General features: G+C 37.6%; 2 protein-coding genes across 3 annotated transcripts; both read right to left on the bottom strand.

Moving 5' to 3' along the window:
* Positions 1 to 36987: 36987 nt before the first annotated feature.
* LOC311081792 (SCAN domain-containing protein 3-like) lies at positions 36988 to 38640 on the bottom strand (the record flags this gene model as incomplete). Its single annotated transcript, XM_084112464.1, has 1 exon — positions 36988 to 38640. The coding sequence occupies one exon, from the start codon at positions 38638 to 38640 to the stop codon at positions 36988 to 36990; it is 1653 nt and encodes a 550-aa protein (XP_083968590.1).
* A 515-nt stretch (positions 38641 to 39155) lies between these two features.
* On the bottom strand, positions 39156 to 65804 carry LOC311076772 (uncharacterized protein). 2 transcript variants are annotated; one of them, XM_084105199.1, is made up of 4 exons: positions 65763 to 65804; positions 62396 to 62586; positions 52134 to 53973; positions 39156 to 42168 (listed from the first exon to the last, which is right to left on the bottom strand). In XM_084105199.1, the coding sequence occupies exons 2-4, from the start codon at positions 62451 to 62453 to the stop codon at positions 42102 to 42104; spliced, it is 1965 nt and encodes a 654-aa protein (XP_083961325.1). In that variant the 5' UTR covers positions 62454 to 62586; positions 65763 to 65804; the 3' UTR covers positions 39156 to 42101. The 2 variants fall into 2 exon arrangements, with proteins under 2 accessions (XP_083961325.1, XP_083961324.1); XM_084105198.1 differs by having other exon boundaries at positions 39156 to 42171; positions 65763 to 65801.
* Between the last annotated feature and the right edge of the window lie 6285 nt (positions 65805 to 72089).

The raw sequence follows: 72089 nt of genomic DNA, 5'->3' as shown, positions 1-72089 counted from the left end.
AAATAAACTGAAAACACTGTTATTTTACAGGTATTTCCTGAATAATCACGATCATATACCTGCATTGTAAAAAAAATCTTAAAAAAATGGTCAAATGACTGGCAGCTGCGGCTGCCAAACAAAAACCATAAAATTAATGTAAAATATGCTAATTTAAATAAAGTGTAAAAAACTTTAAAAGAAATTTGATGTCACCATGATTGAGATCAGTGTCTGCTTTAGTTGGGCTCATGACCCTTGAGTTTTTAACTTTAGTTTTCTCTGGCTGCTATAACTGTGTATATGATACACATTTGTTATAGCAATAAATGCATGAGAAAATATCAGATCTTGGTCAGTTAATGGTGATGTTATAGTCATCATATGATGGTTAAATCTCTTAATATATTAGCTTAGATTACATAATATGTAGATGGATTTTAGCTTTATACAAAGTCCATAATTAATGCCATAATTTTTCACGTGACCCTTGAAATATTATGGTATCATTATAACAATCTTAAAAAAAAAAAAAAAAAAAAAAATTATTCAGAAAAGGTTTTGAGCTGATTAATTTTTATTGTAGTATAGAGACATCAAGAATCAACATATGAATCTCAACAATGGTGACAACCAACAAAGCTTTTTTGTGACTTTATAGTAGTTCAGAGTTAGGGCTGGGCGATATATCGTGAGATTGTTATGCGCATCTCGTCAGTAAAGCCGGTTCCTTGATTAGTAGTAAATCGCCATCACCTGCTTTCAGATGGAGCGGCATTTACTACACAGCAAAAACTCCAGTGTTAAATTAACACTCAAGAGTGTTAAGAGATAATTAAGTGATTAATTTAGTGATGATTGAGCATTATTGAAGACACCTGACAAGCAGAATCACTGAAGGAGAAAATCACAAATTGTAAGCCACCGTTATGGAGAGTAGTGTTTGCTTTAGTTGGGCTCTAGACCATTATATGTTTACTTTAAATTTTATTATTGTTTGTCTGCTGTTATTGATTTTTGACAGTTAAATGAACAAAGTAAAGTGTGATCTGATAGTGTTGGTTATGATTTGACATAATCATGCTGTGATCTGAGAAATGAAACTTATTGAGATAGTTTGGTGTAACTTGTTAGCAGCAGCTCTGTGATTCTACAGCATATGATTACCAGTATTTATCTTATAATCCAAAATATTTAATAAACCTTGTTCTGATCAAAAGACTTTCAAATGAATTCATTTAGAAACACAGACATCAATAATCAGCCTGTGAATCTCAACAATGGTGACAATAATAAAGCATGTTGCAGTGGCTGCCACCAATCACAACTCATTAATGGCTCCCATCATGCATTGCGGTATGAATAAATTATGATCTGAATTGTCTATGCAATTTACTTTTCCTAAATGAATATTCTGCTCGTCACCATTGTTGAGATGCGTAGACTGAATCTTGATGTCTGTGTGTGCCTAAAAGAAAGATTTTTTAATTTTTTTCAAAACAACTTTTAAGGAATCCTTTGTATTATATCTAAAATTCTGGATATTTATGCAGAATCACAATTATGCTGTAACCAACAACATAAATCCAAGTCAGAAATAAGAGTTCAGTGATCAAGTTCAAATGATGATTGTCATAATATAACCAACACCATCAGATCACTTTTTCTTTGTTTAACTGGTAGTTATAATTCAGATACAACAGCCAAACAAAATCTAAAGTTAATAATATAAGGGGTCAAGAGCCCAACTAAAGCAACCATTGATCGTCATAACGGTGGCTTACAATTTGAGATTTTCTCCTTCAGTGATTCTGCTTGTTAACATCAGGTGTCTTCAATAATGCTCAATCATCACTCAATTAATCACTTAATTATCTCATTAACTTTAACACTCTTGAGTGTTAATTTAACACTCATATTTTAACACTTTACACTCTTGAGTGTGGACTCATATACACTCCAAGCCCCAGGAGTGTTAATTTAACACTGGAGTTTTTGCTGTGTAGAAGCAGTTTTTGTAAAAGTAGGCTAACGATTGCGTCATAACCACGCGACTCTCTGTCGCACAGTAGAGAAATTACTGTATAGACAGGAGGAGAAGCTCGCAGGGGACGTGAGGCAAAATAATTAATCAGAATACTTGCCAAAAGTAGCTCATGGACAGCTACTACTCACGCTCTCCGTCTCTGCGAGATTCGGAGGGAATGATTCAGATTTCTCTCGGCACAGCAACTAGAAGACTTACAACTGTCAGACAGGTTACTCACGTCACATCTATATCGTCAAGCTCAGTTTGAGTCTGCGCAGTATGCTCGGCCATCAGGAAGTGAGTGCTTCTAGTGGACTTCACTTTTCTCCGTTGAAGTCTATGGAGTCGCTGTGTCCATTTCTTTTACTGTCTATGTATAAAACCAAACTAAAGGGAAGGAATAACAACAACAGACGCCTGCATTGACAAGCGAGGGGGTCAAGAGATAAGTGTAACTTTAGTTTAAAAGATTACAAAACATGGTTTCACTTTATTTTGATGGTCCCTTTAACACATTCTGTTGACTATAAGAAACGTTGCACCTTCATGTCTTACTAACTCTCATTAGTTAGTAGAGTATTGGTAGAGTCAGGAGAATGTCTAGAACGTCACTTTAAACTGCACGAGTAAGCCATGATTAGCTGGTTGTTTGCATAAAATATGCCATAGAAACTCACTTGATTTAATCTGTCTTTTAGACCTGATGGATGTGTTCAAGAAAGAAAAATCTGTCTCCTGCAAAGAATCATGCAAAATGGGAGAGGGACGATTTAATGTTAATAAAATTCCCAGTTATTGATTTTATGTCTCAGAATGTGTGTTTCTTGTTTTTAATTTCATCACTGTAAGTTTAACCACCGTGCGCCTCTTCCCTGGATGTGCTGGATCTGTGAAACACGAGTCTGAGGGGATAGAGAAGGGGAGGTGGAAGCAAATGCATAGGCAGAGACTTGTGCCGCATTGGTAAAAGAATTAGCCAATCACCATTGAGTATTTCACTTTCAGCAAATAGGAGTATTGAGAAAAGTAACATGTTATTTACAGAATTTTTTTATTTGTAAAATATATTTATATTTTACTTTAGTAGGGAATGAGATATTGACAGTCTTTTTTGTGTTATGGTAATTTTATGGTGATTGTTTCTATTATTTATATTTTTCAAAATTGTATTTACATTTGTCTTTAAAGAGGCTATATGCAACTTTTCCCCCAAAATAAACATAACAATAGCCTTTTTATTTGACCATTTATGACTCAAACATCTCCTGATGAGCATACTGACACCTTGTCAGCTCACAGTGGGTGCACCTATAAGCCTGTATCCTATTTTTCCTATTTTCTGTCGGGTCGGATTTTTCCCGCGCTGTCTGCGGATGTGACGTCAAGCGCGTTCATGTTAAACGTTTCAGATCACTCTGCCACCACCGCTAGTCAGCAAACAAACTTCGTTTCTCAAACAATATATGTATTTGACTGTTCTTACCTCTGTAAACATAATGTTGACTTCTTTGCAGTGGATGACTTGTGAAGTGTGCACGTACGAGAGCGAGCAGAAAGGAAGAGCAGTTCCGTTTTTTGGCCACAGGTGTCAGTCGCGAGTTTAAATTTCAGAAAATCGCATGTAGCCTCTTTCTGAAAGATACATATTTTTCATTGAATAAATTACTTTAATGTTTAAAGGCGTTAAGTTTGTTTTTGCTAGTGACATTTAAGGGATTAAATTAAATAATCACAACAATTTGTATGACAATTCATCGCCAAAGCCCTAAAACAGACAATTAATCGTCACAATCGCAAATCTCAAGCTCACTGTATTACATACACTTTGCTTTGATCCTAACAGAACTGCATTTTTTCATAGGTGATTATGACATGTTCCTGCCTGCAGACAGGTGTTTTATGACCCCATTCCCTGACCCAAACCAGTTACAGTGCAGCTCTAGCCAGGACAAGGGCACACAATGAAATGAACTTTGGCTAACTAAAGGGAAGATTTCAGTGTCTGAAAAGTCTGAGGGTTGCACACCTGACAGGGCCTGTGACATTGTTGCATGTGCCATATTACACAACAAGGAAAACACAATGTCATTACAATGAACTACACTCGGGCAAAATAATTTTACATTAACATAAGTTTATCAGTTTTCACTTTCACAAGTCAAAGCAATTCATCATTACTCAAGATTTAACAGTTGAAATGACTATACAGCCTTAATACGGCCTTAATTTAATGCAGCAAAAATTATTTTACAGTATAGGCTACTAAGATCTTTCTTTTTTTTTTTTCAGCCTTTTTCTTGGTTGCTTTTATAAACAGACAACCATTTATTTAGCAGTGCCTTTTATAAAAGAGACTATAATATAACTAAAAGTTACTATTATGATTATGAATATTTTTGTACTTCACTTTTATTTGTTCCCATGTTCTAGTGTGGTGACTCTGACATTACAATGAACAAAGTAATTATGCAATTATTAAAATACAAAAATATAGGCTAATAAGTGATAAAAACATCTAACATGGCCACTTCTAACGGATTTAAATTGTCTGCTACTCTTTGCCAGCCCTCTCTCCTGGCTTTTGCAGACTTTGAGGTGTTCCCTGGCGTTTTGATTAAACATTAAAATTCCGAATAAACTTCGACTATTAGTTCTTGCTCTGCTGAGGAGAAAAACTGAGCGCGCTCTTTGGCCACGCTGAACAGCCAATAGCAGCGTTGCTGATCAATGTTTCTACTATCGATACATATCTCCCTTTATACCAGCGCATGAATGCGCAATTATCTCACATAACTCAATCCAGCGATACTAATCATATCCGGCAGGTGTGTTCGAAGAACCTAATTAGCCGGATCATGATTAGCATGATGATATCATCTTGGATGTCTCATTTGATCTCGGATGTTTTAAGCAACGTATGAAGAACGGACTCCTGGTTTGTCAGTAGTTGTCTTTGCAAGCTGTTGTGTTCCTGCTCTTTTAATTATGTTTCATGCGCCTGCTTTTGACCCTCTATTTGGATTGTCTTTGTTTTTGTTTTCAATAAATACTGCTGCAACTGGATCATCTCTCTTCGTCTCTGCCTAAACCTAACATCTGTATTTGATATCTGAGAGGCGACTTAAGGGTCTGGCTCATGCCAGGAATGCAGTAACAGTGCTTGCTCATTTAGCCCGGCCTCCAGAAATGACAACGTGATCTCATGAGAATACGCGTGTATTTTTACGCAAAGTGTAGTTCTACCACACGTACATTTACTTACATTTTATACACACAGAAACGTACAATACTGATGTATTTACAGTACTAAAACGAAAAATATTTACGCATTGACAGCACAAAAACGTAAATTATTTACGTATGAACACCTCCCGACGTACAAATTTGTACGTATTTCTATTTATGCATATTCAAATCGTTGCAATAATGTTTTTACACTATTGCAGTCAATTGTCTTGCACAGTAAAAAACGCAGTGTCAAATTAACACTTAAGCACTATTCTGTCATGGTTGAAGGTCTCCCAGTTATATGCCATGCAATTTTGATGTTTTTTTGCGTGTCTGGGTGATGTTCTTGAAACATTTTTGTTGCATCTTGAATAAATTGTGTTTGGACTCGTATCGCATGGACCTCATGTGAACAATCGGCCCGATATTTCGAATACATTGGGGATAGTGAGTCAGAAAATGATGTTTAGGCAGCAATTTCTTTTCTGGAAATAAGCACTTGAAACAGCCTGTGATGTTCAGCAATCAAGTGTTTCAAGTAAACTGTAAGGCCCTTGGTTATAATGGGAGAAAACGCAATATTTACTATTTGCAGTAAAAGTAGTAGTAGCTGCCAGTATTTATCATCTTGGGGCACAATGTCTCCGAATTTTAGTGGTACATTCCGGAGTAGACACCAACACTGGATTGCGTTTATGCCCAAATCATTGCTCTGATCATCCAGTTTTACAGCAGGAGGTTGATTTCTCCTCTCCATGTACCCATAGTTAAATGACTGCAATCTGCCATCTAACTCTTTTGCGGTCAAAAAACTTATTTGTACATAACGCAAAACAAGTTTTAACTCAAACTGCGCAACTCCCTCTAAAACATCATGCATTATGTCTACAGAAAAGTTATCCGTTACACTGAAGTACTGCAGAGAGTTTAATAAACGTGCGTTTCACACCAAAAACATGAGTTAGTGTTAGGTCTGACTGTATAGCTTCACTGTGTTTTCTAAGTGTGTCTCTTTCATGTGCAAAGTTACATTTGGCTCATCTTCACAGAACACAGTTTGATAATCTTCGTTTTCATTCAGGCAAAACCTACAGCAATATCGAGCTCTAAAAGATTCAACATATCCAAAAAGTCAATGCAGACCGAGATTGTCTCCTGTTACTTGGACAATGCTGCCACGCACAGAACCACCAAGACCTTCTATTCCCCTGGTCTCAAGTACTTTTATGTCATTGATAATAGGTTCCAATATTGCATCAAATCCATATGTTTTGATGTCCTGGGCATGAAAAAGTGCACATAAATGTATGTTTGCTAAAGATGAATTAAATTGTGGTGGGAAATTTCTCAAAGTAAAATATATACCCCCCAATTTATGAATTCCCTTCTTTGACCCCAATGGATTGGCAGTCCCGAAATCATCGTAAAAAAGTTGAATTTGAAGTGCATTTTTTTCAGTGAAAAACAGGGGATGGCTCTTAATGTACTGTCCGTCTTCAATGTCAGTGTAAATGCCTTCTTTATTTGGTATGCCCGACTTGAACCTGCATGAGGCATTTGGATGCATTAAAATGCTCTTTAAGGTTTGAAGAATTGGAACATACGAAAACTTGTCAGACACTGCAACTTGCTCATATATTCCAGTAGTCCGGTTTTTCCTGTTGTCAAATCGGACCCCAAGTACTTTCTCCATAGGCTGAACAATTTCCCTTTTTTTTTTTTGTAAAATACAAGTTTCGCTTAGATATGGCATTAAGTAAGGTGAAAGGGTTTTCCATGTCCTGAAATGACTGCTTGTACTTTTAATGTCCGTGTCATGTGAAGATAAGCAATTTAGAGCAGTCTCTTTTACTTGATCCTGGATGTCTCGAACAACTTCTTCCATAGACATAAATGTATTAACAGTAGTCTGACCAACACCTGCAGCTTGCAATTGTGCTATTGCTGATGCACACAAATCTGTAACGTTTTTGGTAGAAACTGGCAAAGAACTGCCATTTGAACATGTAGCCACATCAATACTACTTGGTAGCTCAACAACTGCATTCTGAACAGCACTATCTTCAACATCATGTACGAGAACTTCATTACTTCCATGAACTCTATTCAAATGTTTGCGGAATCCTGAAAATGTGCCAAATTCTACACAGCAACCTGCTTGACCACATTTAAGACGAAGTGATTTGCCAGGCAACAGTCCATGAATTAACTTAAGATGTCGGACGAGCACATTTGTGCTCTCAAGGCAGCAAGAACAAACAAAGCAGATCATTTTTTACTGACAATCAGCTCTCGAATGCATGAATCTAGCTCTGAGCTCAGCAACTCTTGGACTCTCTTCGACCTTGCCAATATCAATCTGGAAAACAGCTGTCTGTACGAATGTGTACACTGTAAAAAAGAATACATTGATTTTATTAATATCTAATTAATAAAAATGAGGCAACAGATTACAAGCAATATTATTATTTAAATTTAACAAATTAGAATTGAGTAATAATTAATCAAATGAATTCCTTAAAAGTTAACCATTTAAAATGAGTAAAATTTACAAAATATCTTTTATTGCCAACATTGAAGACACCTGGTGTTAACAAGCAGAATCACTGAAGGAGAAAACCATAATTAAAGTCACCATTGTGGAGATAAGTGTGTGTTTTAGTTGGGCTCTTGACCCTTAAATTATTAACTTTAAGTTTTGTTTGGCTGCTGTACATGAGTTATAACAGCCAGATGAACAAAGAGAAAAGGTGATCTGATGGTGTTGGTTGTGATTTAACATAATCATTATTTCACAATCATTAGACCTGAATCACTGAACCTCATATAGAGTCCAATTTATGAGTTAAGTTAACTTTATTAACTACAGCAGTATAATATTTTTAGCCTTTTCAGTGAAATCCAAATGATCAAATCAATAATAATAAATAAATAAATGTTTTTTTTGTTTTTTTTAGGCACAAACACACATCAAGATTTTGCGTATGAATCTCAGCAATGGTGACAAACAGATCACCTCTGAACATAAGCTCATTATTTATTCATGCAGCAATGCATGATGGGAGCCATGAATGAGTTTTGATTGGTGGAACCCAGAATGCACTGCAACATGCTTTATTATTGTCACCATTGTTGAGATTCACAGGCTGATTATTGATGTCTGTGTGTCTCCTTTTTATGTCAGAGAAACTTTTACGAAATTATTTGCCTTACATTGTAAAAGTTAAAAAATATTCTGCCGTACAAGGACAGTGCTGCTATAATTAATATAGTTCACCTAACTTATAAATTGGACTCTATATGAGTTCAGTGATTCAGGTCAAATGATTGTGAAATAATGATTATGTTAAATCACAACCAACACCATCAGATCACCTTTTCTCTTTGTTGATCTGGCTGTTATAACTCATGTACAGCAGCCAAACAAAACTTAAAGTTAATAATTTAGGGTCAAGAGCCCAACTAAAACACACACTTATCTCCACAATGGTGACTTTAATTATGGTTTTCTCCTTCAGTGATTCTGCTTGTTAACACCAGGTGTCTTCAATGTTGGCAATAAAAGATATTTTGTAAATTTTACTCATTTTAAATGGTTACCTTTTAAGGAATTCATTTGATTAATTATTACTCAATTCTAATTTGTTAAATTTAAATAATAATATTGCTTGTAATCTGTTGCCTCATTTTTATTAATTAGATATCAATAAAATCAATGTATTCTTTTTTACAGTGTACATGTTGTGCAGCACTTTGCTGTAAGATGCGCCAAAAACAAAGTCAAAGGCACCCAGAGCACCCACTGATTTGCAGAGAATTATGTTGTTCTTCTTTGTCCCCATGGCAAGCAGGTATGGCTATGTGCTCTCTTCAATGGTATCAAGGTGATCGTGGATGTTAGTCCCTGCCTAGAGAAAACAAAGACAAACACTCAAAGTCAGCTCTCTAATTGCCTCTTGTCCTTAAGTACGTTTTCTGAAATACAATGAACCCAACTGGCAATATTTCGAGGCAGAAGAACAGGTACTGACAGTAAAGTCCATTTTGACCTTTTTGAAGACGACGAGGTGTTTTTCAGCTTGACGTGCGGACATCTTTCCAGGTCTCTTGTGGCCTTGAGGTGATGGTGGAATTAAATAAAGTAAAAGAAGAATTGAAGCAAGATCTCGGTCCCATCCTGAATAACAGATATGGCAACTTCAGAAAAAAAAATCTGAAACATCTAGATATTCTTATTCTAAAAGAAAACAATCTAACCTGTATCATCTGTTTCATCCTGTAGCTCAAACAGTAGAGCGTGGGTGCTAGCAACGCCAAGAAAATAGGTTCGATTCCCAGGGAAAGCAAGAACTGACAAAAATGTAAAATGTATACCTTGAATGTGATGTAAGTCACTTTGGATAAAAGTGTCTGCCAAATGCATAAATGTAAATGTAAATCCTCGTCCACAGCTGATTCTGCGGAGTCAATGAGGTCCCGAAGGTCTTGGGAGAAGTGAACTTGATTTTTGACCCTTTGCTTTGTAGAATGACCTTCTGCATAAATGTATGTAAATTTCCAGAAACTTTGCTGACATGTTCTCACCAAAAAAAAAAAAAAAAAAAATCCTGCTCAATCTGTAAAAACCAACAGGACTATCCATTTACTTCACAAGGAATATTTTAATAAAAGTTGAGAACAAATGTTGTCAATTAAGTTTAACTTAAATTAAGCCCATAACATTTATTTAACTTACCGGGCCTTTAATGTCCAAAAAACGGGGAAATGCAGTCAGGACATCAGTGGATCTGCTTGGGTCTTGAATCTGTAACAGTGTCTGGTTTGTGTTCCCTGGGTGTCCACTAGAGGTCCTCTTCCCCACGGTGTCATCCACATTATGAACTGCATTCCCCACAATCCTTGTCTATACCCATCACTGTATCATTGCACTCAGCTGTTCCCCATCATCATTGTTAGATCTGTGTTATATATACCCTGCCTGTTTAGTGTTTGTTACGGAGTCCTTGTGGTTTAAATGTCACACCACTTCCTAAGGTCTGGTCTTGCTTGTTTCTCGTCTGTTTCTTGTTTTTGGATTGCCTTATGGATTTTTGACCCTTGCCTGGACTGGTTTTGTGAGTACGGATTACCCTAATAAAGTACTGCACTTGGATCTTACCACTTTGTGTGCGCGTCGTGACGTTATAATCTTGCGACGATACTGAAACGTCTCCCTCATTTTGACCTTTATGGTTTCCAACTCTGATGAATGTTTCATAAGAGAAACGGCTGTTTTACACCAGTGGTTCTCAAACCTGTCCTGGAGGACCCCCAACACTGCACGTTTTCTTTCTCTCACTAATCAAACACACCTGATTCAACTCATCAGCTCATTAACCCATGTGATAATGAGCTGATGAGTTGAATCAGGTGTGTTTGATTAGTGAGAGAAAGAAAATGTGCAGTGTTGGGGGTCCTCCAGGACAGGTTTGAGAACCACTGCTCTACACTGCTCCTCTGTCAGGATAACTTCAGTGCTGGATGAAGCCTCTCTTTCTGCAGTTGGGCCACCACTGAAAGATTGGGGGAGAGATCTGTGGTTCTCTGATGGTGCAATGTTCCTCTGAATGTTTTTTATTTTCCAAGTTAAGTACCCTTGTCCACTTTGAGGATCATAAAAATGTTCCTTTGTAAAACAAAAATGTTTTCATTAATACAAAAGTGACCAACTATCCCATAACTAAATTTTACCAAGAAATATTTTCACTTACATCTCCATTCTTTGTGTAGGGATCACAAAGATATGGAAACAGGGCAACAATTCCTTGGGCATACATTTCTCTGATACGTTTAGGAGGAGATGTGCTGTCAAAATTAAACAGACAAACATTTACATTTTTGAATATTAATTTATATGAATATACAGTACTGTGCAAAAGTCTTAGGCATATTCATATCCACCCTCCCCCCCAAAAAATGGTTTTAAGTCAGTTATTTATATATTTTGCTGTAGTGTGTCAGGAGGAAATATCAGTTTACATTTCCCCAAAAAAAATTGCCATTAATTGTAATACTCCAGTGAGATTTGTGTATGCACAAGGAGTCTGACAACAGCCAGGATGATCTGATCTCACCATCATCGAGTCATCAAGTCAAAGCTACCTGAAAAACTATGCGCAAGTGTACCTGGACAAAAGCCATTTTAAACGCAAAGGGTCCATACACCAAATATTGATTTTAATTAGTTAATAGACGTTAAATCATAAATTCAATTTGTGATTTTATTTTTGAAAGCATTCTCACTTTACAGCATTTTAACACAAGTGCCAGTACTTGTCACAGTACTGTAGCTTTGCTGATCCGTTTCTTCAAGCATCTTGGAGACGTTCCTGCAGTTCTTCTGGATATAGTTTGTCTCAGTTTTTTCTGTTTCTTCATGTAATCACAGACGGACTCGATGATGGTGAGATCAGATCATATCGGCTGTTGTCAGACTCCTTGTGCATAAGGGACCGTTCGGTATTTATGGAAGGGGCCACCGGAGGAAAATAGGGGAGGGTCATGTCTTTTTATTCTTTGTTGAGGGGAGGGTCATCCAACTTTTTTTAGTCTAGGGGGAGGGTCACCCAACTTTTATATTCATGAAAAAAGCAACATTTCAAAGTGGCTTGTTTGGTGCTATTTTTTTCCATTTAGCTCCATTTTGATCTCGCGTTATCAGCCCCCCTTCGATAGCAGATGGGTCTGACCCAACAAAAATCCAGTTTGGCGCTGTTTGACAGTGCGCGCGCACTTCAGTTCGCGCTTAGAAAAAGTGCATCATGTCAGAACAGAATGCCAAAGAAATGTTTACCCGGCAAAGCTTTAAAGCACGAGCAAATAATGAATTTTTGTGATTGCGAATAAGTGCACAGTGTCCTGTGAGTGTAACTCTACCGCTGCATTAACATGTGATGTGAACGTACGTCGAGTTTTACAGTATTGGGACTGAGGCGCCAGAACTGCAGCTGATAGAATGTGCGCTGTAGCGCGATACTACCATATTTTAGTTTCCATTCTTATTTTGTTTCCACGATGTGTAAGGTGTAAGGGCCACATCTTTAAATTACTATTAGTAGGCTATTATTTAAGTTAACATAATAAAATATGTAGACCTACACCACAAAAACTAGTTGAGGATAAATTCGTTAAAATTGGGCTATTCCAGTGTTATGGACGTGACATTAGCAGTCAAAACTTGAAATATAAATTCTCAGAAAATGCGTTTAATAGCCTACCAATATTTTGAAACGTCTGAAAGGAGTCAAGACATTAGAAAAATATCAGTCTACACATGCGTTTTATATTTAATATGAGGGAAATACACATGTGACGTGACACAAAAAATCTTTAACTTTTAGGTGGCAAAATATTTTTTAGTAGCCTAATTCTATGAATTACACTGTGCAAACCAAAAGATATATAGGCCTACCCACCGGATGAATAAAGATCGGCCTCCACAGAACATAAAATATTATTTTTATTTTATTTTTCGTGTTCGCATATGTGAAAGAAAAAAAAATGTTACGGGCGTGACAGTTCTCCATTACGGACACGACTGCTCTGAAAGCGACTTTAAAAATTTCACAGAGACCTCAAACACAAAGCACAAAGCCTTTCTTTAAAGTGAATTTCGTTTTTTATTAATTGTATCTTAATTTTAATAAATGTTTCATCTGGATTTAATAAATAAGAAGTAAAGATAATAGAAAATAGATAATCATGACACGGAGGCGCGGGCGAGTGAACTGGACCCTTGTCTCAAATGAACCGAAACTCAGCGTAAGGTAGGCTATGCTACTTGCCTCACAGACCTGAGAAATATATAGAAAGCTTGACATGTCTACTTTTAAACAGAACAATTCAAAACTAAAGAAAACAGACTGCTTTCTGCTTATGAAATGTGCATTTCTCTCTGGCGCGTTCTGAGAAGATCGCGACGCATCGTCAACTTCATCTTTGCAGTCGACACAGAAAACACTTGTTTATTAATAAACAATTAAAATGTCTCCTTGCTATATTTGACATATTAATAATCATTACTTTTGCCGGTTCTTTGTGACAGCTTTTAGATGCTTTGTTGGCAGCGCCACCCACATGTTGAACGAGTCACACCGCATCAGCACCGAAAACATGATTTTTTTCAAATCTAAAATCAAAAATCGTGATACGAACCGAATCGTAGGTTTGGTCTATCGTTACAGCCCTAGTAAGACGAGAAAGCAAGAGTTTATGGTTTAAAAAAACAAAAACAATGGCTATCTGAACATCTTTGCCAAGCGCAAACCAGTACAGAAGTAGGCTAATCAATACATTATCGGGGAGGGTCATGCCTTTTTTCACAATCATTTTGGAGGGTCATGGAAAAATTTATTGCTGGCGAAGGGAGGGTCAAGTCTTTTTTGACAACAGATCTCAAAACTCCTCCGGTGGCCCCTTAAATAAAAAACGAACAGTCCCTAAACAAATCTCACTGGATTATTAAAGAATGTTTGGAAATGTAAACTGATATTTCCTACTGACACACTACAGCAAAAGATATAAATGACTGACTTAAAACCATTTTTTGGGGTGGGGATATTAACATGCCTAAGACTTTTGCACAGTACTGTAAATTTAAGCATGTCTGTAAACGTATACAGTATCGGTTTGGAACATTTGGAATCATTCGTTTTTAATGTTTTTGAAAGAAAGAAATGCTCATTGTAACACTAATGGGTGGATGATTTCCAGCCATCTGCCTTGAATTAGCGAATCCTGATTTTTTTAACACATTCCGTTATTCCGGACTAGATCTTGAGAAAACAAGATATTTTGTTTTACGACCCATCCGAGGTAATTCACAGCGGTAGGTGACGCAATGTCTGTAGTCTCCCATGGAGTTACGACATTTATGGCACCCTGGAGCGAGTCCAGAGACATGTGAATATCAAACGAGAAGCGAAACACCCGTCGCACCCCGGGAGGGGAAGCGCAGCCCAGCTGGACATTCCACACCAACACACCAACACATGGGCATTTCATGCCAACCAGGACTGTTGCAAGCAATGCAGTGGAAGCAGCCAAGCAGGCACACTGAAGAATGACTTTAAATACAGCGCCCTGTTTGATAGGGACCAATTGAGTGCTTAGAAATCAGATCAGCTGTTAGGTCTGGATAGGTATCAGCTGATAGCTGAGCTTGACTACGCGGCCTGCCTGAACTGACGCTGAACGCTATATTTCAGTCAGGACCACTTGAGTCAAAAATAACAGACATTTGTCAAATATTCACATTTTTTATTTGCATTATTGTTAAATTTACATTTGGCGGTATGGCTCTGTTCTGAGTTACCCATCATTTTCATGAGCTCCATGAAAGCTAGTCAGGGAACAGCAGCAGCTTCTGGGGACATCTCCCATTAAACTGGGAAAGCAGCAAAAAACAAATCCCCCCAAACAGACCATACCAGGCAATCATCCCTGTCTCTTCTTGCTAATGGAAGAGCCAGTAGGATTAAATGAGCGTTTCAAAAAGCCAATCTTATTTAGTTGAAAAGAATGACCCAATAGCATCACTCATAGCTTTCTGAGCCTCAAGGATGGCTCGAGTATCTGGCCGAAGGTACCGTTCATAATCTCCCCATAGCTTTTAGGGTAGAAACGGGAGTAGAGGAAGCTGCAGTTGTAGCCGCCCCTATGTGCAATGAATGAGCCGAATAACGCTCTGGGGGAAGCCCGCAGTATTCACAAAGCAGGCGGAAACGGGATGCAAACCAAGCTCTAGACATAGACTTTCCCTCCTCCGTTGTAAATAATGGATCCTCCGGACGAGCTTGTGAATGACTCCTCAGATAAGCCAACATAGATGACAGAGGACAAAAAGCAGAGTTAGTTTCAGAAACATAAACAAAAGATCCTTCTCTATTTCTATCGGTTTTTGAGTGTTTTAGAAATAGGGTGAAGTGGTGAGAAAAAATTGAAACATCAGATATAGTGAGGATATGTGCCGGATTAAAGGAACCTGTGCGTGTTGAAAACTCGCCACCTCTGAGAAAGCCATAGAAAGCCGTAACAAAAACAGATTCTAACAACATATCAGAATAAATCCCAAAGCATCCCTCTCTCAGACGTGATATTAATTTTTTAAGAAGTGGAAGTGTGAGAGGGAGATGGTGATCATTGCCTTTTGGTTTCTCTTTTTTAAGTCCATTAAGCAGGAGACGAATTGATACATTTTCGAGCAAGCTGATGGTGGATGGATCCAAGCAGCGCAGGTGGAATTGAATGCCGGCGATTTTGCTTTTGATGGATGAAGGCTGCATTTTTTGGGACTCAAAACAGTGTACTATAAAAGCACTAACATATGAAACATTGACAGGAAATACATCTACAGAAAAGGTGGCACAGAAAGAACTAAAATGAGACCAAGCAGTGTCGTAAATTTTTAATGTTGATGTTGCTAGACCACTGCGCATGTACTTTGCTGCTGAATGTAAATAAGATTGAAAGGTCATGTCTAATCTATCACAGTTTGGCTGAAAGGAGGGCACACCAAGCTGGCTGACGCTGAACCTGGACACAGGAGGTGGAATTTCTGAAATTCAAATCGAGAAAGAGAATCAGCAATTTGATTGTTTAAGCCTGGAATATGAGCAGCACGAAAAATGAAGTTATTCATGACCGATAACCATGTAAGGCGCCTTGTGAATCTGTTAATAAATGGAACTGATGAGCGACCTTTGTTAATAATATTAACAGTTGCTTCATTGTCGCAAAAAAACAGAATTTGTTTTCTAGACCATTGTTTGCCCCACAGAATACAAGCTATCACTATGGGATATAATTCCAACAGAGCGGTGGACATGTTATTATCAGGCACGGATAGCAGCTCCTTTGGCCATTTACTAGGAAACCAATGACCATTAAAAAAAAAAAAAAAAACGACAGAAGGCGCAGAATCTGTATACAATTTAAGGGCTGCAGAAGACTCTAGATCATCATAATGAAAAAAGGAAATGCCATTCCAATTTTTAAGGAGCAAAGATCAGATCCTGAGATCGGATCTGCAGCCTTCATCTAAGGTAACTATGTCCTTAAGATCTTTAACTGATTTGGATAGATCGAGGAGTCTGGCAATTAAGACCTGCCTTGTGGAATTATACGCATCGCGAAATTAAGATGGCCTAGTAGAGAAAGCAAATCTCTTTTTGAAAAAGAAATTGACATCTGAGCATTTCTCATGATTTCTCTAATGCGATTTAATTTTTCAAGGGGTAACAAGGCTTGCATTAAGTTAGAATCTAATGTAATGCCTAAAAACTCAATAACTTTAAGAGGGCCTAAAGTTTTTTCCTCCGAAAGGGGAACACCTAATTCGGTGAAAGTGTGTTTTAACGCCGAAATGCATCTTTCTGGCTTTGCATTTTTATGATCCACAAGCAGAAAATCGTCTAAAAGATGGAGCATGTGCGGTAATTTGCAGTTATTAAGAAGAATCCAACATAGTGCCTCTGATAGTGTATCAAATATTTTTGGACTACTGCGACAGCCGAAAGTGAGCCTGACCGAAAAATATAATTTTTCCCTCCATTTAACGCCAAATAAATGTCACTGCGATGGATGTAAAGGCATGACTTTGAAGGCGTCTGAAATATCTGCCTTTGCGAGCCATGCACCCCTACCTACTATTTTAATTAATTTAATTGCATCATCAACAGTTGCGTAAAACAGAGAAAACGGAGCTAGAGGAATAAGACTATTGATACTTTGAGCAGCGTCATTATGGGGGGCAGACAAGTCAATAATTAAGCGCTTCTTCCCTGAATATTTTCGGGTAGCAATCCCTATAGGATTAATCCGACATGTTGAGAAAGGAGATTTATCAAAAGGCCTAATCATGAATCCTTTCTTAACTTCCTTTTCCAACAAAGAATCGACAATTTCATGTTCCTTGACAGCAGAAAGCAAATTACTACAGGAAAAAGAATGATTAGGCAACCATAATAATCCTGCAAAAAAACCTTGGATAAGTCCCGTTAATAAATAATTGACGAAGCAGCGGTTAGGATGATTTTTCAGTGCCTGTCCCAGCTTTGGAACATTAATTGGGGTTGATGGCTTTATTTCTTTTTCTCCTTTTTCATAAAGCGGGTTCGTCTTGGGCACACCGATTTTGGGTGGCTGTCCCCGCAGTAACTACAAGCATGAACATATTTACAATTATAGAACTTGCAAACATTTTCATTAAAATTATAGCACAATGGAGTAGCAAATGGTGTTACCTTAGAGTCAACAGTTTGAAAGCCAGGCTTAGAGGGTGGAGGAGACACAGATTTTGGGCATAGATTGAGAGTGCGAGAATGAGAGCCACAAATTGAGCAGGAGAGAGCTTGATGACCAGTGCAATGTCTGCTTATGAGGGTTAAGTCGACTACTGACCAGTCCAGTCTCTGATTAAAACGTTGAATAAACATAGCAGCTTTTGCAGAGAATGATTTGTGATAGTCGTAGAAGAGAGTTCCTCCATAAGTCAAAGCCAAGTCAGAAATAATTGCTAAATATGTGTCCAGCTCAGCTCTACGAGATGGATAGATTTCACATATGACGTCTCTGAAAACCCCAAATGCCACGTTAAATTCAGCTAGTGTTAACATTTTTGAAAGCCAGGGATCGCCATCTTTAAGCATAACAGACACATCGCCGCAATCAACAACACGCTTCTCACTCATTTCTGAGCACAGCAATATTTTCACAAGATTGACATCATTACCTGCGATGATTTGGCTTCTTAACTGATGAGAAATCGCAGCCGCTGGTGGAAAGAATGGAGAGCCTGTAGACACGGGAACTGCACTTCCCATCGTTCTCCGTGGTATAGTCACCGAATTGATGATGTCATCATCCTGCTGCTGCGTAAACACGGGCAGCCGTGCCGTGGCCGATGAGGAGTTCTCGGAAGACTGGCCGGAGAAGAGAAGATTTGTCGAGGACCTAGAAGTTGAACCGGACTCCAGAGCCTGAATTCTGGAGTTCATGTCGGAGAGCGAAAACTGAATGCTGGACAATGCTGACAACACTGGGTCGTTGCTTTGGACTGAAGAAGAGTAGACCGCTCGGGTTGTGACGGCTGGACCACCTGCCCGCTTGGGTGCAACATCAGCAGATGGAGTGGAAGCCGGGTCGAGGTTCTTCCTCTTCTGCGCCTGTTTCCTGCCGGAGAATGGAGGAGGAGGAGGAAAATCTGCTGCTGGGACGTCAATTTTTTCACAGAGCAAAGCAAACAGTTCCTTATGCGTAGCTCCAGTCGGTGCCGGGATATCGTGTCTATACAAGGTTTCCAGTAACTTCGGCAGTGGCCATTCAATGATGCTGGGAGGACTATATGTTTTACTTGCCAGGCGAGAGCCCCGACGGACAGAAGCGTTGCTTTCGTCTTGAATGGCTTCCTCTGCTTGATTTATTTGTTGCTGGGTTTCTTCGATGGATTCAACTTGCCATTGGTCTTCATCATTTGCGGCAGTAGACATGGTCAGCAGTTGGGTGAGTAACGTTACAGCAAAATACACGAGTAATCGCATCTTTATTGCAAGAAGCTTTTGCAAGCAATGCAGTGGAAGCAGCCAAGCAGGCACACTGAAGAATGACTTAAAATACAGCGCCCTGTTTGATAGGGACCAATTGAGTGCTTAGAAATCAGATCAGCTGTTAGGTCTGGATAGGTATCAGCTGATAGCTGAGCATGACTACGCGGCCTGCCTGAACTGACGCTGAACGCTATATTATTGGGTTTAATAAACAAACTAAGGAATACATAATTACACACGGGATAAATGTATTTACAGCTTACAATAAATCAACATTACAAAAGTACTCTCGAATGAGAGTGAGAGAGAGAGAAAGAGAGAGAGTAAAATAATGAGCCAAAGTGTAAGAGAGAGAGAGAGAGTAAGGGAGAGAGATCACAGAATGTTCACAGTATGGCAAAATCACAGAGAAAGTAACCCTTTTTAGAGACACCAAGGAATCGCATCACCCTAAATAGGGGCAGACAATCTTAAACGCATTAAACAGCTCGAATAGCATACTTGCATTTATAGTCTCATGTGTTGCTGTGTCAAGAAGGCGTGTGTCTAAGAGCCGTCCGAATATATATATATATATATATATATATATACACCCTCACCTAAAGGATTATTAGGAACACCATACTAATACTGTGTTTGACCCCCTTTCGCCTTCAGAACTGCCTTAATTCTACGTGGCATTGATTCAACAAGGTGCTGAAAGCATTCTTTAGAAATGTTGGCCCATATTGATAGGATAGCATCTTGCAGTTGATGGAGATTTGTGGGATGCACATCCAGGGCATGAAGCTCCCGTTCCACCACATCCCAAAGATGCTCTATTGGGTTGAGATCTGGTGACTGTGGGGGCCATTTTAGTACAGTGAACTCATTGTCATGTTCAAGAAACCAATTTGAAATGATTCGAGCTTTGTGACATGGTGCATTATCCTGCTGGAAGTAGCCATCAGAGGATGGGTACATGGTGGTCATAAAGGGATGGACATGGTCAGAAACAATGCTCAGGTAGGCCGTGGCATTTAAATGCCCAATTGGCACTAAGGGGCCTAAAGTGTGGCAAGAAAACATCCCCCACACCATTACACCACCACCACCAGCCTGCACAGTGGTAACAAGGCATGATGGATCCATGTTCTCATTCTACATGATAACAATTCATGACACATTGTTCTGACTTCCTGTTCGAATGCGCATGCGTCGCGTCTGAACGCGTTGTTGTCTTTGGAGCTCCATCGATTGATTTATAATTCTTGATTTCTCTTTAAACTCACTTACAACGAACATTTTCTATTTTTCCTCACCTCATAGTTACAACGCGGACTGTTGAGCAGACGCGTCTCAAGCCTATTAGTGATCCAACGTCGGATACTCTTATAGGTTACTCCTGTGGATCACGGCTGAACGCGTCTTCTCCACACTCACTTACAAACAAACATTTTTTCGCCTATCGTGCGTCTACTCTACACCTGTACCACTAAAAAGACGGATTATATCCAAGACTTCAGTCATAAATTAGTATTAATATTGATAGCATCACTGGTAGCGTCGTTGCTAACTTAACTTACTGTCCATCTGTTAAAATGGCGAATATATCAGATGTAAGTAGTCTACCTTTTGGTGCAGGTGAGGACACATTTGAGCTACACGCGTTGCAGTCTGAGCTGGAAGCTGTTGAGAAACAGATCCACGACCTTTTAGTGAGAAAAGCCGAGCTGATAGACCGGCGGTTAGCTCTTGAAACATCACGCGCCGATGCACACAAATCAGTGATCAACGTTACTAACCCGCTGATTCCGACCTCGTCTACTCCGTGCGTTACTCAGCATCGGTCACGAGCGTCGAGGCCGCGATCAGCTATGGTCTCGTTTACGCCGGCTCCAACATGCCACCACGAAGCCTGGATATTTCCGCAGCGGAAGACGCGAGTCAGGTCTAGACCAAGAAAACTCTCTCCGACCCTCCCGGTTTTCGAGATATCCACACAAAACCGCTTCTCCCCTCTTCGCGAAACAGAACGCGATGCTGTGATCATCGGTGATTCCATCGTTCGACACGTACAAGCTACGTTAAATAAAAGTAAGGTGCATAGTCACTGCTTTCCTGGTGCTCGTGTTTCTGAAATCGCTGCTCACGTTCCCGAGATTCTGAACGAGCGCGTCGGAACTGTGGTCCTGCACGCGGGAGGGGCCGACATCAGGCTGCGCCAGACAGAGGTTCTGAAGAAAGACTTCAGGAATCTGATCGATACGGTACGCAGCACATCGCCTGATATAACGATCATTGTGTCAGGACCGCTTCCCACGTACCGACTAGGTCATGAAAAGTTTAGTAGATTATTCGCGCTAAATGAATGGTTAATGTCATGGTGCAATGAGCAGAAACTGCTCTTTGTAAATAATTGGAATCTGTTTTGGGAGCGTCCTAGGCTTTACCGTGCTGATGGCTTACACCCAAGCAGATTCGGATCGGATCTTCTGTCAGATAACATCTCCAAAATGTTAAATACCTTTTGACTAGTAACCAAAAGTTCAAATCATAGTCTCTGCTGCACCAAATTAACTGATATAAATAGTGTAGAACATTGCATAGAAACTGTGTCTATTCCTCGTTTAGTGAGATCAAATAATAAATCTACTGCAGGATCTAGAAAAAATCGAATTGTTATTAAACCAGAAAATGTTGCTATTAGTAACCAAAAACAATTTCTAAAGCTAGGTCTTCTAAACATTAGATCACTCACACCTAAGGCAGTTATTGTAAATGAAATAGTCACGGATAATAGCTTCGATGTACTTTGCCTTACTGAAACTTGGCTTAAACCTAATGATTATTTCGGTCTAAATGAGTCTACTCCATCAGGATACTCCTATAAGCACGAACCCCGTCTGATTGGTCGAGGCGGCGGTGTTGCAGCGGTCTATAGAGATATTCTCAATGTTACTCAGAAAACGGGTTATAAGTTTATTTCGTTTGAAATACTTGTACTAAATGTTACGCTCTTAGATGTTAGAAAAAAATCCATATTATCTCTAGCCTTGGCTACCGTATATAGACCGCCTGGGCCTTACGCTGATTTCCTAAAAGAGTTTGCAGATTTTCTCTCAGATCTATTGGTCAATGTAGATAAAGCATTAATTGTTGGAGATTTTAACATACACGTAGATAATCCAAATGATGCGTTAGGGGCTGCGTTTATAGAATTATTAAATTCCTTTGGGGTCAAACAAAACGTCACCGGACCAACTCATCGTCTTAATCACACACTCGATTTAATTATATCATATGGAACCGATCCAACCGATATAGATATCATTCCACAAAGTGATGATGTCACTGACCATTACTTGGTAACTTGCATATTACGTACTGCTGTAATATGTCATGCGGCGCCGCGTTTTCGACCAGGCAGAACAATCCTTCCATCCACCATAGATAATTTCTCGAGTTGCTTGTCTGATCTGTATCAGCTGCTGCCTGAACCCAAACAAACAGATGAACTAGAAGAACTAACTAGCACTATGAGCACCATTCTCTCTAGAACATTGGATGTTGTTGCACCCGTTAGATTAAAAAAGGTCACAGAGAAAATTAAAGCACCATGGTACAATAATACTACGCATGTTCTAAAGAGAGAAACCCGTAATTTAGAGCGTAAATGGAAACAAACTAATTTAGAGGTCTTTAGAATCGCGTGGAAAGACAGTATGTCACGTTATAAAAAGGCCCTAAAAGCGGCCAGGGCTGAGCATCTCCGCAAACTAATAGAAAACAACCAAAACAATCCTAGGTTTTTATTTAACACCGTGGCTAGACTAACAAATAAACAGACGTCACCCGAACAAAATATCCCGTTACAGTTTAGTAGTAATGATTTCATGAACTTCTTCACTGAGAAAATAGAAAACATCAGAACCACAATTGTAAACGTTCAATCCTCAATCGCACCTTATAATTCAGCCTCAATTTTCCCCCCGCAAGAACAATTACAGTGCTTTACAACTATAGAACAAAAAGAGTTAAATAAACTTATCACTTCATCTAAAACAACAACATGTTTATTAGATCCTATACCAACTAAACTACTGAAGGAAGTGTTACCTGTAGTGGAAGAGCCTCTCCTCAATATTATTAACTCGTCTTTATCTTTAGGTCATGTTCCAAGAACATTTAAACTGGCAATGATAAAACCTCTCATTAAGAAACCACAATTAGACCCGCATAATCTAGCAAATTATAGACCCATTTCAAATCTACCTTTTATGTCTAAAATACTAGAAAAAGTTGTGTCCACTCAACTGGGCTCTTTCTTGCAAGAAAATGATATCTATGAAAAGTTTCAGTCAGGATTCAGACCGCATCATAGCACTGAAACTGCACTTGTTAAAATCACAAATGATTTACTCTTAGCTTCTGACCAAGGCTGCATCTCAATACTAGTTTTACTTGATCTAAGTGCTGCGTTCGATACTATAGATCATACAATACTCTTAGATCGACTACAAAATTATACTGGTGTTCAAGGACAAGCATTAAGCTGGTTTAGATCATACTTATCAGACCGCTACCATTTTGTCTATTTAAATGGAGAAAAATCGATCATAATTCCAGTAAACTATGGAGTGCCGCAGGGATCTGTGTTGGGCCCTCTGTTATTCTCAATATATATGCTGCCACTTGGAAATATTATAAGGAAACATGGAATTAGTTTCCATTGTTATGCTGATGACACTCAAATATATATTTCATCACGGCCGGATGAAAACGCTAAATTATCCAAATTGACAGAGTGTGTTAAAGAGATAAAAGATTGGATGACGCGTAATTTTCTATTATTAAATCCAGACAAGACAGAGGTAATACTTATCGGTTCAAAAAACCGCCCACAAAACCTCTCACAATACAACTTTGACATCGTAGGATGTCCTGTTACTTTATCCTCTACAGTAAAAGACCTGGGTGTTATACTCGATTGTAACCTGTCTTTTGAAAATCATATTTCGTATGTTACAAAAACAGCCTTTTTCCACCTTAGAAACATTGCTAAGCTACGTAATATGCTATCAGTTTCTGATGCAGAAAAGTTAGTTCATGCATTCATGACCTCGAGACTAGATTACTGTAATGCTTTATTAGCCGGTTGTCCTGCATCCTCAATAAACAAGCTACAGTTAGTCCAAAATGCAGCCGCTAGAGTTCTTACTAGATCAAGAAAATATGATCATATAACACCGATTTTATCATCACTACATTGGCTACCTATAAAGTTCCGTATTAATTATAAGGTATTGCTACTGACTTATAAAGCCCTAAACGGCTTAGCTCCAGTCTATTTAGCGGATCTTCTATCACCCTATAATCCATCGCGCTCTTTAAGATCAATAAATTCAAGGCTTTTGGTCATACCTAGGATATCCAGATCAACCAAAGGAGGGAGAGCATTTTCACATTTGGCTCCAAAACTCTGGAATAGCCTTCCTGATACTGTTCGTTGCTCGGACTCACTCTCCCAGTTTAAAACTAGATTAAAGACGCATCTTTTCAGCCAGGCATTCATATAATATTGTTAGTCTCACAGTTTCAAACTACAATCCGGCCTCTAGTTCATAAATGCCAGAGGAGAACTGGCCCCCGACTGAGCCTGGGTTCTCCCAAGGTTTTTTTTTTCTCCATTAGGTCACCTGATGGAGTTTTAGGACACCATTAGGCCGCTTGATGGAGTTTTTTCGGTTCCTTGCCACTGTTGCCTTTGGCTTGCTCAGTTGGGGATATTTTGGGGATATTTAATTTTATTCTATCAATCAATAAATTCCACTAGAAACAAACTTTGTTGTATTATTTTATTTTAATACTGTGAAGCTGCTTTGATACAATCTGTATTGTGAAAAGCGCTATACAAATATACTTGATTTGATTTGATTTGATTTGATTCTGTTTACGCCAAATTCTGACTCTACCATCTGAATGTCTCAACAGAAATCGAGACTCATCAGACCAGGCAACATTTTTCCAGTCTTCAACTGTCCAATTTTGGTGAGCTTGTGCAAATTGTAGCCTCTTTTTCCTATTTGTAGTGGAGATGAGTGGTACCCGGTGGGGTCTTCTGCTGTTGTAGCCCATCCGCCTCAAGGTTGTGCGTGTTGTGGCTTCACAAATGCTTTGCTGTATACCTCGGTTGTAACGAGTGGTTATTTCAGTCAAAGTTGCTCTTCTATCAGCTTGACTCAGTCGGCCCATTCTCCTCTGACCTCTAGCATCAACAAGGCATTTTCGCCCACAGGACTGCTGCATACTGGATGTTTTTCCCTTTTCACACCATTCTTTGTAAACCATAGAAATGGTTGTGCGTAAAAATCCCAGTAACTGAGCAGATTGTGAAATACTCCGACCGGCCCGTCTGGCACCAACAACCATGCCACGCTCAAAATTGCTTAAATCACCTTTCTTTCCCATTCTGACATTCAGTTTGGAGTTCAGGAGATTGTCTTGACCAGGACCACACCCCTAAATGCATTGAAGCAACTGCCATGTGATTGGTTGATTAGATAATTGCATTAATGAGAAATTGAACAGGTGTTCCTAATAATCCTTTAGGTGAGTGTATATATATACTGTACATACAGTACTGTGTAAAAGTCTTAGGCATGTTAATATTTATATATTTTGCTGTAGTGTGTCAGTAGGAAATATCAGTTTACATTTCCAAACATTCTTTGCTATTAATTGTAATAATCCAGTGAGATTTCTGTATGCACAAGGAGTCTGACAACAGCCGGTATGATCTGATATCACCATCAACCACACGTGTGCGGCTTCTCTCCAGTGTGGATCCTCTCATGTCTTTTCAGACTTTCTGACCGACTGAATCTCTTGCCACAGTGTGAACACTTGTAAGGCTTTTCTCCAGTGTGAATTCTCTGGTGCAGTTTTAAACTGTGCGCTGTAGTAAAAGTCTTTTCACACTCAAAGCACATGTACTCTCTCACACCAGTATGTGTTTTCTGATGTGCATGTAAACTACCCCGCAGTGAAAAACTCTTTCCACACACAGAACATGAATGTGGCTTCTCCTTCGTATGAACTGTCAGGTGTGTCTTCAGGTCTGATGCCCTAAAAAATGTTTTGCCGCATTGATCACATGTGAACGGCTTCTCTCCGGTGTGGATGCTCTCATGTTTTTTCAGACTTTCTGATCGACTGAATCTCTTGTCACAGTGTGAACACTTGTAAGGTTTTTCTCCAGTGTGGTTCCTCTCATGCCGTTTTAAACTGTTCGCTGAAGTAAAAGTCTTCTCACACTCAAAGCACATGTACTCTCTCACACCAGTGTGTATTTTCTGATGTGCATGTAAACTACCCCGCAGTGAAAAACTCTTTCCACACACAGAACATGAATGCGGCTTCTCCTTCGTATGAACTCTCAGGTGTCTCTTCAGGTCTGATGCACTAACAAATGTTTTGCCGCATTGATCACATGTGAACGGCTTCTCTCCAGTGTGGATCCTCATGTGAACATCAAGATTTGGTTTAAATTTGAAACTGTTTCCACACTGAACACACATATGTGGCTTTTCTCCAGTGTGGATTCTCATGTGACTCTTAAGGGATCCTGATTGACTGAAACACCTCCCACACTGATCACATGTGTATGGTTTCTCTCCAGTGTGGATCATCTTGTGTTTGTTAAGATTTTTTTTGATTGTGAAACTCTTCTCACATTGATCACATGTGAACGGCTTCTCTCCAGTGTGAACTCTCATGTGAACAACAAGATTTTGTTTTGATGTGAAACCGTTTCCACACTGAATACACGTATATGGCTTCTCTCCAGTGTGGATTCTCATATGAACATCAAGACGCTGTTTGGTGGTGAAACTCTTTCCACACTGATCACATGTGAACAGCTCTCTGGTGTGGATTCTCAGGTGACGCTTAAGACTTTGTTTGCGTGTGAAACTCTTTCCACACTGAGTGCAGGTTGTAGATTTCTTGGCTCTTTTCTTTAAAAATTTAGTTTTAGTCTTTGAGCAACTCAAAGGTTTTTCTGCAGGTTTGACATGATGTTCCTCCTCCACTTCACTCAGTTCTTCACTTTCCTCCTCCACTTCACTCAGTTCATCACTCTCCTCCTTCACTTCACTCAGTTCTTCACTCTCCTCCTTCACTTCACTCAGTTCTTCACTCTCCTCCTTCACTTCACTCAGTTCTTCACTCTCCTCCTCCACTTCACTCAGGTCTTCTCTCTCCTCCTTCACTTCACTCAGTTCATCACTCTCCTCCTTCACTTCACTCAGTTCTTCACTCTCCTCCTTCACTTCACTCAGTTCTTCACTCTCCTCCTCCACTTCACTCTCCTCCTTCACTTTACTCAGTTCTTCACTCTCCTCCTTCACTTCGCTCAGTTCTTCACTCTTCTCCTTCACTTCGCTCAGTTCTTCACTCTCCTCCTTCACTTCTCTCAGTCCTTCACTCTCCTCCTTCACTTCACTCAGTTCTTCACTCTCCTCCTTCACTTCGCTCAGTCCTTCACTCTCCTCCTTCACTTCGCTCAGTTCTTCACTCTCCTCCTCCACTTCGCTCAGTTCTTCACTCTCCTCCTTCACTTCGCTCAGTTCTTCACTCTCCTCCTTCACTTCGCTCAGTTCTTCACTCTCCTCCTTCACTTCTCTCAGTCCTTCACTCTCCTCCTCCACTTCACTCAGGTCTTCTCTCTCCTCCTTCACTTCACTCAGTTCATCACTCTCCTCCTTCACTTCACTCAGTTCTTCACTCTCCTCCTTCACTTCACTCAGTTCTTCACTCTCCTCCTCCACTTCACTCTCCTCCTTCACTTTACTCAGTTCTTCACTCTCCTCCTTCACTTCGCTCAGTTCTTCACTCTCCTCCTTCACTTCTCTCAGTCCTTCACTCTCCTCCTTCACTTCACTCAGTTCTTCACTCTCCTCCTTCACTTCACTCAGTTCTTCACTCTCCTCCTTCACTTCGCTCAGTTCTTCACTCTCCTCCTTCACTTCACTCAGTCCTTCACTCTCCTCCTTCACTTCACTCAGTTCTTCACTCTCCTCCTTCACTTCACTCAGTCCTTCACTCTCCTCCTTCACTTCACTCAGTTCTTCTCTCTCCTCCTCCACTTCACTCAGTTCTTCACTCTCCTCACTCTCTTCCATCAGGTCTGACATAAAAAAAAAAAAAAACGTTAATTGCATTTTCAGTACATCAAAACAAATCAAAGAGAGAAAAAAAACTTTACTTCCGGTAGACTTCCAGTAGAATCAATAACAACAGAGGCTGCATTATCTTTCTTATGCGTTATCATCTTACATTTCAATTGTGCAACATTATCTTAATGAGGTCATCGTCAGCAATGCCGGTGTAAATCAGTAGTGAGATCTAAATGAAGAGTTGCTCAGACCTACTGCCATGACATTTTTAATGGTCTATGTTTTATTGTTGCAGAATATTAATTATAATTTATATAATTCATTTAAATAATGTATAATAATTTAATAATAATAATTAATAATTTAATAATAATAATTTATTTCCCCTTGGTTGAACATTATTAAAGTTAGAGCTTATTTATAGATATCAGCCAGAGGGCTTAGTACAGACGTTAATCATTAATGGATCCAAGGTTGTATCTCGTAAATTACCCCACTAATAATGCCCAGAATGGACCAAACTTCTACAGTAGTACATATAGGGTTTGTTCTCATAAAACGAGGAATTGGAAAGTTAGTAAGTACATTGGGAGTTTATTTAAATAACACTTGCCTGATAGCTTGTGCTACCGCTAATCCGGGCTTCAAGGTCACTTCCGTGATGTGAGAAAATTTTAGTGTGTATCCCTTTAAATGCAAATGAGCTGCTGCTGCCGGCACAGAGAGGCGGAGCCTCACAAGCTCATGCTCAGAGTCAGGATCTTATAACAAAACACATACTCTACACATACTGTCTTATAGGAGACATACTCTCCGGCATTGAAACAACGTTAAACTGTGTACAGCTCACTCAGGACGGGTCTATGCTAAAACTGCAGTGTCCGTCAACAGTCGTGGGAGGAGCTTGTGCAAATATATGTCACTTTGCCCCGAATCTGAGAATGACTTCTTCTCCGAGACAGTGCTTATGATTTCTGGAAATTAAAAAAAAAAAAAAGCACTGGGTGTATTTCTATCATTATAGGGTGGTTGTACACACACTGCCAACACAAATATATGTTCAAACACCATGTAAAAGTGAAGTTTGCATAATAGGTGCCCTTTAACAATTATGCAGCATTGCCATAAATTTGGCACCAGCTTTAAGATTGATATTTAATTAATTTTACTAAAAACTTTGTAATTATTAGTGGGCGGTCGCACGGCGTTTCATTCCATTGATTTCTGGTGCCAGGAAAGTTCGACCTGCAAATTCTTATCAAGTTAAGGAGTGTGACCAATAGAAGTTAATTCACATATTGAGTGTAGAATATATTTACCATAATATCGTAACTGTTGTTTTAACTATGTGTGAGCAGACATTATTGAGGACGTCACTCACACAAAAACAAACAAAAATACATTTTGAGAGTCTAAACGAAGTCTTGATTTAGTTTTTGGGGTGTACTAAAATAAGTTTTCATGCTTGTTTGCTGAAAAAATACATATTTTACATTCTTACAGCTCCTCTCTCCCCAAACTATCTCTAACACGCAGTTTATTTCTGTATTCGATGAAGCCCCTCTTTCTGAAACATGAAATGTGCTGTGATTGGTCAGCTGGCCCACTGTGTTGTGATTAGCACCGCTTATAGCATGTTCAGGAAATGTCCTACCCCTGCGATATTTGTCTAAATTTGCTCTAATCGATCACAGAATCATAAGAGATAATAAGACATACAAGTTGTGATCAATAAACAACAGATTGTCACGACAAAGTGGGAACTTCTCTATTTCGGGAGAAGCTTTTGTGTGTAGTCTGCATTTTACTAACATCCTTCATGAAATGTGCAGCGCACAAACGTTGAGGTTATGAAGAAAAGAACAGCGATGTAGCGACAATCACTTCTGGGGAATAAATTAACTCAAATGAACTATATTCATGAGTTTATGAATATGATTTGTTTATCGTCTACACAGATTAAATTACCCAAAGAGGGAATATTTGATCAATTGTCAGGGTAATTTTACCAGAATTAATTTCAGTTATCTAAACAAACTGTTCGTCCCACGAACTGTATGCAAGACTTCCTTATTAAAACTCCATAATACTCAACCTGTTTATAAACTTAAAAGGAAGATTAAAATGTTCTGGCCATGAAAATGAATCTTTCCTTTTGTTTATACAATTTAGGCTACTGAAATAGTAACAGAAAGTAAAGCTTCGTAGCTTCGATCGTATATTTTCAGTGACTTCGATTTGATGAGCAATACAGCAGATTCCATTCTAGCAGATTATTATATTATTATTATATTAAAATACAGAGTAAAATAATGAGCCAAAGTGTAAGAGAGAGAGAGTAAGGGAGATAGATCACAGAATGTTCACAGTATGGCAAAATCACAGAGAAAGTAACCCTTTTTAGAAACACCAAGGAATCGCATCACCCTAAATAGGGGCAGACAATCTTAAACGCATTTAAAAACTCGATAAGCATATTGCATATACAGTCTCTTGTGTTGCTGTGTCAAGAAGGCGCGTGTGTTGGTCACTCGGAGCTTGGCGTGTTCCCTCGTTGGGACATTCTAAAACTCTTAAAGTGAAAAACGCTTAACGTGGCTTAAGCATTTTTCTCCCATAGAAAACCATTATAAGAAAACGCTTAATGTGGCTTACTGTACTAAGACAGTGATATTAAATGACCAAACTCAGTACACATCATATTTACCATACTATGTATAAAAAATCAGATGAGCCCAGAAATTGAACGAATTGAATTTTTATACATAGTATGGTATATAAATATGTTGTGTACTGAGTTTGGTCTTTTAATATCACTGTCTTAGTACAGTAAGCCACGTTAAGCGTTTTTCACGTTAAGCGTTTTAGAATGTCCCCTCTCGTTGCTTCCGGGGCGAGCCGACTCGCGGTAAGTTTAAAGGTTCTACTTAAAGTTAAAGTTGCCGGTCGTTCACTTCACTGAACGTAGGAAATGTCCGAAGACGAAAATAAAGACAAAGATTAAAGAAAAGAAAAGAAAAGAAAAGAAAAGAAAAGAAAAGAAAAGAAAAGAAAAGAAAAGAAAAGAAAAAGAAAAGAAAAGAAAGAACGGCGAAAATGATAGTACCGGCTACTATGACATGGGGAAAATCAAATCCATGTTTATACATTTCTTAAAGGTGCAGTGTGTGATTTTTAGCGGCATCTAGTGGTGAGAATTGCGAATTGCGAATTGCAACCGGTCAATAACTCACGGCCTTTCCTTCAAATTGCAAACTCGAATGAGAAGCTACGGTGGCCGACGTAGGATCGGAAGATGTCGTCGTCTGAGTCAGCAGAGAGTAGCAAGTCAAGCAATGAGGTTTCTCTATATTATATTTTATATTAAATTATATTTACTTAATTATTCAGTAAAACCACATGTTATTGCGATTGTTATTTTTACTTGTTTATCATTGTGTTAGTCTTTTATTCACTGACTTTACCATAGCTTGTTTCCATGCTAGTTAGTATAAGATAAGAGCATCAAAGCAGCTAACTTAGGTAAGGGGAAATAGCTAACGTTACGATGTCCGAGGCGTCGTTCAGACAGCATGTTTTTCTCCACGTTTGCAGAGTCAGGGACAACCTGAGTATTCTGCTGCGTCTTTTTCTGCTGCTTCTCATTCAAGTTAGTGACGAAACGTGCTCTGTAGCGTTGTTTGTTCGCTGTCGGCTACGGTAGAAACATGACGTCACAATATGTCGACCTTCATAGAAGGGGGTGGCCGCGGTTATGTAGATATAAATGACTCATTCTAAAAGGTAATAAAAACATAACGGTTTATACACCACTGAAAACATAGTTATGGATCTTATATTGCATTTCTGTCAATAGATCCTCAGAAATATCACACATTGCACCTTTAAGTGGTTATACATATAGAAAATATAAGATTGCAGGGTTTATTTATCTTTCTTTACAAGAATTCAAGTGAGAGTTGTGGTTCCCTTAAAATTCCAGTTGGGGTCGCAAACTTTTATGACCTAGCAAGAGGTAGGGATACAGGATATGATCCAGTTAGGTTAGGGGGATCATTCTTTTAGAAATACACTTAAGATTCGAAGTTACACACCAGTCTCAAATTACACCTATAGAATAAAACAAAACTAATCAGACATGCCTGCATACAGGAAGGTCAGATACAATTCTGAGTTACATACAATGGACGTTTGTGTGTGCAAACGAACGAATGATTCATAGCGCAGTCGTTACAGCGACAACACTCTTAATCGTCTCTAGCGCAGATAAACGAGGCCTTGTCCTCTTTTTTAGCGCATTCCGTGGGCAGAGATTATTTACCTGAGTAACATTATGACTTTAAAGAAAAAGCGTTGTAGTCCAAACGAACAGTTTCTTGGAAAGTGAATTCTGTTAATAAATCTAAGTGAATAAAATCTCCCTTTGCATTGGAAAAAGCATAACAGCACCCTCAGTTTTTACAGAAAATGTAGCGTGTTGGTCATAATCATCAAGTTATTTTGAGAAGAATCTATGTATAATTTCTCTAGTTTATGAGAAAAACAACTTTATCAGTAATTATCAATGAAATTTTCTTAAATTATGTTTAATTTGCAACACTGTGAGCCATTCTTCCAGAAAATTCACTTGATTACTTGACAATTAATTTACTTGATATATTTAGTTGTTTAGTTTCTTACACTTACATACATTCAAACAGATAAAAAAAACTCAATGTTATAAACTATTTTGAGAAATCTCTGACATTAAGTAAATAAAACTCTCACAGCTCCTGAGATGATCTAAATGTGATGAAGTGCTTGAATGTTTCTAACATGAATGTTCTTCAGCATCATGAATGAATGAAGAATAACACCAACCTCTTTGTTCTTCAGGATCTTCAGTGTGTTTCATTCTGCAGGGTTCTGGATCACTCATGTTCTCACTGTCCTCTTTAATAAACTCAGTCTTTGCAGATTTCAGCTCTTCCTGATGCACCGATGCTCGTCTTCCCTTTGTAAGATGATGGGAATATTCCAGTATTTATGGGTGAATTGCAGTGGGAGGAGCTTCACTGATGATGTGATTGACATGGGAGGGGCTTCAATTATGGTAAATTTTAGTGTGAGAAGCTGATCTGCCAAAATCTAAAATAATTTTAAATCAGTAGTTTTTTTATAAACATAGAAAACCTATTAAAATGCAAGTTAAGTGTCTATTGTACAGTTTTTCACAATTGCTAAGTTCTAAAAGAACCACATTCTCGATAGCCTAAACCAATTTGTTGAATAAATCACTCTTTCTGCAAAACCTTAAACAAGTTCAGGCCGTTAGATGCTGTTGGCAAATCTCCTGCACTCTTTTTACAAACCTCTAAAAACATTCTCACTCGCTAAAACACATTTGACACTGTGATGCATTTGTGTCGTAGCAGTTGTGAAAAACTGTAATGTTTCAAATAGCTTTTGTGAAAACAAAATGTAAAATGTCAAAAAATGGGTGAAATAATGTTTTATCCTCATTCAACTTAGATATATTTTTATGTAAAAATGAAACAACGCTGAAATATATAAAAGAATAAGTGATCATACTAAATTTTATTATATTTTAAATTATTAAAAACTTCTTGCGGTATTACCTACTGGTTTGAATTAAAGTATAAAGATTTAAATTTACAATGAATAAGTATTTTGGGGCTACACTATTTTGTGGTTTAACTAAGATCCTTAAAACCAGTCTTTGAATATATCATCAAATAATTATTCTCTTAAATATGCCTGAAAAGCTTTTTAGCAATATTTGTCTTTGACCCATGTACTGTTTTACACATTTAAGCATTTATATCAATCTGTCTGTCTAATGTAAAGCAACTGATGCTAATTCACAATTCTTTATTTTGTAATTCTTACATTATTCTCTTTCTTCATTAAAATAACGGTAGATATCTAGAAAAGTGCTAAAAACTGCAAGGAAAACATATGAAAACAAAGACAGAAATAAATGTACATATTCATAATCATCTAATCCCCTCAGTCTGCTGACACCAATGAAATGAGCTTTAAGTGTCAATTCACAGGAGATCTGAAGACATCAGCATAATACATGAGGTGAAAACAGGAACTATTGTCATGAAATAAAGAGTGTTTTCAGCAGATCTGTTGATACTGATGAGCCCCAGACTATCAACAAGCCATTCAGGATCATCAGCAGATCATCTCACTTTATTCTGAGTGTTTGCTGTTAGAAACACATTATTTGAGTCAGGATACATGATAAAAGCCTGCAAAACTTCTCTGTTGAAAGAAAATACTGTAATTTATCACAATAAACCAGATAAAACCTCAATAATACAAAATAAAAACTTAAAAAAAAAAAAAAAAACTATTCACACTCATTTTCATAAACCACTGCAGATAAGTAACTATGAATTGAAACATGGTTTGGTTTTATGAAAACTCATTGTCATAAAGTAATCAGATCTTTAACATGTAACAGTTTATATCTGCAGAAACTGACAATGATCAGTGGCAATTATTTTTACAGTGGCAAACTGTATTTATATTTATCTGTATTAACATGTATAGATTTATGTATTAAAATAGGGAAATATGTATAATTAATACAGCTTTCAGCATCAACTGTAGCAGAATTAATATTGCAATTATTTAGTCTGTTTGTTCAAAATAAAGTAAAGTAAAAACAGTGTGATGCAATTTATGTGAACGTAAAACTATCTTGAACAAAGATTATTAGGGATGAGTATGTTTATTATCTTGAGTGAACTAGACAGGAACGCATTCATTTGACAAAAATTACAATTGCTCTGAATGACAATTTTTCCCATTCATTTCAATGGGTGCTGATTTTTGTCCACTAAGACCAGATTAAGGAGTTCTTTTTTTTTTCTTTTTTTTTTTACCCACTTAACATTGTGGAATCGAGTCAATTTTTGTGTGTGTGTTTAGGTGGCAAATTTAGAAATGTAGCCAAGTCTTGTACCGCTCAGATTAAGGAAAGTATATTTAAAAAATAAATAAAAATGATTTTGCCCACATTTGTCCAGAATATGGTTTGAGGTTAATAATAGGTTCTCAAGCATTACTGAATTACAATTGTTGATCATCACCATGTTTGATATTTGTATGTTGAGATTTATGTTCTTCTCATTGCAACTTTTGCAATTTATTTGCCCGGGTGAAACTGTGTCTCTAGTTTAAAGAGTCAAATGTTAGTAGTTAACTTTAAAAAATCAAACATGGAGATGAAAAACAAGGATTGTTTATTAATTCAATTAATTGTTTATGTAACCCGTTACACGTGATAAATTTGTGTCAACTTTACTAACGGACCAGTGGGCTCAAAAGATTAGGTTCGTCCGGGGAGAGAGATGATACAGCAGCAGTGAATACTCAAACAAAAGGATGAGGTAAGAACAAGAATTTACTGAATATGTTCTTTTCTTTTCACCTTGTTGTTAGATTGTAATGATTAATCAATTTGTTGAACATGGACCCATATAACCTCACACAGGCGTAAGGAAAACAATAGAAAATGAAACAAACAAAACAAAACAAAATTTCATTCACTCTGAATGTAAATACTCAGAAAGTCCAAAAGTTGGATGTTTCTCAATGAACAGATCAGTTCGTAAACTCAGTCCAAAAGTTCGTGAGGCACTTAATTCAGTCGTCCTATTCTGCCCTGGATAGAACAGAATAAATTGATGTGTGTTTCTAATCCTACCGTTCAAAGACAAGCAAGTTCAGTTTCGGCTTCGGTTTCTCTTTCAACAGGGAAATCAAAGGATTCGTTAAACGGGCGGCTCGCCAGTCCAACTCCACCGTTACGCACACAGGAAGAGCTGAGACAATCCACAATTCAGGAATGATTCACACTTCGTCCGATTCACATGCAGAATGGATCACACTCATCAACTGGACATCACAGCACTCACATGGAAACAAAAGCAGAAGAACAAAAAAAACAAGCCTTGAAGACACAAGGCCAAAAAAAACAATTAGTATTCGACACTATATACAAATCAATTCAGATTATACACAACTTCTCATAAAACACAGCAAATAATGTCCATTTATAGTACTCTGTACAATAAATTGTCTGTGCAATAAATAAATTGTTTTGTAAATAAATAAATAAACGACACACACTGTATTAGCTTTAAACTCGCGCTAATATTGCGTCATCGACATGCGGTCAACACATAACGTGAACAATCATATCACTTCGACTCATTTTAACTACTACTTATTTCTACATCGTCATCATATAAATGATTTAGAGGCATTTAAACAACTCTTACATCAGTTCTCGACTCAAATCGTAGCTTCAAATCTCCCGGAGCAAACAAGCGTCTGCTCGCGTCAGAGGTTCACGGAGAAAATAAAGTTCTAGAATGCGCTCAGGGTTGCCAGGTGCCAGCAAGGTTTTCCAGCCCAAAACCTCGTCAAAAACCGCCCAAAAAACCGCCCAATTTTTTGTGTGGCTTGTTTCTCGTTTAAACACATTAAAATCATTAACAAGCTTTAAAATGACCCATTTTTCGACTTAGCCTATCCAATTATAGAAACAATATTCAATCAAATGAACGCAAAAGTAGGCTACTGATCTCAATCAGACTATTATACTAAACCAGTGCTTCTCAATCTTTTTTCAATGACGTACCCCCTATCATTTTTTTTTCTCAGCCAAGTACCCCCTGACCAGCCCCAATCACTTGAGATAGAAATAAAAGCTATGACTACTATATGCCATCATTATGAGATTTATTAAACAATGTAAATGAAAAACATTTGCAAAAATAAACATGGGCAATAATAAACAATGTATTATTACCGATAACCGATCATGCAGTTTAAGTACCCCTTGACTGGCCCCAAGCATGTTTGATAAAAGAAACCTATATAAATAATATATATATACAGTGTGTATATATATATATGTTGTGTATAACATTTTAGCTCAAAAACACTTGTAATAACAACAAACAAAGCACTTATCTAATGCATGTGCTTAGTGCGAAACATGTGCTTGTGCTTCACTGAGGATCTTTGTCATCCTCGGTGGCAGGGAGGACACAGCAGTGATCAGACTCTTTTCCAGGCCCAGTCTGTTTCTCTGCTTTGTTTTGATAACAGTCATTGCAGAAAATGAGGCCTCACACAAATACGTGGATCCAAAGGGCAGTAGCTGCTGCAAAGCTTTTTCTCCCAACTCAGGGTATTCCTTTTTTACACACACCCAAAACTGCGTTACAGTGGAGTTTTCATATTTCATCCGTAGGCCATAGTCAGATGACACATCCAAGAGTTTTTCCTGGTGACAGAGAGGGAGCTTGTTTCTGCTTTCTTCTGACAAAAGAAATGGGTTTCTCACCCAACTGAGTTGTGCAGATTTCTCCTCCATGTCAGGAAAGTATGAGTTAAAACTCACAATCAGGTTGGCCAAATGTTCTTCTATGATGGACTTCACTGGTGCTCTCTCCACATCTTCCCTGGAGAGGAAAGCATCCACCTGAGAAAAGCAGGTGAGATCCCCCTGTACACATGCCCGTTTCCACAACTCTGCTTTCTTCAGAAAACCACCCACCTTGTCATACAGGTTCAGAACGTGGGTGTCCTTGCCCTGCAGACACACATTCAGCTCATTCAATTTGCTGAATATATCTGCCAGATAGCACAGCTTTGCAAGCCAATCTTTATCTTCAAACAGGGTGGCATATGGAGATCTTTGCTCTGACAAAAAGGTGTGCACCTCCGCCCGTAGTTCCAACAGCCTGTTCAGTATCCTCCCTCGAGATAGCCAGCGCACTTCTGTATGTAGCAGCAGTTGTGTGTGTTCAGCTCCTATGTCCTCACAAAGGCGGTGAAACAGTCGTGCATTGAGTGGCCTTGACTTTATAAAGTTAATCACTTTAATGCTGTCATTCAAAACGTCATGCAACACAGGACTTATATTTTTGGATGCAAGTGCTTCCCTGTGTATTACACAGTGATTCCACTGCACTTCTGGATGTTTACCTCTAATACGCGCCATGAGCCCTTTAACACGGCCTGTGATTGACGCGGCTCCGTCAGTGCATACACTCTTGCAGTTTCTCCAGTCCAGCTCGTTTTCAATGAAGAAATTATCCACAACATTAAAAAGGTCCTCTCCTGTTGTTTTCCCCTCTAAGCTCTTGCAGAAAAGTACATTTTCATAAATGTCGTCGATATCCACATACCTCACAAACGCAATGAGCTGTGCCTTGCCACTGACATCGGTCGACTCATCAAGCTGGATTGAAAATGCTTCGCCAAGTTTTCCCACAACTTGTTCAACAATATCCGCTCCCATTCTTTCTATTCTGCGGGAAACGGTGTCATTAGACAAAGGCACCGTTTTTAATTTATCCGCGGCATTTTTGTCCAGCATTGTCTCAGTTAATACAACAGCGGCTGGGAGTAACAGGTCCTCAGCGATCGTGAACGGCTTTTTTGCTTTAGCTACGAGCAGTGACACCGCATATGACGCCTGTAGTGCTTTGGCTGATGTTGTGGAGACTTTTCGCATTGTTTCCTGCGATGATCTAAACTCAGAAAGTTTTCTCTTGAAAAATTCTGGTGGCTTTCCAACATGACACTGATGTTTGGTGCTGAGATGTCTCTGGAGGTGTGCCGGTTTCATCGAGCTGTTTGCTAGTTTCTCCCCACAGAAAAAACACAATGCCTGGGGAGGGTTGCCGTTTGTTGCCGTGAATCCCATCAAAACATACCCCTCCTGATATTGACGGTATTTTGTTGGCTCCACTTTGGCTTTCTTTTTTTCTTCATCCTCCCCGTTCTTCGCTGTAACGTTAGTATTGCTACGTTTTAACCAGGATTTCATTTATGTTTGTTTAAGCAACTGGCTTCCCGCTCGGCGTGATTCAAATTCTTCTTCTCTGATTTAGGTAACGTTAGTTTACAATCACATTTTAAATATAAACATTTTTTATAAAAAATGTGGTTTACATAAACATTTTATTAAACTTATTTTTCATAATCATGGATGATTTTGTATATCTTTTAAATTAATTAAAATTAATTAATTTTATTTATTTATTTATTATAAATCTCACGTACCCCCTACAGTACCGCAACGTACCCCTAGGGGTACGCGTACCCCCATTTGAGAATCACTGTACTAAACTATAATTATGTTACGGAAAATAATGCGATCAACTTATCAATGAGTCTCTTTATTGTCAATAAAAGTCACTTGGAAAAAAAGCATTCAGTAACATAAAAACAGTGGATATATGGACATAAAAAATAACCCACTTTAACATTTCAGTTATTTCAAATGGCAACATAAAACATGCATATTAGGGCTTGGAGAAAAAAAAATCTCTCTTTTTTTAGTGATTTTAAAATCGATTTTTTTTATTACAGATATTAATTCAAATTAAATTGCTTCTTTTTTTTTTTGTTTTTTTTTTTTTGCCCTTGCTAATAGATGAGGTTGACCGAAGTTATAGCCACTTTCGTTTCAACAGAAGATGAAATGTGTCGTTACAGAGCTGCACCATTCTTTAAAAGTCTGTGATCTCGATTCAAACACTCACGCGTTCTTCTTCCATTTCGTCTGTCTATTAAACCTTTGACAAAATCATATCGCAACATTCAAATCGGTGTTGGCGTGCGTGCGTCACTTTAAGGTAGTGGGAGGGAGTGTTGTGAGGTTAGGGGGCACATCAGCCAGAGTTGTAGTGTGTGTGTGTGTGTGTGTGTGTGAGTGAGTGAGACTGCTGCCTGCTGAACATTGGGTCGCAGGAATAAGGATCTTAAGTGCCGGTGTTTCGGGAACAAAAACCCGCCGAACTGATCCGAAACCAGCCCAATTTTTATCCTCCCGCCCAAACCCATTTTTGCCCGCAAAATAGATTGTAAAACCGCCCAATTGGGCGGTAAACCGCCCAATCTGGCAACCCTGAATGCGCTGCTCTCTAAAAAGTGCCGCGATAGCAGAATTTTCCATGACGTCATTCAAAATGCGATCTCATTGGAGGCTTATGTAAAGGGAGATAACGCTATTGGACATATTTATAACATTCAATATTTTATATTTCGCCATTTCTATATAATTAATTAATTTGTTTGCAGCCTTATATTTGATCTGAAAGCAGCTTTCACACTTTAACTCTGTTGTTTAATTTGAAGTGCATTTTGTCTCTGTCCACTGGTAACCTGGGTTACACTTAACTGCCTATCTGAATAGTTTAAGCCTCAGAGTTTGAAAAAGTAGTTTTTTCGGAAAATTCAAAATGGCGGAAAACTTTTCATGACGGAAAATGACGTCATAGGGTGCAATCGAATCGGCTTGAGCTAGGGAATCCGAGGAAAAAAAATGTTGAATTTTGTTTCTAGCCCTTATGGTTCAAAAGTTATTAGCATAAACATGAGTGAAACTTTGGACAGTTGGTGGCGCAAGAGGGATGAGTTGGAGACACAGTTCAGACTGTCCTCTATTAGTGTGCCAAATTTCATAACTTTCCCGCGAGCGGTTCTATGGGCTGCCATAGACTCCCAGTCGGAAAAATGAAGAATAATAATAATAGGAACGGGAACGAAAACAAATGTGCCTCCGCACCTTCGGTGCTTGGACCCTAATAATAATAAAATAACTTGGAATTAGCAAATACGATGTACATCTGATTGAGCAATAAAACATCTGAAAACAATACATTCTATACTTTAAAACCTGCATGTAATTGCAAATGATCTAACAAACAACGTAAACTGTACATTACTGTGACGGAGAGTAGGTAAATGTAGAATAAGTAAAAACACTGCAATGCACAATATATCCGCTGTACGAAGCTTGAGCGGAATTATGAGGTCATGATTTTCGTTTTAGCAAGCACGGTGAGGGGAAACAGGGGAACCGAATTCTCCGGAACACCGGCTCTTCCGGCTCATTCGCGAACGACCCATCACTATTTCTCAGTCTGCATTCTACTCGACTGAGAGAGGTAGGCTAAGTGTTAACATCAGTGCGATAAGCTTGAAATATACTGGTTGTAACTTTAGCTTTAGTGCACATGGTAACTTGTACGTGTATTTTATTATGAGTGTGTGGGGCTCATAACATTCCCTGGAATGTTAATGTTAAAGTTTAGAGAACCCCCCCCCCACACACACAAAAACGTTTTTATGTTATTTTGTTCATTTAGTTCGTATGTATTCTAAATTTATGATGGGGTTAATGCAGGAAGTGTGTTTAAATCAATGTTGGTGCAAATGCATTAATTTATAGTGAGTGATGCTCAAGCAGGCATGTTGTTATAGCGATCCTACAGGATAGGGCGCCCACGTAAGAGAGGTGCGGGCGTGGAGTAGGAAGGGAAAAAGAGTGTTTTTAGTAGTGTTGTGGACGCACGCAGAGTTTTTGTGTACTGCGAATAAATGCCGTGGTAATGTCTCTCTCTCTCTCTCCCTTTCATTATCATCAACATACACAGCGAAGTACACAAAACACTCGTTACAACTAACAGTAAACAAATATATACACACCTTTTCAGTGGGTGCTTAATAAACTGGTAAACTTTATATCCGTAAAATGACTCGATGAGCTGTCATAAAGTGCGCGCTCTCACTTTCATTTCTGTCGTGGTCAGTAACGTTAGGCCTGTCGCTCCTCTGGATACTGTAAGCTGGATCACAAACAGTACAGATCCATCCTCGAGTAACAACGAGAGTAAATGAAGACTGCTATGTTCATTCTTACAAATAACAACAAAACACTTCAATCGCTTAGGAGACATTATTGTCTACAGCTGCTCAAGCGTCAAAACAATGGCAGACTCTGTGTCCAGCTCACTCGGGACGGGTCTATGCTCAAACTGCAGTGTCAATCAACAGTCGTGGGAGGGGCCTGTGCAAAGTGACGTCACATTGCCCTGAATCCGAGAACAGCTTGTCCTGAGACAGTGCTTATGATTTATGGGGATTATAAAAAAGCACTGGGTGGATTTTTATCATTATAGGATGGTTGTGAACACACATTGTCAACACACATTTATGTTCAAACACCATGTAAAAGGGAATTTTGCATAATAGGTGCCCTTTAAGATGTATAAACAATCTTCTCTCCGCTGTCTTGATGTTTCATTCTGCAGGTTCTGGATCAATGGTGTTCTCTCTGTCCTCTCCTTCCAGATGCTCTCTGACAGTTCTGCTAAAAACAAAAGTTTAATTACTTACAGACATTACAGAAAATTATATGGAATCACCAAATAAAAACACTACTAGTACTTTGTTGCACCACCTCTGGCTTTTATAACAGCTTGAATTCTCTGAGGCATGGATTTAACTAATGACAAACAGTATACTTCATCAATCTGTCTCCAGCTTTGTCTTATTGCAGTTGCCAGATCAGCTTTGCAGGTTGGAGCCTTGTCGTGGACCATTTTCTTTAATTTCCACCACAGATTTTCAATTGGATTGAGGTCCGGACTATTTGCAGGCCATGCCATTGACATTATATGTCTTTCATGTAGGAATGTTTTCACAGATTTTGCCCTATGGCACGATGCATTATCATCCTGAAAAATGATGCTACCATCACCAAACACCCTTTCAATTGATGGAATAAGAAAAGTGTCCAAAATCTCAACATAAACTTGTGCATTTATAGAAGATGTAATGACTGTCATCTCTCCCATACCTTTACCTGACATACAACCCCATATCATTAATGATTGTGGAAATTTGCATGTTTTCTTCAGGCAGTTGTCTTTATAAATTTCATTGGAACGGCACCAAACAAAAGTTCCAGCATCATCACCCTGCCCAATGCAGATTCGTGATTCATCACTGAATATAACTCTCATCCAGTCATCCACAGTCCAAGATTGTCTTTCTTTAGCCCACTGAAACCTTGTTTTTTTCTGTTTAGATGTTAATGATGGTTTTCATTTGGCTTTTCTGTATGTAAATCCCATTTCTTTTAGGCGATTTCTTACAGTCCGGTCACAGACATTGACTCCACTTTCTGCCCATTTGTTCCTCATTTGTTTTGTTGTGCATTTTCTGTTTTCAAGGCATATTGCTTTAAGTTTTCTGTCTTGGCGCTTTGATGTCTTTCTTGGTCTACCAGTACGCTTCCCTTTTACAACCTTTCCATTTGATTTGTACTTGGTCCAGATTTTAGACACAGCTGACTGGGAACAACCAACATCTTTTGCAACATTCCGTGAAGATTTACCTTCTTCGAGAAGTTTGATAATCCTCTCCTTTGTTTCAACTGACATCTCTCGTGTTGGAGCCATGAGTTATGTCAATCATCTTGGTTCAACACATCACTAATGTGTGCAAGCACTCTTTTTTAACTGCAGACTAATTAGCAGTTGTAATCAGATACAGGTGTTTGTTTTAGAAATGCAAAGTGCATGGTGATTCCATATAATTTTCCTCAGATTTGTGTGATTCCATTTTTTTTTCCTCTGTGTGATCTGTAAAAACAGTTGTAATTGACTATAGTTATTTTATTTTTATTTTTTTTAAAAAGTGTTTTATACAGCCAGAAGTTTGGATTGTTCAGTGAAAATTGTTTTGTGGCATATATGTGCTTGTTTTTTTTTCTACACAATTAAACATTTGAATGAACATCTTCTGAGAGGGGTGATTCCATACTTTTTGCCAGGGGTTGTAGAAGTACTAAGGCTAATCACATGTTAAAGCAACACTGTAGTTTTTCAACCTTCATAATATATTTCCAAGACCCTTGCAATAGGTTGAATGACACGTCTGCCATAGCCTGACGAGGTCTGTATCGCTTTTACTGGCACTATGGAACTTTGGGGTTCGGGTAGTAACCCAAGCACAAAAAGAACTACAAAATTTGACTTGCAACTTGCAAATCGATTTTTCAACTTTCCAGATTCATCTATGGTAGCTTGATATTATAATATTGATGATATATGGCTATTACCTACCACACAAACATTGAATTGAATTAGCATATTCATTCTGTAAAACAGTAGCCAATAAGCTACTATGATGACGCTGGCTTGTAAACGTGAGCTACGCGATCTTTTGGCATTTAAAAAAAAAATAAAACCCATGAAATTATATACAAGCTGAAATATATGCCACTGTACCTGGGATTGGGTTGTCACTTTATGTTCGAAAATCGATCGGACCAACCAACACAAGTTTCGAAAACGAAAATAGGGAACCAATTTTACTGGTCTTTTCTCGAAGTGCGCCCAGCTCGTAACGATACGCCCGCAGCGAATGCACGTCACACAGCAACTGCAGGCTCTGACAAACACGCATAACAGCAGATTATACTTCTGCATAATGTTTCTCTTTTTACTACAAAAATGTGAATTCTTCCAGTATTCAGGCAGTCTCATGCTAATCCTAAACACAGGCACGTTGAAGCCTACAGTAATGTTTTTCATTGGCAGTCTACTGCTTATTGTTTTTCGAGAATGTTGCACTCCTGTTTGTCATTGTGCACGAAACTTCACGGCAATAAATCATCAGGAATATTTGCTGACTTGTGCGCGTCTCAAGCGCCCTCTTCACGTTCGTCCTAATGCCTGTTAGTTGTCCGTGGATTTGCCCATATTTGGCATTTAAAATGGAAACGTCTTTAGACATGGAAATCGATTTTACAATCGATTCAATGAACACTTATGTCTCAAAAATCGTGAGAACAAGACGTGAGAACTCCTTCTGCAGAGTTCAGGGGTATTGGCTTTGACAAATGCACGTGTATCCTCTGGTGTAACCATGACAGATTTTACGACAGTACAACAGTGTTGTTCAATAAAACCCAAATTATTACTTACTTTGATATATTATTTGAACCAATTATTGCTTGTTATTATATATTTGCATTTTAATGGCTGTTGTTTCACTTGGATCTATCTTTTTTGTTCGATTACTCGATTTATCGGTGGAATAATTGGTAAAATACTCAATTACTAAAATAATTGATAGCTGCAGCCCTACTTTACTTTTTCTTTAAAAAAGGATTTCATTTGGAGTTTCACTACTGAAGTCCTCTGTTTATTTATTTCATCTAGCTGTGCTGAACAGAAGCCCAGAACATGTGGACATATTGACATTCAGAACATGCTGACTTTCTCAGCCTTACTATTGTTATTACTAATATGTACTCTTATTTTATTTTTATTTTATGTTTGTATACAATTTTTTACTAAATTAGTCAATAGATTAATCGATACAAAAATAGTCGTTAGTGGCAGCCCTAGAAAAAAACTATTATGGAGTGGAAATGGCTTGTAAGTCAATAAGCGGTCCTCTGCTGCCATCTACCATTTATAGTACATTTTTAAATAAATATGTTGGTTTGCCAAGCGTAAGTTTTCCTAAATTTTGAAGCATTTAGTATTACAAATGCGGACAATCTTTGAAGCATGAACAAATCATGGTTTTGTCATTGTTGTCCTACTGTTAGTTTAACTGCTTCTATTGTTCTCATTTGTAAGTCGCTTTGGATAAAAGCGTCTGCTAAATGAATAAATGTAAATGTAAATGGTTTTGGTCATCACATTAAAACTAGATATTAAAAAAAAATTAAGTGCTGGAAAAAGTGTGATGGACTTGAAAGTCCTTGATTAGTGCTTGAAATTTACTCTCAAATGGATGTACGAACCCTGAAATGAATAATGTAAAAACATTTGTCTATTTCACTCTCACACGTTTATTTTTTTGCGTTTTTGGGAGGAGTAAAATTTACATATGTGGTTTCAACAACCAGATGCATTTACACTAGGGCTGTAGTCAGGGCCTGAAGTTAACTTTTTTGACCACCAGCCACTATGGCAGGTGGATTTAAAAATCCACCCGCCACAGTGACTTTTTACCAGCCAGTTTTTTTTTTTTTTTTTTTTTGGCCTCATAAAAGGTGAAAAAAAGGAATTGCACAAACATTTGTTCTTTGACTTTTAAGAATACACATTTAAGTGCTGTCAAGTTATTAACGAGATCCATACAAGTATTAACTCTTAGAATACAGATATAGACCTAGTGCAGCTCGTATGTAAACGAATCACACGCGGCTGTGTTGATGGCTGGGCAGCTGTTAGTTACAGCATTCAGGAACCGTTAAGCAGAACTAAATTAATATTGTTATTACTGGTAAAGTTACAGGGTAGGCTACCGGACATTTTCTCACCGGTCCCAACTCCCAACATCTGTGCAACTGCCATTGTACTGTAGCCTATGTCAGCGTTGCATTATCTCATCTCATCTCACCAACAGTTTAATACTTTACTCACACATTCAAACGTAGTCAGAGAAGGGCCTCATCTTTCTCTCCGATCACATACGTTCCGAAACACTCAAACTGACTTTCACAGATGCTCCAGTAATGTGCCGCCACATTTTTAGCTAAAATCCAACGAAATGGCTGACTTCGTTTAAATGTCAAAGAACAACAGTTGCAAAAAAAAACAAAAAAAAACGCAAAGACCCGGCCCCTAGTTACTGTTGCTATGTCCGACAAGCTACACCGCGAGCGCTCACGCCAAACCATGATCTCACGCAATGAAAAACACATCGCGCAGCAGAGACACACAACACGCTGACAGACAAGACAGTCCACAGGTTACTTTTGATATTAAACAAAGTCTCAACGTTAAAATTTGGTCATTTTTAAAGAAATTTAGACCGTTTTGTGGCTCTGTAATGTGTCTTGACAGATCGCCGTGGTGCCTCAGTTAAAGCTGCTCGTGAACTGATCATCTTTTCCTTCTAGTTAATTTATTATAGCATCAAATAAACATGAATGAACATAAGAAGGAATGTAGTTTTAATTGCGGAAAGATGTCAGTAGCCTAGGTCTACTCTACACTCCGTTTTTTCAAGTTCAAATCATCCAACGTTGAACTCTCCTGACTCCAACATTAAAAAAAGGCGGATTATGATTGGCCAGATCGCCGTCAATCAAACTCCCTGCGAAGGGTCGATTCTCATTGGCTACCTGCCAATGTGGCAGGTAGATTGACAGTGTTACCCGCCAATTGCAGAATTCACCCGCATTTGGCGTGTGGTCAGGTGTTAATTTCAGGCCCTGGCTGTAGTACTCTGAACTCAAGACTGTTTTTCTATGGTCTCGGACTCGCTGGTATTCGGACTTGTCTCGGTCTCGGCCACTGGTCTTGCCAAATATGGCTTTTGGTCTCAACTGAGTCCAGGTGTCTTTATTATGTTCCCAGTAAGCACACTCGCTGCAACGTACTGTATGTGTGCTTACTGGGAATATAATAATATTGGAGGGAAAGTGAAACACTGGCCACCTAATAACTAGTGATGGCATTTCGGCTCTTTTTTGGCCGGCTTGTTTGACTCAGTTCACTGAAAAGAGCCGGCTCTTTTGACTCACAAATGTCTCTTTAAAAAATAAATGTTTTAACTTGCTGAAAGTCCACCGCTAGTGCAACCTGAATATTCACATTTTGAATTGTCCATAACAACCCATAACAACAAATGTGCCTGCTTGCCTTGCATATCTAATTAATGGGCAAAGCCCTTTTTTCTTACCTTCTTTTTTTCTTTTTTTTTTTATGTGGATGTTATCGAGCTTGTAGAAGTTTAGCTCTTGCTTTCTTCTGAACATCTCGCTCTGAATGACATCTGAACATTGCCCGATGTAATTTCTGAGTCATATCACTCCATAATCTGCATTTCTTTTAAAGGGATACTCCACCGTATTTTCATATTAAACTATGTTATTCCCTTAACTAAGACGAGTTGATACATACCTCTCTCGTCTCAGTGCGTGCACTAAATCGCTCTGTCTTGCGCGAAACTTTGTTAGCACTTAGCTTAGCCCAGTTCATTCAATATGGGCCAAGCAGAGAAGCAACCAGACACCTTGACGTTTTCCCTATTTAAATACAGTTACTCGAGTAGTGTAACTCGACCTAGGACGGTGACACAAAACAAAACGTTGCGCTTTTCTAAGCGTGTAAAATGGATAACTATATTGTATGGCGGAATACCATAGCAAGTGCTTGTGAGCACTTCGACTTGGGCGCAGTAATATCTTCACTCGTGAAAAATCCTCTCACCGGCCCCCGCTCCCTCTAGTGAAGATATTACAAGCACTTGCTATGGTATTCCGCCATACAATATAGTTCATAGTTCATTTTACACGCTTAGAAAAGCGCAACGTTTTGTTTTGTGTCACCGTCCTAGGTCGAGTTACACTACTCGAGTAACTGTATTTAAATAGGGAAAACGTCAAGGTGTCTGGTTGCTTCTCTGCTTGGCCCATATTGAATGAACTGGGCTAAGCTAAGTGCTAACAAAGTTTTGCGCAAGACAGAGCGATTTAGTGCATGCACTGAGACGAGAGAGGTATGTATCAACTCGTCTTAGTTAAGGGAATAACATAGTTTAATATGAAAATACAGTGGAGTATCCCTTTAAATGCCTATTCCACAAGTGGTAGGTTCCAATGTCTGGCTGTATTAAAATATAGCTAATATCAATATAACCCAGGCAGTCTCATCTACGAGACGTTTAGGCCTCCTCCAATAGTACTGACAGCTGGGCACATAGCTTGTAGGTTTGCTTAGTGGCAAACTTTTTCCATTTGATTGGTTCAACTGCCACCCGCCCGAATTTAATTAAAGGGGTCATGACATGTTTTTTTCTTTTCTTTTATTATGTTCCCTTAGGTGCAATTATAGTATTACTATAGTTTTTTGAACAAAAAACGTTTAAAATTGAGTGATTTATGACCTTTTCCCACCCTGTTTCTCATGCTCTGATTCAAACAGTCTGTTTTGGGGGTGTTTCCCCTTTAAGAGTTCAGTGTTAACACCCACTGTTATGATTGGATAATGTCAGTGCCTATGCATCAATTGTTAACGCCCCCTTGTCAAAACGTGGATTTTGCGGAGCTGTGTTTACCGTTACCATAGTAACGGGTGATGTGTGCGAGGCGATGGCGATTGCAATGATGTTTGAGTCGGAATCAGAGGAAATGAACCATCAACACAACTAAGAATGCATCAGCCCGTCCACATAGAAAGTGTGAAACTATTTTGTCAGTTTGACAGCCTAGATCTTTTAATAGCCTACGGGGCATGAACATGACGGTAATGAAAACAATAAGTAGGCTAAACTAAGTAAAAACACGGTGATTATTCATAATGAATTAAACTGCAATTAACGTTTTAAAAAAGTTTAAAGTTTTAAATAGCCTACATTACTTACAGTTTGCGTCGTTGTTGTGTAGCCCAGAATATTCCACACGGCCTTATATTGTACAAAAGTTTTCTGGCAAAGCCAGCATCATACTGCGATTGTTCTCAACTGTCACTCATCCTTGAAATGTGGAGAACACACGCTTAAATTAACACTGCCGTGACTGGGACGTCCGCGAAAAACAAACTGCATCCATCTTCCCCTGACGTCTGGATCTTTCAGCAGCGTATATTATTCAAACATGTTGTTTGTCCACAGCCAGGAACAGCACATCTGCATGACATCGCAATCTTGTAAACAGACCCACTCGCTGCACGTCGACTGAACACTGTGAAGCGCGTGACAGATGCGATGATGAAATGAGGCCTAGTTATCTTGCGCTTGAAGCGTAGTTGTCTACGCTGGAGGCGGTCATATGCAAACAACTGCTACGTCACTTCGTACTGTGACGTCACTTCATACCATGGATCCAGAACGAGCTGTATTTGGAGCTTGATTAAATAAATGATTCGTTTATAATGGGGAGGACGTCTTAAGCTATGAAACTTGCAGGACGTTTTAATGGTACAAAGACCTCTTATATACCAAAAGATCAAGGCAAATTTGGTTTCTCATGTCATGACCCTTTTAAAGTATTATTTTTCGTCACGTCATCCGCCCGATCCGCATCTCTAGTGTGTGTGTGTGTGTTGTGTGTGTGTGTATGTGAGAGAGAGAGATTTGGCTCGGCCCTCCCTCATTCATGCAGTTTAATTGGTTGACATCACGTGTATGATAGACAGGAATAGAATGTGAGGCTGATCAGACAGTCGAAACGAATGTGTGTGCTCCTTAAGGCCTATATAATTATTTTTTTGTTGTTCTTTGAATTAGTCAATTATTTTAAATACAATTAAACTCATTCATTATTTTATAATACAATACAATATTTTTTTCAGGGAAGGCATAAACCAACCATAGGGGTACACTCTGTAATGCTGGTCAGGGCCGTAGCTAGAGGATTCGGGGCCCCCTGAAAAAATATTGATGTGGGCCCCCACCACCCTCCACCAATATCATATACTGTACAATAGATGAGCATGGAGGCCCACATATAACAGAGGATGGTGATGTTGTTGTAAAACATTTATTTTAAAAGTTGAATGTTTATATAAAAATTAAAACTAAAAACTAACAAAAATCAAGAAATTGATAAATAATAATAAAACCATATTTTAAAAAAGTAACAGCAAAATATATATTTTTTTCACATCAGTCTGTAATAATTCATAAATCAAAAAGTAAACATTTAGAAATTGACAAGAATGCAGTAAAATTTTAAAAATAAAATCATTTATTGTCTTATTTTTTTAATAAAGATAATATGGAACTGGTAATATATTATTAATTAAAGCTAATAAATGTATTCATCCAAGTGCAGTGTGTTGTAGACTATTCGTGTTTTCTTGATCGGCAGGTCAGGTGCATAATGCAATGCGTCGTGACTCGTATCAATTATTTAACTCTATTTACAATCGTGTAAAAAGACAGGGATTGTGGTGCGCACCGATAATGAAGAGTGACAGGACCGGCAGGCTGCAGACGGTTTTCTTATTCCCAGCGAAATAACAATACAACCTGTCTTTAAGAACGTCTTGATCGACTGGGATACAACAACTCTCCTGGCCTCCCTCTCCTTCTTTTCATGGCGTTTCTGGTTCCCTGATTTATGTTTTCTTTTCCCCGACATTTTTCAGTCAGTTAGTCTCCTGCTCTTCCACCAAGTAAGTTCATCCTTAACTTCAGGCACTGCCGCCTCAACTCTGATTGGTTCTGTTCACGAGCTGGTGTGGGACTTACAATTTTATTGGGTCCATCTGATGTTTGTCACTGACTGAATTATTAATAAATACTTTAAATCGGACTAAACCATTTTTATGGAGGTAAGAGAAGCAGATATTTGGAAAAAATATTTAACCAAATTGCATGTTTTTGTGGTTTTCATTTAAATCTCAGGCATACAACTAAAATAAATATTAGAATTAATCATACAACAGGGGCCTATATAGTATAACTGCTGGATTTTGTGGGGCCCCCTGAGCAGTGGAGGCCCCTATAATTGTCACCACCTTTCACCCCACTAGCGACGGCCCTGATACTGGTCACTTCTTTTCTACACTACTGTACATCTGGAGTGAAGCTATATTGTCATTTAGTTGCTCAAATGTTCAGTACTAGTACCTAGGAGTGGTAATAGTAGTGGGTTGGTGTTTATATATCAGTTCTAACACTGCTATTGTGAGGTATCACCATATGTCATCATTCTGTTTTCTTTAGATTAGAAGATTATATGATATCAAGGGAATGTCTTTATTTAAAAGTCCTGGGTGTTGTGACACTGCTTTTGCTTTTAGATCAACAAATAATAACCCAAAATGATTGTCTTGATAATGTCATGCATAGGTTTTTTTTTTTTTTTTCCTGTTCTGGTCTCAAACCTTTTTGGACTCGGTCTTGACTTGGACTCAACAAAGGTGGGCTTGACTAAAGCCCTAATTTACACTTTTCCAGTTTCGTCTGGAATGCAGCCCAGACCTCCTCCTGAAGTTGTGACCACTTGTGAGTTTTGCCGGGGAAAGTGCAAATTGCCGTCTAAAGGTTACACGGTTGTTGATGGGCCATGTTTCTCATGACATTTTCTTTTTACTTTTTTTTAAGATTTATTTTGATTGTATCTAACATGTCCTGTTCTGTAGACATTGTTATTATGTATTTAGTCATGTTGTACCAGTCCAATATGACTGTCAGTTGAAATAAACCTTGTGTTGTAAGAAAACTTGTTTTATTTATTATGAATCTATTTTGATGCGTTTTCCCATAACTTTTGTAATTTTACATATATTTAAAAATATCAAAATGAATATCAATATTGCAATATCAAATTTTGTCAATATCGTGCACCCCTACCTTGATCTCAGACTGTGGTAATGTGGTTTCTCCACTGTGTGGGTCTTCATGTGTCGCTTCAGTTGAGTTTTAACAGAGAAACTCTTTCCACACTGATCACACGTGAATGGCTTCTCTCCAGTGTGGATCATCTCATGTGTTTTTTTGTCTGCCAACTGAATGAATCTCTTGTCACAGTGTGAACACTTGTAAGGTTTTTCTCCAGTGTGGATCCTCTCATGTCTTTTCAGATTTGCCGACTGACTGAATCTCTCGTCACAGTGTGAACACTTGTAAGGTTTTTCTCCAGTGTGAATTCTCTGGTGCCGTTTTAAACAGTCCGCTCTAGTAAAAGTCTTCTCACACTCAAAGCACATGTACTCTATCACACCATTGTGAATTTTCTGATGTTCATGTAAAGTGTGCCGCACTGAAAAACTCTTTCCACACACAGAACATGAATGCGGCTTCTCCTTCATATGAACTGTCAGGTGTCTCTTCAGGGCTGATGTACAGAGAAATGTTTTGCCGCATTGATCACATGTGTATGGCTTCTCTCCGGTGTGAATCCTCATGTGAAGATTAAGACTTTGTTTGTTTGAGAATCTCTTTTCACACTGATCACATGTGAACGGCTTCTCTCCAGTGTGGATCCTCATGTGTAATTTATGGTGTGAAGATAGACTAAAATCTTTCCCACATTGATCACACTTAAATGGCTTCTCTTCAGTGTGAACTCTCATGTGAACATTAAGAGTCTGTTTGGTTGTGAAACTCTTTCCACATTGATAGCATACATGCGGCTTCTCTCCAGTGTGGATCATCATGTGTTGCTCAAAACGTTGTTTCCTTGATAAATTCTTCCCACACTGATCACACTTGTAAGGTTTTTCTCCAGTGTGGATCCTCTCATGTCTTTTCAGATTTGCCAACTGACTGAATCTCGTGTCACAGTGTGAACAATTGTAAGGTTTTTCTCCAGTGTGGTTCCTCTCATGTGTTTTCAGATGTTCTGGTCGACTGAATCTCTTGTCACAGTGTGAACACTTGTAAGGTTTTTCTCCAGTGTGAATTCTCTGGTGCAGTTTTAAACAGTTCGCTCTGGTAAAAGTCTTCCCACACTCAAAGCACATGTACTCTCTCACACCAGTGTGAATTTTTTTATGTTCATGTAAATGTTGCATCTGTGAAAAACTCTTTCCACACAAAGAACATGAATGCGGCTTCTCCTTCGTATTAACTCTCAGGTGTTTCTTCAGGTGTGATGTACAGATAAATGTTTTGCCGCATTGATCACATGTGAACGGCTTCTCTCCGGTGTGAATCATCATGTGTAATTTATGGTGTGAAGATTGACTGAAATCTTTCCCACATTGATCACACTTAAATGGCTTCTCTCCAGTGTGAACTCTCATGTGAAAATTAAGAGTCTGTTTGGTTGTGAAACTCTTTCCACATTGATAGCATACATGCAGCTTCTCTCCAGTGTGGATCATCATGTGTTGCTCAAAACTTTGTTTGCTTGATAAACTCTTCCCACACTGAGTGCAGGTGAAAGATTTCTTGGCTCTTCCTTTCTTTAAAAATGTATTTTTAGTCTTTGAGCGACTCAAAGTTTTTTCTCCAGGTTTGACATGATGTTCCTCCTCCACTTCACTCAGTTCTTCACTCTCCTCCTTCACTTCACTCAGTTCTTCACTCTCCTCCTTCACTTCACTCAGTTCTTCTCTCTCCTCCTTCACTTCACTCAGTTCTTCACTCTCCTCCTCCACTTCACTCAGTTCTTCACACTCCTCCTTCACTTCACTCAGTTCTTCAGTCTCCTCCTCCACTTCACTCAGTTCTTCACTCTCCTCCTCCACTTAATTAAAAGAGAAATATAATGTGAAAGGACATGAAAGTGAGCCCTGATGTAATAGTAGAAAGTAGACAACTGCTATAAAATATTATGATAATCCGATGCCTTTTTATAAATTGATTATATGTCCTTGAAACTTTTAGAATAGAATAAACCTAGGGATTAGAAAAGGGATTAGAATAAGCTGCTGCTTCAATGTACAGTGAGGAAAATAAGTATTTGAACACCCTGCTATTTTGCAAGTTCTCCCACTTGGAAATCATGGAGGGGTCTGAAATTGTCATCGTAGGTGCATGTCCACTGTGAGAGACATAATCTAAAAAAAAAAATCCAGAAATCACAATATATGATTTTTTAACAATTTATTTGTATGATACAGCTGCAAATAAGTATTTAAACACCTGTCTATCAGCTAGAATTCTGACCCTCAAAGACCTGTTAGTCTGCCTTTAAAATGTCCACCTCCACTCCATTTATTATCCTAAATTAGATGCACCTGTTTGAGGTCGTTAGCTGCATAAAGACACCTGTCCACCCCATACAATCAGTAAGAATCCAACTACTAACATGGCCAAGACCAAAGAGCTGTCCAAAGACACTAGAGACAAAATTGTACACCTCCACAAGGCTGGAAAGGGCTACGGGGAAATTGCCAAGCAGCTTGGTGAAAAAAGGTCCACTGTTGGAGCAATGATTAGAAAATGGAAGAAGCTAAACATGACTGTCAATCTCCCTCGGACTGGGGCTCCATGCAAGATCTCACCTCGTGGGGTCTCAATGATCCTAAGAAAGGTGAGAAATCAGCCCAGAACTACACGGGAGGAGCTGGTCAATGACCTGAAAAGAGCTGGGACCACCGTTTCCAAGGTTACTGTTGGTAATACACTATAGCCCTATTCGCACGGGATTAGTATTACCAAGGGACCTCCGGTAATTTGTAATAATTCGCAGAGGTCGTCTGTGATTTTTATCCCGTGCAAATCTGCCATGTCTGTAAAAATGTCTGTAAAAATTTCCCCTAAAATTACCTACCGTATTTCGGCCAACACAGGGGTCCTCTGATAATACCAGTCCCGTGCGAATCCCCATGTCTGTGATTTGGGCTGTTTTTTTTGTTGGCCTATCGTTTCCTAAAGAATGTAATAACCATTATGGGCCGTTTAACAGTCCATTTTACGTCTGTATTAAAACTATATTAACAATAAAATCTCTTGATATGTCCTACACCAATTCGATTATAGTTTTTCTCCAATAAAAACTATGAAATGCTGCACAAGAGAAAACAAACTACAGTAAAGACGTGACCCGGAAACTCGGACCGTTGTCATGGAAACGTTAAACTAAGCATTTTGGCGCAACATGGAAGCTGTTTTGGAAAGTGTTGACACTTTTTGTGGTAACATTAGTGTAGTAGTCTGTATCGTGGAGCATTTCTTTGTCTCACATGGCCTCTAAAGACGTCCATCCTGTAAGTATCCCAAGAAATCAAAGTGTGAAAGACTAAAAATGATATAAAATATATAATATATTTCTCTAATAAATTGGTTTTAAATAAGTTATTTTTTGAATTGCAATACTGCAGCGCGATCTTCGTTTCTGCATGTTCAGCTAGTGAAGTGGGAACGGGTGGGGGCGCGCTGTAAAGTCCGTAAAATAGAGGGAATTACGGACCATTTATTTGCCCGTGTGAATAAGCCACCAAAAACACAGACGTCAGGAGGTAATTTCTTAATTACAGAGGTTCAGGGGTAATACTAATCCCGTGCGAATAGAGCTTAAGACGTCATGGTTTGAAATCATGCATGGCACGGAAGGTTCCCCTGCTTAAACCAGCACATGTCAAGGCCCGTCTTAAGTTTGCCAATGACCATTTGGATGATCCAGAGGAGTCATGGGAGAAAGTCATGTGGTCAGATGAGACCAAAATAGAACTTTTTGGTCATAATTCCACTAAACGTTTTTGGAGGAAGAAGAATGATGAGTACCATCCCAAGAACACCATCCCTACTGTGAAGCATGGGGGTGGTAGCATCATGCTTTGGGGGTGTTTTTTTTGCACATGGGACAGGGCGACTGCACTGTATTAAGGAGAGGATGACCGGGGCCATGTATTGCGAGATTTTGGGGAACAACCTCCTTCCCACAGTTAGAGCATTGAAGATGGGTCGAGGCTGGGTCTTCCAACATGACAATGACCCGAAGCACACAGCCAGGATAACCAAGGAGTGGCTCTGTAAGAAGCATATCAAGGTTCTGGCGTGGCCTAGCCAGTCTCCAGACCTAAACCCAATAGAGAATCTTTGGAGGGAGCTCAAACTCTGTGTTTCTCAGCGACAGCCCAGAAACCTGACTGATCTAGAGAAGATCTGTGTGGAGGAGTGGGCCAAAATCCCTCCTGCAGTGTGTGCAAACCTGGTGAAAAACTACAGGAAACGTTTGACCTCTGTAATTGCAAACAAAGGCTACTGTACCAAATATTAACATTGATTTTCTCAGGTGTTCAAATACTTATTTGCAGCTGTATCATACAAATAAATAGTTAAAAAATCATACATTGTGATTTCTGGATTTTTTTTTTTTTTGATTATGTCTCTCACAGTGGACATGCACCTACGATGACAATTTCAGACCCCTCCATGATTTCTAAGTGGGAGAACTTGCAAAATAGCAGGGTGTTCAAATACTTATTTTCCTCACTGTATATATCAGTTCTAACTAACACTGCTATTGTGAGGTATCACCATATTTTTGTTGCAATTAATTTAATTCAGTACTTGTTAAATGGTGTTTGCAGAAAAGTCTGATAAAAAAAAAATATATAGAGAGATTTTAATTCAATTTGTAATTTTGTCCCAGACATTACGAGATTACATCAGCGTCAATCACAATCAAGTTACGTACATCACGCGCAGCAACACAACGTGTCCCGCTGTTGTTTGCTAAAGCTAAAGGTGTTTGGAGGCTACAAACAAATAAAACCTGCTTTAAAATGAATTTTTTCAAAAAAAATTTTTTTTCATTATGACATGTTTGTTGTAAATGAAGGGCATCGTTTTAATGTGTAAACCTGACATTGATATTGCATTATATGTGTGATGCTGAGAGAAATGAGGAAGAATTATTCAGCATGACACAGAAATGCTTTACCGAGTAACATGTTTCTGACACGTTGACCGTCGGATTAGCATGAGCGTGTGTGTGTGAGCCGCTCAGACCTGCTCGACTGGTTCCTGATGGCAGAACAATGAACGAGTTCAACCCAACATAGTTGCACAGTTACTTTTCAAAAGAGAACAGGTGGATATCGAGCGGCTCATGCAAAATTGTAACACTGATTTTGCACGTAGAACATTAAAATATAACTTTGTGTGCTATCGATTTGCTGTACATTTCACACGATGGGAGGGGTTGTTGAGGTGGGGTGGGGGAGGTGCGGGGTCACGGGGCAGCAGCGCATGTATCATGGGGGTCGCGGACTAAAAAGTTTGGGAACCCCTGGTTTAAGGGACCATTTCTCAGTTAAAGCGTTACTTTCCATTTAGACTAAAGTGTCCTATCCTTGAGAGAAATAACTTGTTATCTTGATGTTTTGAGACGAGACTCCTGTTTATAGTTAGAGCCTGGCCAAATCCAACCTTGGAAAAGCTGTGTGTCGGTGTGTGTGTGTGTGTGTGTGTTAGTCTTCTTGCTTACAGGTTAAGGAACCACTGGCATTATTGGAGATTGACTGAGTTGTTGTTCGAGACATGTTGGCGCCTAGCAACCCAAATCTGCGACCTGGAAGGTCATGACGTGCCTGACTTCAGTGTCCGAGTGTCAGATGCTTAAGCTATGGAGATATGCTTCAGTCTATCTGTATATGTGTGGAAAATTACTATTGTAATGGAACATTTTGATTTTCATAGATTTACAGTATTGATTTTCATTGCTTTTAGTAAGACATTGAAATGATTATATCTTAAACCAACAGGACAAACTACATATTATATTTCAAAAGAAATCTGTGCATTAGTGTGAATGCAGAAATCTAACCAGAAAAAAAATCACTCACAGCTCTTGAATGGAAAGAGTTCAGACAGCCTACTTTTAAATACTGAAAGCACTCTTTGTTTATTGCTTGTAATATGTTTTTTTTTTCCTCTTTATTATTTACTAGTTTTTGTATTTTTAAGCTATATTAGTTTATATAGACTATTTAAAATTCTTAACATGTAACATGTTAATTTAATAATTATAAAATGTATAAATACACGTAATTAAATAATGATTTTGTTATTAAGATTAATTAAAAAGTAAAAAGTGTGATCATGAGGTGCCTTAAGATTCCCATTCCTATTATACAATGATTTATTGCTTGTCTTTGTCGAATAATACAGATTATAAAACAGTTAGTTCCAATCCTTGATTCTGATTGGTCAATAACTGTGCTTTAATCACGATAAAACACGGCTATGACCGCTTCACCCAATGGTTCTGTGTATCACTACCAACACCCCTAGCAACCACTCTTAGCAACTTAAACACATGTGTGATCTCATTGATATTGTTCATTGAAGCTATAGTGGAGTATTATGAGAGATTGAGAAAGCGAGTGTAAAGTCACAGTAGTAGACATTGCATTTTCCTTCAGGTCAGTCCTATATTCATAATAAAATAATCCGTTTGAATGTCCGCTGCGATATCTTGTCCTTTTAACAGTTAACCGTTAAGGGGTTTTCCCGTGCCTATAACGTTAGTCATCTGCAGTGCTTAATTTGTACAGTGGGAGGTCCTGGAGCGCGTTGGGGGTTAGGGGTGGATCCGGCGACTCAAAACGGGGGGTTGGAGGTAACGAAAAAAAAAAAAAAAAAATTACACTGCCTATACGTAGCTATTGCAGGGGCGGCTCCAGAGAATTTTTAACGCATGTGCTGAGGGGGTGCTAGATCATTGACGGGGGGAGCTGCGCAAAACTTGGCCACTATATATGTAATATTTATATATTTAATATAACAATTAAAGTTTTAATTTTATTAAATTGAACAAGCACAACATTCAGCATTTAATCAAATATTCTAAAAGATGTAGGCTATTATTAATGATAATGTTATTTCAACATAATATCTCGTTATTTCGACATAATATGTGTGCATGCAAGCAAGATGTGCATTTGTAAATCCGGTGACGCATGTATTAATTTTTATTAATAAACTAGTGTTTTCTGACAGTGTCAGCTGAAAAGATGAAGTTGACGATCGCCATATAGTGAACGCGCGTTACGCGCCTATAGAGAGAAATTATGCACATAATGGATTACATAATCAGAGAGTAGCCTTTTTCTTTTAGTTTTGAATTATTTCTTTTAAAGACATTTCAAGCTTTGTGTATTTGATGTATTTCTCATGTCTGTGTGAGGCATACACTGAGTTTCGTTAAGTTAGGATGAGATGCGCTCCAGTTAACATGCAATGCAAGTGACCACGCGGGCGCCTCCATGATTATTGTCTGTTATATTCTTATTCATTAAATCCAGGCAATTGGTTGATGAAAAATTGATTAAAATTAAGAGACAATTTATACAAAACGAAATTCACTTTATAGAAACGCTTTCTACAAAACAAAACTTAATGAAGTGGTCAAAATCATGTCTGACCCACTCGTCTCATATTGCGCATCCTATCTCGTGCTGTTCACTTTTCAGAAATCAACATAAATGGAAAAAAAAAACATTATAATATTTTAACAAATATTTAATTCTGAATTTTGCACACACAAGTTGAAAGGAATTTGTTCAAATCAAGTTCACGGATAATTGTGCGTACATTTATTAATCATTATGACACTAAAATCATAAAGTAGGCTATGTACAAAAAATCAGATGATCCCAGAATATATACGCAATTACACGTTAAGCATTTTCCTCCCATAGAAAACCCTTATAAGAACGCTTAATTTGGCTTAAGGCGAGACACTACAAGTGAATAGGGTAAAATGTTTAAATAATAGATATCACCATGAAACTTCCTCAGTTGATTACTTACACAAGTATATAAAAAAAAATGTATTAAAAGTTTTAGAAATTTGTATGTTTAATTATGCAAATTAGGCATTATCTAATTAAATATGCACGATTTTGCATATATTTTCGGTAGATAGATCTGAACATATGATAAAGCCAGGTGTAAAATTCTTTTTTCATTTTGTTTACACACAAGATGAAAATAAAAACTCAGAGGGATTTCAGGATATATGCTTTCATTACCTCGGAAATCAAAATATACTGTCCATAGCCATAAAAAATGATTTTCGCCATATTTTTTTTATTAAAATGTCACATAAATCAGGCCAGGAATGATTTATTAACAAATCCCTTTGAAAATATCTCCAGAATACTGCTAAGTGTATAACTGGAAAGTTTGGTGTACACAGGTGCTACATAGGCTGAGAAGTTTGTACTGGAGAATGACAAAAAAACTAGGGCTGGGAATCGATTAAAAAAAATTAACTAATTAATTGCACAATTTGCTGTAATTAATTGCAATTAATTGCATTTCCTCCAAGCTTGTAATCATCAATAATTAAACTTAGAATCACCGGAAAAAAGGAACAGAAAATAGCCCTATATTAAAATAATATTAAACATCAATATATCAATGTATTATTCTTTTTCAATAATCAATCAACATAATCAATTTAAGATTTTTTTTCAATTCTTTTTTTTTTTACTAATTATAAAAATAAACTATAGTCCTAAAAAAGCTATTATTACCAGAGCATGTGATCAGAGCAGGTCATTTTAAAGGAATAGTTCACCCAAAAATAAAAATTCTGTCATCATTTACTCTTTCTCAAGTTGTTCCTAACCTGTATGACTTTCTTTCTTCTGCTGAACACAAAAGAAGATATTTTGAAGAAAGTCGGTAACCAAACGTCTGATGGACCCCATTGACTTCCATAGTAGGAAAAAAAAATACTATGGAAGTCAATGGGGACCAGCAACTGTTTAATTACCAACCTTCTTTAAAATATCTTTTGAGTTTAGCAGAAGAAAGGAAATCATACAGGTTTGGAACAACTTGAGGGAGAGTAAATGACAGAATTTTCATTTTTGGGTGAACTATCCCTTTAACATTGTTGCCAGGCAATACTATACCAGCTCAGCAAACAGAAGTCTACAGAGAAACTTCACCTTATTTGAGCGAACTTTGCTTTTCCAGTGCTTGATCGGTACATGATTGGAGCGTTTGGGCCGTGAACGACAGAGCAGAATGCGCAGCGCAAACGCGGAGTCGAACATCAAGCAGAGAGCGCAGCGCGCCGACAGCTATGGCCGACACACGCACACACACGGAACGGAGAGTGCGGCGGCGCACACGGAGTGGAAAAGACCCGCTCATGAAAGCTGCGCGAGAATGAAACCCGATCCCCATATTTTCGGCTTTTCTCAATAGCAGCCGCAACAGGAAATCATTAAAATGAGGCAAAAAAAAGTGCTGCGTTAAATGCGTTATTTTTTTTTTAACGCGTTAAACATTTCAAATTAATCGCAAAGATTAACGTGTTAATTCCCCCAGCCCTAAAAAAAAACGCAAAAAAAACATTTTGAGAAAACGGCAGTTAAAGATTTAAATAGCTCTAAATCCCCCTTTGGACATTCACGATTGGTTACTGATAGAAAGGAAATGCCCATATTTGGGTTACATAGCGTTGTGCAGGAGACTCAGAGCTTCACCATGATACCGGTCATGACAGACTTCAGTAAACAGACGGAGCTCGGCGTGTCGCGTTTGAATGCAAACTTCCTGGTAAATTCGGGAGAAACTTACTGCCGCAAGTAAACAAAATGTAATAAAATAAACATCTTAATGTATATTTTCAACGTTGTCTTTATAGCAGCTTGAAAGAACACATATTGAAGGAGTAAACTAGCCCAAAATCTCAAAACTGACCACTGCATAAAAAATTGATGTTTTTGCCTGCCGTGTCTCGCCTTAATAAGAATGTCCCCTTATTATGTCGAAATAACGAGATATTATGTCGATACTACTGCTGTGTCCACATATCCACATTCTTGATCAGCGGAAACGATTTTTGCTTGTTTGGGATCTGACTAGCCAGTGTATTTGAAAAAGTTAAGCAAACTTTACTATCTTTTTGACATTTCATCGACATTTGACGTCATTTTTGACATCGAGGCTAACAGCAATCTCAAAACACAAGATTTTTGTAGAACTTCAATGGGGAATAAAGACTAACCAGACAAATAACAACATTGAACACTACACAAACAGTAGGCTAATTTTATTTTTTTAATTTAGGCAGTTAATTTTCCCTAGTGACACAGGAGGTGCCGGATCCAATACTTCATGAAAGTTGCATAGATGCTTGAATGTTTCTAACATGAATGTTCTTCAGCATCATGAATGAATGAAGAATAAACACCAACCTCTTTGTTCTTCAGGATCTTCAGTGTGTTTTATTCTGCAGGGTTCTGGATCACTCATGTTCTCACTGTCCTCTTTAATAAACTCAGTCTTTGCAGATTTCAGCTCTTCCTGATGCTCTGATGCTCGTCTTCACTTGTAGCTGATGGGAATTTACAGCATTTATTGGAGAATTGCTGTGGGAGGAGCTGATCTGACAAAATAAAAAATAATATCAGTTCCTGAATTTGTTTTTATACTAAATATCACATCTAAGCATTATGTCTGTCTGAAGTAAAGTAACTGATATGTATATCTTATGTTATGGCTAACCACAACACTCTCCTGCTTTTTACATTACAATATAGACAGAAACATAGAAATGATAAAGAATATGTGGGTCAATGACGTGACACCTACATTTTCTGTCCGATCGCATTTTTTCAGAAAAAGATACTGTATATTTGTAGTACCTCTCCCATGTATGTACTCACTTTAACTTTTCAAAAACCTTTAGTTATTTGTCATTTTTTTAGTTATTTAAAGTGTCAAAACATCATGTGGTGCGACCGTCCGGCCATAACTTCTGTTTTGAAAACGTATTTGAAATTACTCTAAATTTAGTCAAAAAAATGTTCTGCACTATTTGGCATAATTTCCAAAATGTTTTGTAATCCTGTAAAAAAATTTAAAGCATTTGTATTTATATTTCCATCATAATATACAAACAAACTTTGTCCGATGATGTCCGTTAAATTAAATATCATGTGGTGCGACCATCAAGGAACTACCATTTTGGGGCTTTAATGCTGAAATCTAGGAAGTTACATCATATACCAATTTACCAAGGACCCATGGAAGCAGCAAGCTGATTTGTAATTCTCTCAAATTGAAAAAAAAAAAAAAAAAAACCTTTGTAATGCTTGGTTTGTTGCTACTACATTTGGATGTCATCAAGCTTTCCATTGATGTATGATTTCTTAAGAAAGAACAATATTTGGCCGATACAACTGAAAATCTGGAATCTGAAGTTGCAAAAAAATCGAAACAGAGAAAATTACCTTTAAAGTTGTCCATTTATGTCCGCGATTGTGCTGCATTCACTCACAAAAATAAATGTTTTATATAGCTACTTACGGTAGGACATTTACAAATTTTGAAACATGATCTTTAGTTAATATCCTAATGATTTTTGGAATAAAAGAAAAATCCATAATTTTGACCCATACAATGTATTGTTGGCTATTGCCACAAATATACCCGTGCGACTTGTGACTGGTTTTGTGATCTAAGGTCACATATTATGATTTGCTGCTTAAGAAACATTTCTGATTATTATCAATGTTCATATTTTTGTGGAAACTGTGATACATTTTATATGTCAGGATTATTTGATGAATAGAAATTTCAAAAGAACAGCATTTATTTGAAATAGAATCTTTCGTAACATTATAGCCTAAATATCTTTACTGTCACTTTTTATCAATTGAATGTGTCCTTGATTAATAAAAGTATTAATTAATAAAAAAATAAATAAAAAAAACTATTGACCCCAAATGTTACCTGGATACAATACTTTTATAAAATATTTTATATCTATAACATTATTATTTGTTACAAAGATATTCTAAGTCAAGTTAAATTAAATGGTGCACTTGTGTTTATGTGATTTTTATAAAAAAAATGTTTAGAAAATGTTTGTCTTCAGGAAAATTCTGTGAAATTTGTCTAAAATCTGGTTTAAATCTTTTTTTTTTTTTTTGTATAAAATGTATTGTTCATTGATCTCTTTAAATAGATTTTTAACTTTATAAGGGCTTTGTGTCATTTGGAGCAACCACTAATCATGTGGTACGACCAATAAAAGCAATCACTGTATTAAATTTAAAATAAAATATTTTATTTCTGTGGCTGAAATATGAATCACTGATACAGTCTGCTTTAATGAATGATATTTTTAAAACATTTGTATCAGTTTTATGTGATTTACAGGAAAAATAAGTCTGTTATCTAGATTTAAGAAGCCAACTTAGAAAAAATGAGATCATTATTTACAAAAACTCAAAAGAAATGCAAATATTTGGTTTCTAAACACTTTAATTACTAAGAACTTGTAAAAAGAAATTTAAGCATGTTAAGGAAATTAATTCATTTTAAGATAAATCACGGTCGCACCACATGACAGTTTTAAGGCTACAGACAATTCATCTAGATGAAAAAAACACTAAAATCACTTAAATTACATTTTTTATATGAATTTATGTGTACACAAAATCCTTAATGTTCGAATAATTGCAACAGGTATTGCTTTTTTTTGTGTTTTTTTTGGTATTTTAAAATTGGCCTGTCGAAAATCCTACGTCATTGACCCATAAACATCATAATGTCTTCCAAATATTAACAATGGTCAGAAAAAGAAAAAAAAACAGTTGAAAGTATGGACACAGAATAAACTTATATTTGTGAGCAACAAATAGTCTGTTGACACCAATGAAATGACCTTTAAGTGTCAATTTACAGGAGATCTGAAGACATCAGCATAATAAATGAGGTGAAAACAGGAACTATTGTCATGAAATAAAGAGTGTTTTCAGCAGATCTGTTAATATTGATGAGCCTCAGACTATCAACACTCATTCAACAAGCCATTCAGGATCATCAGCAGATCGTCTTACTTTATTCTGAGTGTTTGCTGTTAGAAACACATTATTTGAGTCAGGATACATGATAAAAGCCTGTTAAACTGCCCTATTGAAAGAAAATACAGTTGCTTCTCACCATATGACATATATAAACAAACCAAACATAATTAACCACCTCATCTAAATAACTACAAAAGCATAATGCTAATATCTAAAATATATTTAGTTTTTCTAGTAATTACAATCATTGCAATAATGTTATTCAAAACTGACAATGATCCTAAAAAACTCATCAAATCAATTCATCGGTATAAGCTCATCAATTCCTCTCACAGATCTCAAACTTTAACTCTTGACATTCAGTATCAGTTCTTACTCCAAACATCGAGACAATCACACAAACGAACACAAAATCGCTCAGGGGTGCGTTTCCGAAAGCATCGTTGGCCAACTATGGTCGCAAGTTCCGTCGTTACCAATAGAGTTCAATGGACATTGCGATCATAGTTGGATAACGATGCTTTCGGGAAACGCACTCCAGGTCTGAATGAACTCAACATATTCTCCTCATGCTCGCTGCTGCTGCACTAAATGTTTATTTCAGTAGGAAGACGCCAGAAAAGACGCACAAGTATCGCTGTGATCGATGAAAACAATACAGAAATGAGTCTGTCGCTTAAGTAAATCAAACTGTATAAAGTGTGTGTGATATATGAGAAATACCGTGAACTAACGTTACTCTCCTCACCTCAGAAGACTCTTCTTCTTCTTCTTCTACTTCTTCTTCTTTATTGGCGGTTCGAGCGCCATCTATCTGTTGTGAGTTTTGGATTAGAGTCTCATTTTACTCCTTTTTTTAATGTGATGCATGATAATGAGGAAGAAAGCACTTTTTATTTCAAAAAGTACAGAGATGACATGTTTATGATATACAACTTTGTATACAAAATGTATTAACAATGTGTTCAATGTCATAAGTGAGAAATGAAGAGTCAATGGTGATTAGCTGAAAGCTGAAAAATAAAAGACAAAAAAAGATAGAGAGAAAGAACACAAGGGTAAGATATTTAACTATACATCAATTACATTGTTGTACTTAAATTTTTTATTTTAAATGATAAAAACATACTTTTTTTTGTAAGTGGTAAACTTTCATTTATGTATGTTTTTATTTTGTATAAAATTTGCCAAGCAGATAAATACAATTTATAACAAAACAAATATTTCTGAGCTGAAGTCACAAGATCATCTGAAACAACAATCAAATATGAAATGTAAATATTAAACCTTTGGTATGTCTAAAATAAAAGGCAAAACAAAAGAAAGTATAAACTTTAATCTTACTGAAAATGTCCTCATACTAGGAATATCAGTGATTGAAGCAACAGATCTGTTCAATACTTGATTTGCGCATGCAGCTGTAAATGCACAGACTTTATTATTTTATTTTAGTAGAAGCAACTGTTTCCAGTTGAACTCCTAGCTGGTGTTTTGCTTTAAAAACAGACACGTGTAATTGTTCAAGAACAGGGGTCCGTTCTTCGTACGTCGCTAACTCACTTAGCTGGATTTGATTGTTGGCGATTTGGCATGATCTTGGATTGTTTGGTTCTTCAACGCTCATCCTGGACTTGCTGTCATAGCAACAGGTGCGCAATCTTAAACCTGTTCGGGAGCAGGCTTATTTCATGTTAACAGGATTAGATCCCGGCTTCATGAGCGGAGCTGATATACGGGAAGTTCAGCGCAGCGCGATAGTGCACTTTCTGAGAGATATATTTTCTCGTGACTCGTGAGATTGTCGTTTTTTGTCGTTTTAGTTTTTTTGTGGCATTTCCAAGCCACGTAAGACCCAATGTTGTAAAGCAGTTTTTTTTTTTAGGCTATCATAATTTTTTATGAAGATCATACAATCATGACCATGCTGATTACAGTATATGTCACTCAGGTTTATAGACCATAGACTGCCATCAAGGCCTCAATGAAGGGGATTATGTGAACAGAAAGGGGGTTCACAATGTAAATGTGCAGCCCAGTTACTATTGTGATTCTTAATATTCCAGATTAGTAATATATCAAATAAAAAAGGCAGTTGACTAACATCTTCCATATCACAAATGTGAAAGCAAAATGGCCAGGATCTGTGCATGACTTAAGAATGTTCAGAGATTCACATTTATGCACATTATTTTAAAGTGGTAAGAAAAGTTCCACAATTAAATATCAAGCTCACTGTATTACATACACTTATGCTGATCCTAACAGAACTGCATTTTTTCATAGGTGATTATGACATGTTCCTGCCTGCAGACAGGTGTTTTATGACCCCATTCCCTGACCCAAACCAGTTACAATGCAGCTCTAGCCAGGACAAGGACACACAATGAAATTAACTTTGGCTAAAGGGAAGATTTCAGTGTCTGAAAAGTCTGAGGGTTGCACACCTGACAGGGCCTGTGACATTGTTGCATGTGCCATATTACACAGCATTGCCAAAAAAAAAAACACTTTTCATTAAATGTTTAATAAAAGACAAGTATGCTTAGCTCCTTGAGTTTTATTTCAATTGTTCTTTGTAAAGAAAAGCCAGTGGTCAAGTGCCTGCAACAAGAGATATTAGACACATGCCTCATGCAACAAATAAAAAGGAAAAGTTGGCTATACACTGCCCACCTGTACACTCTCAGAAAAAAAGGTACAATTTTGTACCAAAGAAGGTACAAACCCTTGTCACTGGGGCGGTACCTTTTACTGGTACAAAATTGTACCTTAATATAGAGGAACAAATTTGTTCCATTCCAGTTTGTACCTTAAAGGACATGATTTGTACCATGGGCAAACCAAAATGTACCTTTTGTTTTTAAAAACTTGTTGGTACAATATTGTACCTTTTATCAAAGGTACAAATTTGATCTTTTTAGGTACCGCCCCAGTGACAAGCCCCTTTGTACCTTAACTGTGTCAAATTTGTTCCTACGAGAAAGGCTATTTTTCTATTGAATAACAAGCACATTCAACAACTGAATCAAAAAGGCATCAATTTAATAATTTCTGTAAATACATATCAAATTCATATGAACATTTGAATACTTTCATTCCAACTTACAGTAAAGTATATCTTTGTGTAAATACATCAAAGATTTCACAATACAATAAAGACTTAGCAAAATTAACAGAATATCACTTCTTTAAAAAGATTTGAAAGAATTTAAAATGCAAAAATGTTACAGTACATAAAATATATTTTCTTATCTACAACAAAGCTAGACTTGTTTTTTTCCCCCCACTTTTCACACAATACCCTTGCATTTATTTAACTTTTTAAAACACCATCATCCAACCGAACTGCTCGGCAATTTCAGATCCCTCCATTTTTACACTGCTGAAGATTCTCCTCTCACTGAAGACACGTCCAGTCAAGACGTTCCCAAGATCTGCACAGTGAGTTGAGATAGCCGGTTCTTCCTGAACATAATGAAGAATCAATATTAGTAAAGACAGATGTAAATTTATTAAATTTATACTCCCAATGACAAGCTCAAATTTCACTTCTAGACTTAAAGGGATAGTTCACTTAGAACTGAAAATTATGTCATTTACTCGCACTCAAGTTGTTCCAAATCTGTTAACTTGAACAAAAAAGATATTTTGAGAATCGAAAATTAAACAGTTGATGGGGCCCCATTAACTTCCATAGAATATTTTTCATACTATGGAAGTCAATGGGGCCCCATTGACTGTTTCATTTTTTGGGTGAACTACACATCCTTCAACATCTCGTTTGGCATCCATGTAATGTGCTTCTATAACGGATTTCAGCTTAGCCAACCTCAAATTAACAACCTCAAAAACCTCAACCTGACAATTATTTTGTTAATTACTCACCGTCATGTCATTTCACACCTGTAAGACCTTTGTTCATCTTCGGAACACAAATGAAGATATTTTTAATGAAATTCTGAGAGCTTTCTGTCCTTCCATTGGGAGCAATGCAACTAACACATTCAAGGCCCAGAACGATAGGAAAGACATCATTGAAGTAATCCATGTGACTCCAGTGGTTTAACCAATTTTATGAAGCGATGCAGGTGCTTTGTTTTAGCAAAAAAACACAATTTAACACTTTATTTAGTAGGGGGAGCACTACGACGCATGCGAATTGTGTTGACTCAAGACCGGGTGTTGTTCCATGAATGTGCTTTAGATAATATTATTTGTAAATATAGAGGTAAATTATGCTTCTTTTTTTTTTTTGGCAAAACAAAGCTTACATCGCTTCATAAAATTGAGGTTAAACCACTGGAGTCACTTGGATTAGTTTAATTGTGTCTTTACTACCTTTCTGGGGCTTGAATGTTTTAGTTGCGTAGGCTACCAATGGAGGAACAGAAGCTCTTGGATTTCATCAAAAATATCTTCATTTGTGTTCCGAAGATAAACGATGGTCTTACAGGTTCGGAATGACATGAGGGTGTATAATTAATGACAGAATTAAAAAAAATTGCTGAACTATACCTTTAAGGAATCCTGGAAACACCTTAAATCAACCACAGCATGCATTCGGTCCATTTTCTGGAATAACTGAAATGCAGATAAGAAAACAATTTTCACACACAAAAAAACTTTCTGCATTTTTACATTTCCCACAAAGTTTTAAATGATTCACTTAAAGCTTCATATAAAATACCCAGAAAAGTAAAATGTTAAACTAATCCATTTGAATTGAGAAGTTTGGTAAAAAATGTCTGAAGAGACTACCGCTTAGTATAATAAACAAATTAAATTTAGGATTTTATTCACATTTAAACATTGAACAAACAGAAGCTCAACCGCACTTGCTTTGACAAGCGAGAACAAACCTCAATGGTTCTTGTGGAAGCTCAAGCGTGCTGCAAAACACATGAGAATGAACATCATCGGTTTTCGCACGTCTAGCAAACATGATTGAGCTTCCGTTTACTGCAACTGATGTGTGAATTGATGTATATTTTTATGTGAATAAAAGCCTAAATTAAATCTGTTCATCATATAAAATGATTGTATCTCTACAGAAAAACTTGGACTAAACTGCTCAATTCAAATTATTTTACGATCTCTTTATTATGGTAGCATTCAGGTATCAAAAGACATTTTGAAATTTAATATGCAAAATGGCAATGTAATATATAAAATGGCAATGTTCTTATTTAAATTTACATTTTCCATACCATATGTGCAATGTTTGGGGCAAAGTGACAATTCAAATTCAATTTTATAATTAAATTAGCCATCTCCTACACTTGTTTTAACATATACCGGTAATTTAAACATATTACAAAACCCAGCTGGCATTCGACTGACCTTAAACGTTTAAATGTGGTTGAAATAATGTCAGTTTATGAAAAAACATTCAATCAATGTCAAAACAACGTTGAACACCAAATGGCTGAAATGGTGTTGTTAACTAACTATGGATTCAACATAGAAATATAAATAAAATTTGAGTTGTACGTCAAATCAACATTATTTTTACAACCATGACTTTTAAACATTTTGTTGAAATATATCAGTAGAAAAAAAACGTTCATCGTTGATTAGATTCGCAAAATCTAAACAAAATCCAACGGTTATCCAACACTGACACCTGACGTTGATTCAACGCTGACTCGACGTTAAAATGCCAGCTGGGAAATGATTAGAGATGTTTAAAGGCACAATTCACCAAAAATTAAAAAAACTCTGTCATTAATTATTCACTCTCATGTTGTTCCAAACCTGTAAGACTTTCGTTCATCTTTGGAACACAAATGAAGATCTTTTTAATGAAATCTGAGAGCTTTCTGTCCCCCCATTGACAGTCCATGCAACTAAAACTTTGATGCTTCAAAAAGTTCACAAAGAGATCGTAAGACCAATCCTTTTGAATCGAGCAGTTTACCGTAGTTCAAATTTTCATAAGACATGATCGCTTTATATGATGAACAGATTTCAGAAGCTCAACTGAACATGCCTGACACATGAGAACAAACCTCTTTCTCAAACGTGCTGCGCAACACACGAGAATGAACCTCATTTGTTTTCGCATGTCAAGGGAACATGCTAGATTTTCCTTTTACCGTATTATCTGATGTGAATTGATGAATAAAAGCCTAAATTCAACCTGTTCATCATACAGCACAAATTTTAGACTAAAACACTCAATTCATATGGATTAGTTTTACAATCACTTTAGGAACTTTTTAAAGCATCAAAGTGGTAGTTGCTTAGCTGTCTATGGGGGGTCAGAAAGCTCGTAATTGATGAAAGAATTTTCATTTTTGGGTGAACTAATTAACCCTTTAACATGTTCAACGTAAAATTGTAGCAAAATGATAATTTAAATGCTATTTTCCTTAAATGCATTTACACTCACAGTTAAGACACTTATGATTGCATTTTTATTAAATACCCGCGATGAACGTGGCAAAATTCAATCTGGATTTAAAAAAAGGATTCCAAGATGATCTTTGCATCAAGTGCCTTAAGTTTGAGTGTAAAAGCAACTAGGAAAAATAACCTAAATTATAGTTTTGCTATAATATTTGCTTGAACATTTTAAACATCTAATTTCTGTAATACATTTCATTTTTTATTTTTGAACTTAAAAAAAATTCAATGTATGTTTTAATTTTATGTTAAAGCTAGTGTAGTAATGCAAATTATTATATTATTGATTTTGAATATTTTTTTGCTCCAGATGTTGCACATATCATATAGAAAATGTAAATATAAATACAGAAATACATTGCCATTTTACACATTACATTTCATATTGACATTTGGTACCGGTATGCTAACGTTACCATACTTTGTGAGTGTCAGAGTTTTAGGTGAATATACTTTCAGTTAAGTGACCGAAATCTTTCAGAGTTCATTTGAAGTGCAGTTACTGTGCTTTATCAATATTGACATCACTCTGTCATTATGGCAAACATTTTGTCTTAGAAATATTCAACCTCATCAGAAAAAAGAATATCATAAGATTAAGAAACTCAAATAACACATTGTACTGATACTTGCCTCACAGCTGATGACGCAGGAAGACTTTCAGATGACC

The sequence above is a fragment of the Abramis brama genome, assembly GCF_963993115.1.
Source record: "Abramis brama genome assembly, chromosome: 1".
Taxonomy (NCBI): Eukaryota; Metazoa; Chordata; class Actinopteri; order Cypriniformes; family Leuciscidae; genus Abramis; species Abramis brama.
Note: the sequence above shows the minus strand (reverse complement) of the source record. Positions and strands in the feature narration are given on the sequence as shown.

What these genes read in the sequence shown, in the direction of transcription:
- LOC311076772 (XM_084105198.1), bottom strand. Translation starts at nt 62,453, where the DNA reads ATGAGTGATCCAGAACCCTGCAGAATAAAACACACTGAAGATCCTGAA. An exon ending in AGATCCTGAAGAACAAAGAG is followed by an intron (nt 53,974 to 62,395) that starts GTTGGTGTTTAT and finishes CTTTTAATTAAG; the next exon opens with TGGAGGAGGAGAGTGAAGAA. An exon ending in TACCACAGTCTGAGATCAAG is followed by an intron (nt 42,172 to 52,133) that starts GTAGGGGTGCAC and finishes TTTTGTTTTTAG; the next exon opens with CAGAACTGTCAGAGAGCATC.